The following is a 72,089-nucleotide window of genomic DNA, read 5'->3' as shown; positions in this document are numbered from 1 at the left end:
AAAAAGTCCAGGTCCAGATGGGTTCATAGCCAAATTCTACCAGACATACAAAGAGAGGCTGGTACCATTCCTTCTGAAACTATTCCAAACAATACAAAAAGAGGGAACCCCTTCTAAGTCATTTAATGAGATAAATATCATCTGGATACCAAAACCTGGCAGAGAGTTAACTAAAAAAGAAAATTTCAAGCCGATATCCATGATTAATATTGATGCAAAAATCTTCAATAAAATACTGGCAAACCAAATGTTTATCCATCACGATCAAGTAGGTCTCATCCCAGGGATACAAGTCTGGTTCAACATACCCAAATATTTAAATGTAATCCATCACATGAACTGAACCAAAGACAAAAACCACATGATCATCTCAATAGATGCAGAGAAGATCTTTGACAAAATTCAACAGCCCTTTATGCTAAAAACTCAACTAACTAGGTATCGATGGAACATATCTCAAAATAATAAAAGCCGTTTATGAAAAACCCACAGCCAATCTCATACTAAATGGACAAAAACTGAAAGCATTCCTTTGAAAATTGGCACTAGACAAGGGTGCCCTCTTTCACCATTTCTAGTCAACATAGTATTGGAAGTTCTAGCCAGAGCAATCAGGCAAGAAAAAGAAATAAAATGTATTCAATTCGGAAAAGCAGAAGTCAAATTGTCTCTATTTGCAGGTGACATGATTGTATATTTAGAAGACCCCATCATCTCAGCCCAAAATCTCCTGAAACTGATAAGCAACTTCCACAAAGTCTCAGGATACAAAACCAATGTGCAAAAATCACAAGCATTTCTATATGCCAATAACAGACAGAGAGACAAATCATGAGATAACTCCCATTCACAATTACTACAAAGAGAATAAAATACATAGGAAATAAAATACATAGGAATAAAATACATGAAGGATGTGAATACATGAATATGGGAATGAATTCACATGAATACATAAAGGACATGAACTAATGAAGATAATGAAGGACCTCTTCAAGGAGAACTACGAACTACTGCTCAAGGAAATAAGAGAGGACACAAACAGATGGGAAAACATTCCATGCTCATGGTTAGGAAGAATCAATATTATGAAAATGGCCGTACTGCCCAAAGTAATTTATAGATTCAATGCGATCCCCATCAAGCTACCATTGACCTTCTTCACAGAACTGGGGAAAAAAACCACCCTATACTTTATATGGAACCAAAAAAGAGCCCACATAGCCAAGACAACTGTAAGCAAAAAGAACAAAGCTGAAGGCATCATGCTACCTGACTTCAAACTATGCTACAAGGCTACAGTAATCAAAACAGCGTGGTACTGGTACCAAAACAGAGATATAGACCAATGGAACAGAACAAATGCCTCAAAAGTAATGCCACACATCTACAACCAACTGATCTCTGACAAACCTGATAAAAACAAGCAATGAGGAAAGAATTCCCTGTTTAATAAATGGTGTTGAGAAAACTGGCTAGCCATGTGCAGAAAGCTGAAACTGGATCCCTTCCTTATACCTTATACAAAAATTAACTCCAGATTGATTAAAAGTTTTAACACAAAACCTAACACCATAAAAACCCTAGAAGAAAATCAGGGCAATACCATTCAGGACCTAGGTGTTTCATGAACAAAACACCAAAAGCAATGGCAAAAAAAGGCCAAAATTGACAAATGGGATTTAATTAAACTTAAGAGCTTCTTCACAGCAAAAGAAACAATCATCAGAGTGAACTGTCAACCGACAGAATGCAAAAAAGTTTTTTCAAGCTACCCATTTGACAAAGGGCAAATATCCAGAATCTACAAGTAACTAAAACAAATTTACAAGCAAAAAACAAACAACTCCATCAAAAAGTGGGCAAAGAATATGAACTGACACTTTTCAGAAGAAGACATTTATGTGGCCAAGAAACATATGAAAAAATGCTCATCAGGGGAAGATTCAAAATGGTCATTTAGGAACAGCTCAGGATTGCAGCTCCTAGTGAAAGCACAGAGGGTGAGTGGTGAGTGGACGCTGCATTTTTATTGCCCACAGGCCAGGAGATTCCCAGGCAGAGGAGCCCCACAGCTCACCAGCATGGCTGTTTTGGTCGGTGCAGCTGCTTTGCCCCACATGACTGCTTTGCCCCGCACAGCTGCTTTGTTGGGGCCCTGGCGTGGCGGTTCTTCATACAAAATACACAGGTCCATGTGCCCTTTTAGCTGGCGATTGGAGCCCAGGGAAATCGCCCATTCATCTGATTATAAAGGGAACTGAACAGGGAGCCAGGCCAGGAGATTCCTGGGCAAAGAAAGCACCACGAATCTCAGTGCCACTGTTTAAGCTGGCACAGTGAGTCACAGCATGGGAAATCACACAGATCCCGGCGCCTTTGCAACAGGCGACTGGAACACCTGGGAGAAAGTCTACTGTTCAACTAAAAAAAAAAAAAAAAAAAAACTCTGAAGCAGGGGGCCAGGTGGTCAGGCTTGGCTGGTCCCACCCCCACAAAAGAACAGGAATTAAAAATTCTCCAGATTTAGAGTTTCACAGCAAGCGCAGCTGAACCCGGGATGGTCCAGCTCTGTGGGGGAGGGGTGTACACCATTACCGAGGCACTCCACCACTACGAAGGTAGTCTGCCATTACTGAGGCAGCCTGCCATTGCCAAGGCAACCCACCATTGCTGACGCTGCCTGCCATTGCCAAGGCAACGTGCCATTACAGAGAGAGTCCACCAATGCAGAGGTGGGCCACCATTGTGGAGGCAGCTGTAACTAAACCCATATAAACAGGACTGCAGAGAAGTTCACACGGCAGCTAGGCAGAGACCACAGCAGCTCAGAAAAGCCTCTGCAGGTGGACAGTGACTAGGCTGCCTCCTTGCTGGGCAGGGCAGCCCTGAAAAAAAAGGCAGCAGCACAACAAAAACTCATAAATAAAGCCCTAACTCCCTGGGACAGAGCACCTGGGAACAAAAAGCAGTTTTTGAGTTCTGCTGCAGCAGACCTAAACGTACCTGCCCAGCAGCTCTGAATGAACAACAGATCTCACAGCTCAGCACTTGAGCTCCTATAAAGGACAGACTATCCCCTCAAGTAGCTCCCTGACTTCTGTATATCCAAAGAGTCACCTCATAAAGGAGAAATCAGACTGACATTTGGTGAGTATCCTTCTGGAACAAAGATAGCAGCAGAAGAAACTGGTAGCAACCCTTACTGTTCTGCAGCTGCTGCAGGTGATCCCCAGGCAAGCAGAGCCTGGAGTGGACCTCAGCAGTCTTACAGCAGAGGGGCCAGACTCTTAGAAGGAAAACTAAGAAACAGAAATAATTTCATCATCAACAAACAGAACATCAACTCAGAGACCCAAACTGAAAGTCAGCAACTACAAAGACGACAGGTAGATAAATACACAAAGATGGGAAGAAACCAGCACAAAAAGGATGAAAACACCCGAAACCAGAACACCTCTCCTCCTACAAGGGATCACAACTTCTCATCAGCAAGGGAACAAGGCTAGATGGAGAATGAGTGTGATGAAATGACAGAATCAGGCTTCAGAATGTGGGTAGTAAGAAATTTCCATGAGCTAAAAGAGCATGTTCTAACCCAATGCAAAGAAACTAAGAACGTTGAAAAAAGATTGGAAGAAATGCTAATGAGAATGGACAACTTAGAAAGGAATATAAGTGAATTGATGGAGCTGAAAAACACAACACGAGAACTTCACAAAGCATGCATAAGTTTCAACAGCTGAATTGACCAAGCAGAAGAAAGGATATCAGAGATCGAAGATCAATTCAATTAAATAAAAGGAGAAGGCATAATTAGAGAAAAATGGATAAAAAGAAATGAACAAAGTGTCTACGAAATGTGGGACTATCTGAAAAGACCGAATCTACATTTGACAGGTGTACCTGAATGGGACAAAGAGAATGAATCCAAGCTGGAAAATACTCTTCAGGATATTTTTCAGGAAAACTTCCTCAACCTAGCAAGGCAGGCCAATATTCAAGTCCAGGAACTACAGAGAACACCACAAAGCTTTTCCTCAAAAAGAGCAACACCAAGGCACATAATCATCAGATTCACCGGGGTAGAAATGAGGAGAAAATGCTAAGGGCAGCCAGAGAGAAAGGTCTGATTACACATAAAGGGAAGCCCATCAGACTCACAGCAGGTCTCTCAGCAGAAACCCTACAAGCCAGAAGAGAGTGGGGGCCAATATTCAACATCCTTAAAGAAAAGAACTTTCAAACCAGAATTTCCTATCCAGCCAAACTAAGCTTCATAACTGAAGGAAAAATAAAATCCTTTGCAAACAAGCAAGTACTCAGAGATTTTGTCACCACCAGGCCTGCTTTACAAGAGCTCCTGAAAGCGGCTCTAAATATAGAAAGAAACAACCAGTACCAGCCACTCCAAAAACATACCAAATGGTAAAGAGCATCAACACAATGAAGAATCTGCGTCAACTAACAGGCAAACCAGCCAGCTGGCATTAAAATGGCAGTATCAAATTCACAAATGACAATATTAATCCTAAATGTAAATGGAGTAAATACCTCCATCAAAAGACACAGACTGGCAAATTGGATAAAAAGCCAAAACCCATTGGTGTGCTGTATCCAGGAAACCCATCTCACATGCAAGGATACACAAAGGCTCAAAATAAAGGAATGGAGGAAGATTTACCAAGAAAATGGAGAGAAAAAAAAAAAAAAAAGCAGGAGTTGCAATTCTCATCTCTGATAAAATAGACTTTAAAGCAACAAAGATCAAAAGAGACAAAGAAGGACATTACATAATGGTAAAAGGATCAATGCAACAAGAAGAGCTAACAATCCTAAATATATACGCACCCATACAAGAGCACCAAGATACATACGGCAAGTTCTTAATGACTTACAAAGTGATTTAGACTCCCACACAATAATAGTGGGAGACTTTAACAACCCATTGTCAATATTAGACAGATCAACCAGACAGAAAATCAACAAGGTTATCCAGGACTTGAACTCAGACCTGGACCAAGCAAACCTAATAGACATTTACAGAACTCTCCACCCCAAATCCACAGAATATACATTCTTCTCAGCACCACATCACACCTACTCTAAAATTGACCACATAATTGGAAGTAAATAACTCCTCAGCAAATGCAAAAGAATGGAAATCATAACAAACAGTCTCTCAGACCACAGTGCAAGAAAAATAGAACTCAGAATTCAAAAACTAACTCAGAACCGCACAGCTTCATGGAAACTGAACAACTTGCTCTTGAATGTTGACTGGATAAACAATGAAATGAAGGCAGAAATAAAGATGTTCTTCGAAACCAACAAAGACGAAGACACAACATACCAGAATCTCTGGGACATATTTAAAACAGTCTCTAGAGAAAAATATATAGCAATAAGTGCCCACATAAGAAACAAGGAGAGATCTAAAATTGACACCCTATCATCAAAATTGAAAGAGCTCAAGGAGCAAGATCAAAAAACTTAAAACCTAGGAGAAGACAAGAAATAACTAAGATCGCCAGGTGTGGTGGCTCAAGCCTGTAATCCCAGCACTTTGGGAGGGCGAGGCGGGTGGATCATGAGGTCGAGAGATCGAGACCATCCTGGTCAACATGGTGAAACCCCGTCTCTACTAAAAATACAAAAAAGTAGCTGGGCATGGTGGCGCTTGCCTGTAATCCCAGCTACTCAGGAGGCTGAGGCAGGAGAATTGCTTGAACCCAGGAGGAGGAGGTTGCAGTGAGCCGAGATCACGCCATTGCACTCCTGCCTGGGTAACAAGAGTGAAACTCCGTCTCAAAAAAAAAAAAAAAAAAAAAAAAAAAAAAAAAGAAAAAAGAAATAACTAAGATCAGAGCAGAACTAAAAGAGATAGAGACACAAAAACACCATCAAGAAATCAAGAAACCCAGGAGCTGGTTTTTCAAAAAGATCAACAAAATACACAGACCACTAGTCAGATTAATAAAAAAGAAAAGAGATAATAACCAAATTGATGCAATGAAAAATGATAAAAGGAGTATCACCATAGATTCCACAGAAATTCAAGGCATCATCAGAGATTATTACAAAAAACTCTATGCACATAAACTAGTAAACCTGGAAGAAAAATGGATAAAAATCCTTAAACTTCTTCCTAAACCAGGAAGAAGTCAAAACCATGAATAGACCAATAACAAGGGCTGAAGTTGAGGCAGCAATTAAGAGCTTACCACCCAAAAAAAAAGCCCAAGTCCAGACAGGTTCACAGCGAAATTCTTCCAGACATCAAAGAAGACCTGGTACCATTCCTTCTGAAACTATTCCAAATAACCCAAAAAGAGGGAATCCTTCCCAAATCATTTTAGGAGACCAACATCATCCTGATACCAAAGCCCAGCAGAGACTCAACAAGAAAAGAAAACTTCAGGCCAATATCCATGATGAACATAGATGCAAAAAACTTCAATAAAAAACTGGCAAGCCAATTGCAACAGCACATCAAAAAGCTTATCCACCATGATCAAGTAGGATTCATTCCAGGGATGCAAGGCTGATTCAACATACACAAGTCTATAATCGTATTTCACCACATAAACAGAACCAAAGACAAAAACCACATGATTATCTCAATTGATACAGAGAAGGCCTTTGAAAAAATTCAACAGCCTTTTATGCTAAAAACCCTCAATAAACTAGGTATTGATGGAATATATCTCAAAATTATAAAAGCCATTTACTACAAACCAACAGCCAATATACTGAATGGGCAAAAACTGGAAGCATTTTCTTTGAAAGATGGCACTAGACAAGGATGCCCTCTCTCACCATTCCTATTCAGTATAGTACTGGAAGTTCTAGCCAGAGCAATCAGGCAAAAAAAGAAATAAAGGGTATTCAAATAGGAAAGGAGGAAGTCAAATTGTCTCTATTTGCAGGCAGCATTATTGTATATCTAGAAGACCCCATTGTCTCAGCCCAAAATCTCTTTAAACTGATAAGCAACTTCAGCAAAGTCTCAGGATATAAAATCAATGTGCAAAAATCACAAGCATTCCTGTATACCAATAACAGACTTAAAGAGAGCCAAATCAAGAAGGAACTGCCATTCACAATTGCCACAAAGAGAATAAAGTACCTAGGAACACAACTAACAAGGAATGTAAAGGACCTCTTCAAGGAGAACTACAAACCTCTGCTCAACAAAATAAGAGAGAACACAAACAGATGGAGAAACATTCCATGTTCATGGTTAGGAAGAATCAATATCGTGAAAACGGCCATACTTCCCAAAGTAATTTACAGATTCAACGCTATCCCCATCAAGCTACCAATGACCTTCTTCAGAGAACTGGGAAAAAAACCCTTAAACTTCATATAGAACCAAAAGAGAGCCCGCATAGCCAAGTCAATTCTAAGCAAAAAGAATAAAGCGGGAGGCATCACACTACCAGACTTCAAACTATACTACAAGGCTACAGTAATCAAAACAGCATGGGACTGGCACCAAAATAGAGATTCCCTGTTTAATAAATGGTGTTGGGAAAACTGGCTAGCAGTGTGCAGAAAGCAGAAACTGGGCCTGTTCCTGACATCTTACACTAAAATTAACTCCAGATGGCTTAAAGACTTAAACATAAGACCTAACAGCATAAAAACTGTAGAAGAAAATCTAGGCCCATTCAGGACATAGGTGCAGGCAAGGACTTCATGACCAAAACACCAAAAGCATTGGCAACAAAAGCCAAAATAGACAAATGGGACCCAATCAAACTCCACAGCTTCTGCACGGCAAAAGAAACAGTCAGTAGAGTGAATCGGCAACCAACAAAATGGGAAAAAATGTTTGTAGTTTACTCATCTGACAAAGGGCTGATATCCAGAATTTACAAAGAACTAAAACAGATTTACAAGAAAAAAACAAGCCCAGTCAAAAGTGGGCAAAAGATATGAACAGCTACTTTAAAAAGAAGACATACATGAGGCCAACAAACATATAAAAAAATGCTCATCATCACTGGTCATAAGAGAAATACAAATCAAAACTGCATTGTGAATGGTGATCATTAAATAATCTGAAGACAACAGATGCTAGAGAGGATATGGAGAAATAAGAACACTTTTACATTATTGGTGGGAGTGTAAATTAGTTCAACCACTGTGGAAAACAGTGGTGATTCCTCAAGGACCTAGAAATAGAAATTCCATTTGACCCAGCAATCTCATTACTGGGTACATATCCAAAGGATTATAAATCATTCTACTATAAGGACACATGCACACGAATGTTTACTGCAGTACTGTTTACAATAGCAAAGACTTGGAACCAACCCAAATGCCCAGCTATAATAGACTGGACAAGGAAAATGTGGTACATATACACCATGGAATATTATGCAGCCATCAAAAATGATGAGTTCGTGTCCTTTGTAGGGACATGAATGAACCTGGAAACTATCATTCTCAGCAAACTGACATTAGAGCAGAAAATCAAACAGCACATGTTCTCAGTCATAGGCGGGTGTTGAACAATGAGAACACATGGACACAGGGAGGGGAGCACCACACACTGGGGTCTATTGGGGGGAAATGGGAGAGGGACAGTGAGGGATGGGGAGTTGGGGAGAAATAGCATGATGCCAGATATAGGTGACGGAGAGGAAGGCAGCAAATCACACTGCCATGTGTGTACCTATGCAACAATCTTACATGTTCTTCACATGTACCCCAAAACCTAAAATGCAATAAAAAAAATAAATTAAAGGGAAAAAAAGAAGAAAAAATACTCATCATCACTGGTCATTAGAGAAATGAAATCAAAACTACATTGAGATACTATCACACCCCAGTTAGAATGGTGATCATTAAAAAAATCTGGAGACAACAGATGTTGGAGAGGATGTGGAGAAATAGGAACACTTTTACACTTCAGGTGGGAGTGTAAATTAGTTCATCCATTGTGCAAGACAGTGTGGCAATTCCTCAAGGACCAAGAAATAGAAACACCATTTGACCCAGCAATCCCATTACTGGGTACATACCCAAAGGATTAGTAATTGTTCTATTATAAAGACACATGGACACATATGTTCATTGCAGCCCTGTTCACAATAGCAAAGATCTGGAACCAACCCAAATGCCCATCAATGATAGACTGGACAAGGCAAATGTGGCACATATACACCGTGGAATGCTATGCAGACATGAAAAGGGAATAGTTCATGTCCTTTTGCAGGGACACAGATGAATCTGGAAACCATCATCTCAGGAAACTGACACAAGAACCGAAAGACCAAACATCATACGTTCTCACTCATAAGTGTGTGCTCGATAATGAGAATACATGGACACAGAGAGGGGAACATCACACATTGGGGCCTTTAGGGAATGAGGAGTTAGGGGAGGGATAGCAGGCGGTGGGGAGATTGGGGAGGGATAACGTTAGGAGAAATACCTAATGTAAGTGACAGGGGGATGGAGACAGCAAACCACCATGGCATGTGTGTACCTATGTAACAGTTTTACAAGATCTGCACATGTAGCCCAGAACCTAAAGTAAAATAATGAAAAAAAATTATAAAGAGGTTAATTCAGCAAGAGAATATGATTTTAAATATATATGCACCTAAATATATATATATATATAATGTATTTATAGAAATCATTTATGTAACTAAACATCCATATATAAAGAAAACATTATTAGAGCTAAGGAAAATAATAACCCTCAATAAAATAATAGTTGGAGACCTCAACACCTGACTTTTGACAGTGGACAGAACTTCCAGACAGAAAATAAACAAAGAAATATTAGTCTTAATCTGCAGTATAAACCAAATGGACCTAATAGATATTTACAGGACATTATAGCCAAGAGTTGAGAGTGCACATTATTTTCCTCAGCACATGAATTATTCTCAAAGATAGATTATATGTTAGTCAACAAAGCAAGTCTTGAAGCATTCAAAAATTTGCAACACTATCAGACATTTTCTTTGTCCATAATAGAATAAAACTAGCAATTAGTAACCAGAGGAACACATGAAAGTATAATAATACTTAGAAAATAAACAATGTGCTCCTGGATGACCAGTGGATCTGTGAAGAAATTAATGAGAAAATTTAAAAATTACTTGAAACAAATGGTAATGAAAACACACCATACCAAAACCTACAAACTACAGCAAAAGCAGTGCTAAGGGGAAAGTGTAGCTATAAGTACCTCCAACACCCGAGTAGGAAAAACTCCAAATTAAATATATAATGATGAATTTTTTTTTAATTGCATTTTAGGTTTTGGGGTACATGTGATGAACATGCAAGATTGTTGCATAGGTACACACATGGCAGTGTGCTTTGCTGCCTTCCGTCCCCTCACCTGTATCTGTCATTTCTCCCCATGCTATCTCTTCCCAATTCCCCACCCCCCGCCCTTCCCCCATTTCCCCCCAACGGATCCCAGTGTGTAGTGTTCCCCTCCCTGTGTCCATGTGTTCTCATTGTTCAACACCCGCCTATGAGCGAGAATATACGGTGTTTGATTTTCTGCTCTTGTGTCAGTTTGCTGAGAATAATGGTTTCCAGGTTCATCCATGTCCCTACAAAGGACGTGAACTCCTCGTTTTTGATGGCTGCATAATATTCCATGGTGTATATGTACCACATTTTCCCTATCCAGTCTATCATCGTTGGGCATTTGGGTTGGTTCCAGGTCTTTGCTATTGTAAACAGTGCTGCAATGAACATTCGTGTGCATGTGTCCTTGTAGTAGAATGATTTATAATCCTTTGGATATATACCCAGTAATGGGATTGCTGGGTCAAATGGGATTTCTATTTTTAGGTCCTTGAGGAATCGCCACACTGTCTTCCACAATGGTTGAATTAATTTACATTCCCACCAACAGTTTAAAAGTGTTCCTATTTCTCCACATCCTCTCCAGCATCTGTTGTTTCCCGATTTTTTAATGATCGCCATTCTAACTGGTGTGAGATGGTATCTCAATGTGGTTTTGATTTGCATTTCTCTGATGACCAGTGATGATGAGCATTTTTTCATATGTTTGTTGGCCTCCCGTATGTCTTCTTTTGTAAAGTATCTGTTCATATCCTTCGCCCATTTTTGAATGGGCTTGTTTGTTTTTTTCTTGTAGATCTGCTTTAGTTCTTTGTAAATTCTGGATATCAGCCCCTTGTCAGATGGGTAGACTGCAAAAATTTTTTCCCATTCTGTTGGTTGCCGATTCAATCTACTGACTGTTTCTTTTGCCGTGCAGAAGCTGTGGAGTTTGATTAGGTCCCATTTGTCTATTTTGGCTTTTGTTGCCATTGCTTTTGGCGTTTTGGTCATGAAGTCCTTGCCTACACCTATGTCCTGAATGGTTTTGCCTAGATTTTCTTCTACGGTTTTTATGGTATTAGGTCTGATGTTTAAGTCTTTAATCCATCTGGAGTTAATTTTGGTGTAAGGTGTCAGGAAGGGGTCCTGTTTCTGCTTTCTGCACATGGCTAGCCAGTTTTCCCAACACCATTTATTAAACAGGGAATCCTTTCCCCATTGCTTGTTTTTGTCAGGTTTGTCGAAGATCAGATGGTTGTGGGTATGTTGTATTTCCTCTGAGGCCTCTGTTCTGTTCCATTGGTCTATATCTCTGTTTTGGTACCAGTACCATGCTGTTTTGATTACTGTAGCCTTGTAGTATAGTTTGAAGTCTGGTAGTGTGATGCCTCCTGCTTTGTTCTTTTTGCTTAGAATTGACTTGGCTATGCGGGCTCTCTTTTGGTTCCATATGAAGTTTAAGGTGTTTTTTTCCAGTTCTGTGAAGAAGGTCATTGGTAGCTTGATGGGAATAGCGTTGAATCTGTAAATTACTTTGGGCAGTATGGCCATTTTCACAATGTTGATTCTTCCTAACCATGAACATGGAATGTTTCTCCATCTGTTTGTATCCTCTCTTATTTCGTTGAGCAATGGCTTGTAGTTCTCCTTGAAGAGGTCCTTTACGTTCCTTGTTAGTTGTATTCCTAGGTACTTTATTCTCTTTGTAGCAATTGTGAATGGCAGTTCGTTCTTGATTTGGCTCTCTTGAAGTCTATTACTGGTGTATAGGAATGCTTGTGATTTTTGCACGTTGATTTTGTATCCTGAGACTTTGCTGAAGTTGTTTATCAGTTTCAGGAGACTTTGGGCTGAGATGATGGGGTCTTCCAGATATACAATCGTGTCATCTGCAAATAGAGACAATTTGATTTCCTCCTTTCCAATTTGGATACCCTTTATTTCTTTTTCTTGCCTGATTGCTCTGGCTAGAACTTCCAGTACTATATTGAATAGGAGTGGTGAGAGAGGGCATCCTTGTCTAGTGCCAGATTTCAAAGGGAATGCTTCCAGTGTTTGCCCATTCAGTATGATATTGGCTGATGGTTTGTCATAAATAGCTTTTATTGTTTTGAGATACGTTCCGTCAATACCTAGTTTATTGAGGGTTTTTAGCATAAAGCGTTGTTGAATTTTGTCAAAAGCCTTCTCTGCATCAATCGAGATAATCATGTGGTTTTTGTCTTTGGTTCTGTTTATGTGGTGGATTACGTTTATGGACTTGCGTATGTTGAACCAGCCTTGCATCCCCGGGATGAATCCTACTTGATCGTGGTGGATGAGCTTTTTGATATGCTGTTGCAATCGGTTTGCCAGCATTTTATGGAAGATTTTTGCATCTATGTTCATCCTGGATATTGGCCTGAAATTTTCTTTTCTTGTTGAGTCTCTGCCGGGTTTTGGTATCAGGATGATGTTTGTCTCGTAAAATGATTTGGGAAGGATTCTCTCTTTTTGGATTGTCTGGAATAGTTTCAGAAGGAATGGTATCAGCTCCTCCTTGTATGTCTGGTAGAATTCAGCTGTGAACCCATCTGGACCTGGGCTTTTTTTGGGTGGTAGGCTCTTTATTGCTGCCTCGACTTCAGACCATGTTATTGGTCTATTCAGGGTTTCAGCTTCTTCCAGGTTTAGGCTTGGGAGGTTGCAGGTGTCCAGGAATTTATCCATTTCTTCCAGGTTTACTAGTTTATGTGCATAGAGTTGTTTGTAATAATCTCTGATGATGGTTTGGATTTCTGTGGAATCTGTGGTGATATCCCCTTTATTGTTTTTTATTGCATCAATTTGGTTATTCTCTCTTTTCTTTTTTATTAATCTGGCTAGTGGTCTGTCTATTTTGTTGATCTTTTCAAAAAACCAGCTCCTGGATTTATTGATTTTTTGAAGAGTTTTTTGTGTCTCTATTTCCTTCTAAGTTCTGCTCTGATCTTAGTTATTTCCTGTCTTCTGCTAGGTTTTGAGTTTTTTTGATCTTGCTCCTCTAGCTCTTTCAATTTTGATGATAGCGTGTCAATTTTAGATCTCTCCTTTCTTCTCATGTGGGCACTCATTGCTATTTATTTTCCTCTGGAGACTGCTTTAAATGTGTCCCAGAGATTCTGGTATGTTGTGTCTTCGTTCTCATTGGTTTCGAAGAACATCTTTATTTCTGCCTTCATTTCATTGTTTATCCAGTCAACATTCAAGAGTAAGTTGTTCAGTTTCCATGAAGCTGTGCGGTTCTGAGTTAGTTTCTGCATTCTGAGTTCTAACTCGATTGTACTGTGTTCTGAGAGACTGTTTGTTATGATTTCTGTTCTTTTGCATTTGCTGAGGAGTGATTTATTGCCAATTATGTGGTCAATTTTAGAGTAGGTGTGATGTGGTGCTGAGAAGAATGTATATTCTGTGGATTTGTGGTGGAGAGTTCTGTAAATGTCTATTAGGTTTGCTTGTTCCAGGTCTGTATTCAGGTCCTGGATATCCTTGTTGATTTTCTGTCTGGTTGATCTGTCTAATATTGACAATGGGTTGTTAAAGTCTCCCACTATTATTGTGTGGGAGTCTAAGTCTCTTTGTAAGTCATTAAGAACTTGCCTTATGTATCTGGGTGCTCCTGTATTGGGTGCATATATATTTAGGATCGTTAGCTCTTCTTGTTGCAGTGATCCTTTTACCATTATGTAATGTCCTTCTTTGTCTCTTTTGATCTTTGTTGCTTTAAAGTCTATTTTATCAGAGATGAGAATTGCTACTCCTGCCTTTTTTTACTCTCCATTTGCTTGGTAGATCTTCCTCCATCCCTTTATTTTGAGCCTTTGTGTATCCTTGCATGTAAGATGGGTTTCCTGGATACAGCACACTGATGGGTTTTGGCTTTTTATCCAATTTGCCAGTCTGTGTCTTTTGATTGGGGCATTTAGTCCATTGACATTTAGGGATAGTATTGTTACGTGTGAATTTGATGCTATCATTTTGATGCTACCTGGCTGTTTTGTTGGTTAGTTGATGCAGATTCTTGATTGTGTTGCTGCTTTTTTACCATTTGGTGTGTTTTTGGAGTGGCTGGTACTGGTTGTTCCTTTACATGTGTAGAGCCTCTTTCAGGAGTTCTTGTAGAGCAGGTTTGGTGGTGATGAAATCTCTGAGTGCTTGCTTGTTCCCAAAGGATTTTATTTTTCCTTCACTTATGAAGCTTAGTTTGGCTGGATAGGAGATTCTGGGTTGAAAGTTCTTTTCTTTGAGGATGTTGAATATTGGCCCCCAATCTCTTCTGGCTTGTAGTGTTTCTGCTGAGAGATCTGCTGTGAGTCTAATGGGCTTCCCTTTGTGGGTAACCCGACCTTTCTCTCTGGCTGCCCTTAGCATTTTCTCTTTCATTTCAACCCTGGTGAATCTGACGATTTTGTGCCTTGGGGTTGCTCTTCTTGAGGAATATCTCTGTGGTGTTCTCTGTATTTCCTGGATTTGAATATTGCTCTGCCTTGCTAGGTTAGGGAAGTTTTCCTGGATAATATCCTGAAGAGTATTTTCCAGCTTGGATTCATTCTCTTCATCACATTCAGGTACACCTATCAGACGTAGATTAGGTCTTTTCACATAGTCCCACATTTCTTGAAGATTTTGTTCATTCCTTTTTGCGCTTTTTTCTCTGTTCTTGCCTTCTCTTTTTATTTCATTGAGTTGATCTTCGACCTCTGATATCCTTTCTTCTGCTTGGTCAATTCGGCTGTTGAAGCTTGTGCATGCTTCACGAAGTTCTCGTGTTGTGTTTTTCAGCTCCATCAATTCATTTATACTCCTCTCTATGCTGCCCATTCTCGTTAGCAGTTCGTCCAATCTTTTTTCAAGGTTCCTATTTTCTTTGCGATGGGTTAGAACATGTTCTTTTAGCTCATTGTAGTTTCTTACTACCCACCTTCTGAAGTCTGATTCTGTCATTTCATCAACCTCCTTCTCCATCCGGTCTGGTTCCCTTGCTGGTGAGGAGTTGTGGTCCCTTTTAGGAGGAGAGGTGTTCTGGTTTTGGGAGTTTTCATCCTTTTTGCGCTGGGTTCTTCCCATTTTTGTGGGTTTATCCACCTGTTGTCTGTCTCTGTCCCAGGGAGTTGGAGCTTTATGAGTTTCCCTTGAACTACTGCCTTTTTTGATTTTTCTTTCAGGCCGGACCCGCCCAGCTAGCAGCACGCCTAGCCACTGCCTGCCCGCAGGGGCTTTGCTGAGCTGCTATGGGCTCCGCCCAGCTGCCCTGAGCTCTTCCCTGTAGTCCTTTTTATAAGGGCGTAGTTAGAACTGTCTGGGCAATGGTGGCCCCGCCTCTGTTATGGGGACTCTCTCTGTTGTGGCAGGTTGCCTCGGCAATGGCAGCCTGCCTCCTTAGCGGTGGAGAGTCTCAGTAATGGTGGAAGCCCCTCCCCCACGGAACCGGACCATCCCGGTTCAGCTGTGCTTGGTTTGAAGGGCTCAACCCAGAGGGTTTCCAATTACTGTTTTTGTTTTCGTTGTTGTTGGGGGTGGAGGGGTGGGACCAACTGAGCCTGATCACCTGGCTCCCTGACTCCGAGGCTTTTCTTTTAAGTTGAACGACCCCGCGTTCCAGTTGCTTGTTGAAAAGGCGCTGGGATCTCCCGTGCTGCGACTCACGGAGTCGGATCGAACTGCGGCGCCGGCTCCTGGCGGATTTTTTGCCTAGGAATCTCCTGGCCTGACTCGCTATTTCAGCTGACTGGGCAGCTCTGCCGTCTCAGGGCTCTGCTCGCCAGCTAAGAGGGCTCCCAGACCATTGGCTTTTGTACGGAGAACTGCAGCAACAGGGAGTGGTCACAGCAGCCGCGCGGGCGGAATCAGCCCCGCGGGGGCCAAAACAGCCGCACCGGCTGGGACTGCGACGCTGGCGACCCCTCTGCCTGGGTATCTCCTGGTCTGTGGGCAATAAGAGTTCGTCTGGAAATGTGGCGTCCACTCACCCTCTGCACTTTCACTGGGAGCTGAATTCCTGAGCTGTTCTTAGGCGGCCATCTTCCCAGCATTCCGAATTTTTTTTTTATGGTGAAAAGATATACATGTATTTAGAATTAGCCAGCTGGACTCCATTTAGATGATCCCAATTTTGTTGGCAACATCCAAAGCCTCGTAATCAGTAGCCAGTCGAAGGTATGCTTTCTTCTCTCCATCAGGCCGAATCAGGGTGTTGACCTTGGCCATCAATGTCATAGAGCTTCTTCACAGCCTGTTTGATCTGGTGCTTGTTGGCTTTAACATCCACAGTGTGGATGTTAAACACAACACAAGTGTGTTGTTGTCTTCTATCTTCTTCATGGCAGACTCAGTGGTCAGCGGAAACTTGATGATAGCGTAGTGGTCCACCTTGTTTCTCCTGGGGGCGCTCTTCTGAGGATATTTGGGCTGCCTCCGGAGTTGCAGTGTCTTGGGCCGCTGGAAGGTGGCTGACATGCGGATCTTCTTTTTTTTGTGGCTGTGGACACCTTTCAACACTGCCTTCTTGGCCTTTAAAGCCTTCGCTTTGGCTTCAGCTTTGGGAGGGGGCAGGAGCTTCCTTCTTCGCTTTCAGCGCAATCCTGTGAAAAGCAAAATGATGAATCTTAAAGAACTAGAAAGATGAGAACAAACAAAACCCCAAGATAATTTTTTAAAAACAGCTGAGCAGAAATAAATGAAGTCGAAATGAATAAAAGAATACCAAAAATATCAATAAAACACAAAGTTGGTTTTGTAAACGTCAAAAAAGTTGACAAACATTTAGCCACACAAACCAGAAAAAGAGAATAGTCTGAATAAATAAAATCAGAATTATAAACGTTACAACTGAAAATTCACAAATTAAGGGATTATTAATGGCTACTATGAGCAACTATATGCCAATAAATTGAAAAATCTAGAAAAAAATGGAAAAATTCTGAGATAAATAAAACCTATGAAGATTGAACTAGAAAGAAATCTAAAGCCTAAACAGACCAATAAGTAACACATCTGAAGGTATAATAAAAAGTCTCCCAGTAGGCCGGGCAAGGTGGCTCACGCCTGTAATCCCAGCACTTTGGGAGGCCGAGGCGGGTGGATCATGAGGTCAAGAGATCGAGACCATCCTGGTCAACATGGTGAAACCCCATCTCTCCTAAAAATACAAAAAAATTAGCGGGGCATGGTGGCACGTGCCTGTAATCCCAGCTACTCAGGAGGCTGAGGCAGGAGAATTGCCTGAACCCAGGAGGCGGAGGTTGTGGTGAGCCGAGATCGCGCCATTGCACTCCAGCCTGGGTAACAAGAGCGAAACTCCGTCTCAAAACAAAACAAAACAAAACAAAACAAAACAAAACAAAACAAAACAAAAACAAAACAAAAAAATTCTCCCAGTAAGTAAAAACTCAGGACCTATAGTTTCACTGCTGAATTACACCAAACATTTAAGAAAAATGAATAACAGTCCTAATCAAATTATTTTTTAAAATATAGAAGGGAATTTTTCAAAACTTACATAACAAGATCAGTACTACCCTGATTCCAAAATCAAAGACATAAGAAAGAAAGGAAAGAAGAAAGAAAGAGAGAAAGAAAGAAAGAAAAAGAAAGAAAGAAAGAAAGAAAGGAAGGAAGAAGAAAGAAACAAAGAAACAAAGAAAGAAAGGAAGAAAGAAAGAAACAAAGAAAGAAAGAAAGAAACAAAGAAACAAAGAAACAAAGAAAGAAAACTACAGGCCAGTATCTCTGACCAATGTTGATGCAAAAATCCTCAACAAAATATTAGCAGACCAAATTCAACAATATATTAGAAAGATCATTTATGATTACCAAGTGTGACTTACCCCTTGGAGGCAGAATGCACAAATTAATAGATGTGATACATTATGTTAACAGAATAAAAAATAAATAATGACAGGCCCCCAGCTGGTAGTATACTGAGTAGGGAAACAATAAAAGCCTTTCCTCTAAAATCTAGACCATGACAAGGATACCCAATGTTTCCACTGGTATTTAATATAGTACAAGAAGTCCTAGTTTGAGCAATCAATCAAATAAATAAATAAATAAATAAATAAATAAATAAATATATCCCAATTGAAAAAGTTAAGTACAATTATCTTTGTTTTCACATAATATTATCTTATATTTTTGAAAACTCAAAGATTCCACTGAAAAAATACTAGAACGGTTAAATTCAATAAAGTTGCAGGATACAAAATCAACGTACAAAAATCAGTAGCATTTCAGTATGTCAACAGTGTATGATGTGGGAAAAAAATAGAATACCAATCCTATTTACAATAGCCACACATGGAATGAAATACCTAGGAGTTAACCAAGTGTGGGGGGAAATGAAATATTTAATTTGATCTCAACTGAACTGGACACAGTGGTCATCAAGTCCTGGAACACGTTGTACGAGCCCCTTGAGGCATTTATCCAGCACTGTTTCAGAGAAATCTCTATTTCAATCATTTCTATCTGTTAGTTATTGAAAAAAAAAAATAGACAATTACAAAAACAAGTTGACCTTTTTGTGTTCCTTGAGCCCAGTTGCGAAGGGCTCTCGTGACTGGACCTCATGCTAAACAACTTGTTACAAAAAGAGCCAGGCTCCCAGACTGAAGAGAAGCTTCATGAGAATTTTCAACTGTGCACGGATGGGTGCCCAATTCTGGAGCCCAGACTAATCAAACTACCAGTCCTGTTGCTTCCCAGTCTGGTGATGAATCCTATATAGTCTGGAGAATGTAACTCTAGAGCCAGGCTGTTGCTTCCCAGTCTGGTGATGCTTCCTTTGTAGTCTGGTGACCAGACTACAGAGGAAGCATATATATATATATATATATATATATATATATATATATATATACACACACACACACATTATATATATGATTATAAGTATATATATGAAGCATATAAATATGTATATATTTACTCTCAACATATATACACAAAAGATATATTTTTCCCTTCTCCCCACATCAATTTGCTTATTATATCATTTGCTTCTTATATGACTTGCTTACTATATCTGCATTACCATATACTTGGGATAAAAGCTGTTCACTCTTAAAAGTATTGTGTGTGCGTTTTATTCTCCTCTCATGCATCTCCCACATGAAACATGCCCAGCAAGTGAAAACTCTTCATGATAAAACTATAAAACACCTAAGAAGTTGAAGAGGACAGCAAAAACTGAAAAATTATTCTGTGTTCATGGATTTGTAATATTAGTATGGTTGAAATGTCCATACTACCCAAAGCAATCTAGACGAAATGCAATTCTTATCAGAATATCAATTAAGATTTTTTACAGAAGTAGAAAAAACCATCCTCCAATTTATATGAATGCCCAAGCATGGTGACTCATGCCTATAATCCCAGCACATTAGGAGGCTGAGGTGGAAGGATCACTTTAGGCAAGGAGTTCAACACCAGACTTTGCAACATGAGACCCCATATTTGCAAAGTAAACTTTTAAAAAGCATGATAGCTAACACCTGTAATCACAGCACTTTCAGAGGCCAAGGCTGGTGGATTGCTTGAGTCCAGGAGTTTGAGACCAGCCTGGGTAACACTGTGAGAACCCATCTCTATAACAAAAACCCAAAAATTTAGCTGGGCATGGTGGTCTGTGCCCCTAGTCCCAACTATTCGGAAGGTGGAGGAGACAAGTTGAGGCCGCAGAGAGCCAAAATTGTGCCACTGCAATCCAGCCTGGGTGACAGAAATACTATCTCTAAAAAGAATGTATATAGAATTACAAAAAAACCCAAAATAGTCAATGTCCATTCTAAGCAAAAAGAACAAAACTGGAGGAATCATTTTACCTGACTTCAAATTATATTACAGATCTATAGTAACTAAAACAACATTGTACTGTCATAAAAACAGACACATAGACTAACGGAATAGAATAGAGAACCCCAGAAACAAATCCATACATTTACAGTGAACTCATTTTTTACAAAGGTCTAAAGAATATACACTGGAGACAAGACAGTCATTTCAGTAAATAATGCTATGGAAGCTAGATCTATATGCAGAAAAATGAAACTAGATTTCTATCTCTCATCATATAGAAAAATCAAATCAAAATGAATTAAAGATTTAAGTCTAATATCTCAAACTATAAAAGTATCAGAAAAAGAATTGAGGAGACTCTCCAGACCATTAGTCTGGGCAGATTTCTTGGACAATATGCAACAAGCAGAGACAATCAAAGCAAAAATGGATAAACAAAATCACACCAAAGCAAAAATGAAAATATTGAATCACATCAACTTAGGAAGTTTCTGTACAGTGAAGAACTCAATCAACAAAGAGAAGAGAACACAGAACAGGAAAACATATTTTCATCTGACAAAGGATTACCCATCTGACCAAGGATTAATAACCAGAATATATGAGTTTAACAACTCTATAGGAAAAAATATAATAATCCAATGAAAAAAATGCAAAAGATTTAATTATACATTCTTCATAAGACAACATACAAATGGAAAGCAGGCATATAAAAAGGCCTTCAACGTCACTGATTCACATAGAAATGCAAACCAGGGATCCGACTTTCAAGATGGCCGCCTAAGAACAGCTCAGGACTTCAGCTCCCAGTGAAAGTGCAGAGGGTGAGTGGACGCCGCATTTCCAGACGAACTCTTATTGCCCACAGACCAGGAGATACCCAGGCAGAGGGGTCGCCAGCGTCGCAGTCCCAGCCGGTGCGGCTGTTTTGGCCCCCGCGGGGCTGATTCCGCCCGCACGGCTGCTGTGACCACTCCCTGTTGCTGCGGTTCTCCGTAAAAAAGCCACTGGTCTGGGAGCCCTCTTAGCTGGCGAGCAGAGCCTTGAGACGGCAGAATAGCCCATTCATCTGAAATAGCGAGTCAGGCCAGGAGATTCCTAGGGAAAAAATCCGCCAGGAGCCGGCGCCGCGGTTCGAGCCGACTCCGTGAGTCGCAGCACGGGAGATCCCGGCGCCTTTTCAACAAGCGACCAGAAGGCGGGGTCGTTCAACTTAAAAGAAAAGCCTCGGAGTCAGGGAGCCAGGTGATCAGGCTCGGTTGGTCCCACCCCTCCACCCCCAACAACAACGGAAACAAAAACAGTAATTGGAAACCCTCTGGGTTGAGCCCTTCAAACCAAGCACAGCTGAACCAGGACGGTCCGGCTCCGTGGGGGAGGGGCTTCCGCCATTACTGAGACTCTCCACCGCTACGGAGGCAGGCTGCCCTTGCTGAGGCAACCCGCCGTTGCTGAGGCAACCTGCCACAACAGAGAGAGTCCGCCATAACAGAGGCGGGGCCACCGTTGCCCAGACAGTTCTAACTACGCCCATATAAAAAGGACTACAGGGAAGAGCTCAGGGCAGCTGGGCGGAGCCCACAGCAGCTCAGCAAAGCCCCTGCGGGCAGGCAGAGGCTAGGCGTGCTGCTAGCTGGGCGGGTCCGACCTGAAAAAAAAAAAAAAATCAAAAAAGGCAGTAGTGCAACGGAAACTCATAAAGCTCCAACTCCCTGGGACAGAGACAGACAACAGGTGGATAAACCCACAAAAATGGGTAGAAACCAGCGTAAAAAGGATGAAAACTCCCAAAACCAGAACACCTCTCCTCCTAAAAGGGATCACAACTCCTCACCAGCAAGGGAACCAGACCGGATGGAGAAGGAGGGTGATGAAATGACAGAATCAGACTTCAGAAGATGGGTAGTAAGAAACTACAATGAGCTAAAAGAACATGTTCTAACCCATCGCAAAGAAAATAGGAACCTTGAAAAAAGATTGGACGAACTGCTGACGAGAATGGACAGCATACAGAGGAGAATAAGTGAATTGATGGAGCTGAAAAACGCAACACGAGAACTTCGTGAAGCATGCACAAGCTTCAACAGCCGAATTGACCAAGCAGAAGAAAGGATATCAGAGGTCGAAGACCAACTCAATGAAATAAAAAGAGAAGGCAAGAACAGAGAAAAAAGCGCAAAAAGGAATGAACAAAATCTTCAAGAAATGTGGGACTATGTGAAAAGACCTAATCTACGTCTGATAGGTGTACCTGAATGTGATGAAGAGAATGAATCCAAGCTGGAAAATACTCTTCAGGATATTATCCAGGAAAACTTCCCCAACCTAGCAAGGCAGACCAATATTCAAATCCAGGAAATACAGAGAACACCACAGAGATATTCCTCAAGAAGAGCAACCCCAAGGCACATAATCGTCAGATTCACCAGGGTTGAAATGAAAGAGAAAATGCTAAGGGCAGCCAGAGAGAAAGGTCGGGTTACCCACAAAGGGAAGCCCATTAGACTCACAGCAGATCTCTCAGCAGAAACCCTCCAAGCCAGAAGAGACTGGGGGCCAATATTCAACATCCTTAAAGAAAAGAAATTTCAACCCAGAATCTCCTATCCAGCCAAACTCAGCTTCATAAGTGAAGGAAAAATAAAATCCTTTGTGAACAAGCAAGCACTCAGAGATTTCATCACCACCAAACCTGCTCTACAAGAACTCCTGAAAGAGGCTCTACACATATAAAGGAACAACCAGTACCAGCCACTCCAAAAACACACCAAATGGTAAAAAAGCAGCAACACAATCAAGAATCTGCATCAACTAACCAACAAAACAGCCAGGTAGCATCAAAATGACAGCATCAAATTCACACATAACAATACTATCCCTAAATGTCAACGGACTAAATGCCCCAATCAAAAGACACAGACTGGCAAATTGGATAAAAAGCCAAAACCCATCAGTGTGCTGTATCCAGGAAACCCATCTTACATGCAAGGATACACAAAGGCTCAAAATAAAGGGATGGAGGAAGATCTACCAAGCAAATGGAGAGTAAAAAAAGGCAGGAGTTGCAATTCTCATCTCTGATAAAATAGACTTTAAAGCAACAAAGATCAAAAGAGACAAAGAAGGACATTACATAATGGTAAAAGGATCACTGCAACAAGAAGAGCTAACGATCCTAAATATATATGCACCCAATACAGGAGCACCCAGATACATAAGGCAAGTTCTTAATGACTTACAAAGAGACTTAGACTCCCACACAATAATAGTGGGAGACTGTAACACCCCATTGTCAATATTAGACAGATCAACCAGACAGAAAATCAACAAGGATATCCAGGACCTGAACACAGACCTGGAACGAGCAAACCTAATAGACATTTACAGAACTCTCCACCCCAAATCCACAGAATATACATTCTTCTCAGCACCACATCACACCTACTCTAAAATTGACCACATAATTGGCAATAAATCACTCCTCAGCAAATGCAAAAGAACAGAAATCATAACAAACAGTCTCTCAGACCACAGTGCAATCGAGTTAGAACTCAGAATGCAGAAACTAACTCAGAACCACACAGCTTCATGGAAACTGAACAACTTGCTCTTGAATGTTGACTGGATAAACAATGAAATGAAGGCAGAAATAAAGATGTTCTTCGAAACCAATGAGAACGAAGACACAACATACCAGAATCTCTGGGACACATTTAAAGCAGTCTCCAGAGGAAAATATATAGCAATGAGTGCCCACATGAGAAGAAAGGAGAGATCTAAAATTGACACCCTATCATCAAAATTGAAAGAGCTAGAGGAGCAAGATCAAAAAAACTCAAAACCTAGCAGAAGACAGGAAATAACTAAGATCAGAGCAGAACTGAAGGAAATAGAGACACAAAAAACTCTTCAAAAAATCAATAAATCCAGGAGCTGGTTTTTTGAAAAGATCAACAAAATAGACAGACCACTAGCCAGATTAATAAAAAAGAAAAGAGAGAATAACCAAATTGATGCAATAAAAAACGATAAAGGGGATATCACCACAGATTCCACAGAAATCCAAACCATCATCAGAGATTATTACAAACAACTCTATGCACATAAACTAGTAAACCTGGAAGAAATGGATAAATTCCTGGACACCTGCAACCTCCCAAGCCTAAACCTGGAAGAAGCTGAAACCCTGAATAGACCAATAACATGGTCTGAAGTCGAGGCAGCAATAAAGAGCCTACCACCCAAAAAAAGCCCAGGTCCAGATGGGTTCACAGCTGAATTCTACCAGACATACAAGGAGGAGCTGATACCATTCCTTCTGAAACTATTCCATACAATCCAAAAAGAGGGAATCCTTCCCAAATCATTTTACGAGACAAACATCATCCTGATACCAAAACCCGGCAGAGACTCAACAAGAAAAGAAAATTTCAGGCCAATATCCATGATGAACATAGATGCAAAAATCTTCAATAAAATGCTGGCAAACCGATTGCAACAGCATATCAAAAAGCTCATCCACCATGATCAAGTAGGATTCATCCCGGGGATGCAAGGCTGGTTCAACATACGCAAGTCCATAAACGTAATTCACCACATAAACAGAACCAAAGACAAAAACCACATGATTATCTCGATTGATGCAGAGAAGGCTTTTGACAAAATTCAACAACCCTTTATGCTAAAAACCCTCAATAAACTAGGTATTGACGGAACGTATCTCAAAACAATAAAAGCTATTTACGACAAACCAACAGCCAATATCATACTGAATGGGCAAAAACTGGAAGCATTCCCTTTGAAATCTGGCACTAGACAAGGATGCCCTCTCTCACCACTCCTATTCAATATAGTACTGGAAGTTCTAGCCAGAGCAATCAGGCAAGAAAAAGAAATAAAGGGTATCCAAATTGGAAAGGAGGAAATCAAATTGTCTCTATTTGCAGATGACATGATTGTATATCTGGAAGACCCCATCATCTCAGCCCAAAATCTCCTGAAACTGATAAACAACTTCAGCAAAGTCTCAGGATACAAAATCAACGTGCAAAAATCACAAGCATTCCTATACACCAGTAATAGACTTCAAGAGAGCCAAATCAAGAACGAACTGCCATTCACAATTGCTACAAAGAGAATAAAGTACCTAGGAATACAACTAACAAGGAACGTAAAGGACCTCTTCAAGGAGAACTACAAGCCATTGCTCAACGAAATAAGAGAGGATACAAACAGATGGAGAAACATTCCATGTTCATGGTTAGGAAGAATCAACATCGTGAAAATGGCCATACTGCCCAAAGTAATTTACAGATTCAATGCTATTCCCATCAAGCTACCAATGACCTTCTTCACAGAACTGGAAAAAAACACCTTAAACTTCATATGGAACCAAAAGAGAGCCCGCATAGCCAAGTCAATTCTAAGCAAAAAGAACAAAGCGGGAGGCATCACACTACCGGACTTCAAACTATACTACAAGGCTACAGTAATCAAAACAGCATGGTACTGGTACCAAAACAGAGATATAGACCAATGGAACAGAACAGAGGCCTCAGAGGAAATACAACATACCCACAACCATCTGATCTTCGACAAACCTGACAAAAACAAGCAATGGGGAAAGGATTCCCTGTTTAATAAATGGTGTTGGGAAAACTGGCTAGCCATGTGCAGAAAGCAGAAACAGGACCCCTTCCTGACACCTTACACCAAAATTAACTCCAGATGGATTAAAGACTTAAACATCAGACCTAATACCATAAAAACCGTAGAAGAAAATCTAGGCAAAACCATTCAGGACATAGGTGTAGGCAAGGACTTCATGACCAAAACGCCAAAAGCAATGGCAACAAAAGCCAAAATAGACAAATGGGACCTAATCAAACTCCACAGCTTCTGCACGGCAAAAGAAACAGTCAGTAGATTGAATCGGCAACCAACAGAATGGGAAAAAATTTTTGCAGTCTACCCATCTGACAAGGGGCTGATATCCAGAATTTACAAAGAACTAAAGCAGATCTACAAGAAAAAAACAAACAAGCCTATTCAAAAATGGGCGAAGGATATGAACAGATACTTTACAAAAGAAGACATACAGGAGGCCAACAAACATATGAAAAAATGCTCATCATCACTGGTCATCAGAGAAATGCAAATCAAAACCACATTGAGATACCATCTCACACCAGTTAGAATGGCGATCATTAAAAAATCGGGAAACAACAGATGCTGGAGAGGATGTGGAGAAATAGGAACACTTTTACACTGTTGGTGGGAATGTAAATTAATTCAACCATTGTGGAAGACAGTGTGGCGATTCCTCAAGGACTTAAAAATAGAAATCCCATTTGACCCAGCAATCCCATTACTGGGTATATATCCAAAGGATTATAAATCATTCTACTACAAGGACACGTGCACACGAATGTTCATTGCAGCACTGTTTACAATAGCAAAGACCTGGAACCAACCCAAATGCCCAACGATGATAGACTGGATAGGGAAAATATGGTACATATACACCATGGAATATTACGCAGCCATCAAAAACGATGAGTTCACGTCCTTTATAGGGACATGGATGAACCTGGAAACCATCATTCTCAGCAAACTGACACAAGAGCAGAAAATCAAACACCGTATATTCTCGCTCATAGGCGGGTGTTGAACAATGAGAACACATGGACACAGGGAGGGGAGCACTACACACTGGGGTCTGTTGGGGGGAAATGGGGGAGGGGCTGGGGGTGGGGAATTGGGAAGAGATAGCATGGGGAGAAATGACAGATACAGGTGAGGGGACGGAAGGCAGCAAAGCAGACTGCCATGTGTGTACCTATGCAACAATCTTGCATGTTCATCACATGTACCCCAAAACCTAAAATGCAATAAAAAAAAAAAAAAAGAAATGCAAACCAAAGCTACAATGAGATATTATCTCACCCCAGTTAAAATGGCTTATATCTTTTTTATTTTATTTTATTTTATTTTATTGCATTTTAGGTTTTGGGGTACATGTGAAGAACATGCAAGATTGTTGCATAGTTACACACATGGCAGTGTGGTTTGCTGCCTTCCGTCCCCTCACTTGTATCTGTCATTGCTCCCCATGCTATCTCTTCCCACCTCCCCACCCCCGTCCCTCCTCCATTTCCCCCCAACGGACCCCAGTGTGTAGTGCTCCCCTCCCTGTGTCCATGTGTTCTCATTGTTCAACACCCGCCTATGAGTGAGAATATACGGTGTTTGATTTTCTGCTCTTGTGTCAGTCTGCTGAGAATGATGGTTTCCAGGTTCATCCATGTCCCTACAAAGGACGTGAACTCATCATTTTTGATGGCTGCGTAATATTCCATGGTGTATATGTACCACATTTTCCCTATCCAGTCTATCATCGTTGGGCATTGGGGTTGGTTCCAGGTCTTTGCTATTGTAAACAGTGCTGCAATGAACATTCGTGTGCACGTGTCCTTGTAGTAGAATGATTTATAATCTTTGGATATATACCCAGTAATGGGATTGCTGGGAGGGTCAAAGGGGATTTCTATTTTTAGGTACTTGAGGAATTGCCACACTGTCTTCAACAATGGTTGAATTAATTTACATTCCCACCAACAGTGTAAAAGTTCCTATTTCTCCACATCCTCTCCAGCATCTGTTGTTTCCCGATTTTTTAATGATCGCCATTCTAACTGGTGTGAGATGGTATCTCAATGTGGTGTTGATTTGCATTTCTCTGATGGCCAGTGATGATGAGCATTTTTTCATATGTTTGTTGGCCTCCTGTATGTCTTCTTTTGTAAAGTATCTGTTCATATCCTTTGCCCATTTTTGAATGGGCTTGTTTGTTTTTTTCTTGTAGATCTGCTTTAGTTCTTTGTAAATTCTGGATATCGGGCCCTTGTCAGATGGGTAGACTGCAAAAATTTTTTCCCATTCTGTTGGTTGCCGATTCAATCTACTGACTGTTTCTTTTGCCGTGCAGAAGCTGTGGAGTTTGATTAGGTCCCATTTGTCTATTTTGGCTTTTGTTGCCATTGCTTTTGGCGTTTTGGTCATGAAGTCCTTGCCTACACCTATGTCCTGAATGATTTTGCCTAGATTTTCTTCTACGGTTTTTATGGTGTTAGGTCTGATGTTTAAGTCTTTAATCCATCTGGAGTTAATTTTGGTGTAAGGTGTCAGGAAGGGGTCCTGTTTCTGCTTTCTGCACATGGCTAGCCAGTTTTCCCAACACCATTTATTAAACAGGGAGTCCTTTCCCCATTACTTGTTTTTGTCAGGTTTGTCGAAGATCAGATGGTTGTGGGTATGTTGTATTTCCTGTGAGGCCTCTGTTCTGTTCCATTGGTCTATATCTCTGTTTTGGTACCAGTACCATGCTGTTTTGATTACTGTAGCCTTGTAGTATAGTTTGAAGTCCGGTAGTGTGATGCCTCCTGCTTTGTTCTTTTTGCTTATAATTGACTTGGCTATGCGGGCTCTCTTTTGGTTCCATATGAAGTTTAAGGTGTTTTTTTCCAGTTCTGTGAAGAAGGTCATTGGTAGCTTGATGGGAATAGCATTGAATCTGAACATTACTTTGGGTAGTATGGCCATTTTCACGATGTTGATTCTTTCTAACCATGAACACGGAATGTTTCTCCATCTGTTTGTGTCCTCTCTTATTTTCTTGAGCAATGGCTTGTAGTTCTCCTTGAAGAGGTCCTTTACGTTCCTTGTCAGTTGTATTCCTAGGTATTTTATTCTCTTTGTAGCAATTGTGAATGGCAGTTCGTTCTTGATTTGGCTCTCTTTAAGTCTATTACTGGTGTATAGGAATGCTTGTGATTTTTGCACGTTGATTTTGTATCCTGAGACTTTGCTGAAGTTGTTTATCAGTTTCAGGAGATTTTGGGCTGAGATGATGGGGTCTTCCAGATATACAATCATGTCATCTGCAAATAGAGACAATTTGATTTCCTCCTTTCCAATTTGGATACCCTTTATTTCTTTTTCTTGCCTGATTGCTCTGGCTAGAACTTCCAGTACTATATTGAATAGGAGTGGTGAGAGAGGGCATCCTTGTCTAGTGCCAGATTTCAAAGGGAATGCTTCCAGTGTTTGCCCATTCAGTATGATATTGGCTGTTGGTTTGTCGTAAATAGCTTTTACTGTTTTGAGGTACGTTCCGTCAATACCTAGTTTATTGAGGGTTTTTAGCATAAAGCGTTGTTGAATTTTGTCAAAAGCCTTCTCTGCATCAATTGAGATAATCATGTGGTTTTGTCTTTGGTTCTAAACTGTTTATGTGGTGAATTACGTTTATGGACTTGCGTATGTTGAACCAGCCTTGCATCCCCGGGATGAATCCTACTTGATCGTGGTGGATGAGCTTTTTGATACGCTGTTGCAATCGGTTTGCCAGTATTTTATTGAAGATTTTTGCATCTATGTTCATCATGGATATTGGCCTGAAATTTTCTTTTCTTGTTGAATCTCTTCCGGGTTTTGGTATCAGGATGATGTTGGTCTCGTAAAATGATTTGGGAAGGATTCCCTCTTTTTGGATTGTCTGGAATAGTTTCAGAAGGAATGGTACCAGCTCCTCTTTGTATGTCTGGTAGAATTCAGCTGTGAACCCATCTGGACCTGGGCTTTTTTTGGGTGGTAGGCTCTTTATTGCTGGTTCGACTTCAGACCATGTTATTGGTCTATTCAGGATTTCGGCTTCTTCCAGGTTTAGGCTTGGGAAGATGCAGGTGTCCAGGAATTTATCCATTTCTTCCAGGTTTACTAGTTTATGTGCATAGAGTTGTTTGTAATAATCTCTGATGATGGTTTGTATTTCTGTGGAATCTGTGGTGATATCCCCTTTATCGTTTTTTATTGCATCAATTTGGTTATTCTCTCTTTTCTTTTTTATTAATCTGGCTAGTGGTCTGTCTATTTTGTTGATCTTTTCGAAAAACCAGCTCCTGGATTTATTGATTTTTTGAAGATTTTTTTTGTGTCTCTATTTCCTTCTAAGTTCTGCTCTGATCTTAGTTATTTCCTGTCTTCTGCTAGGTTTTGAGTTTTTTTAATCTTGCTCTTCTAGCTCTTTCAGTTTTGATCATAGGGTGTCAATTTTAGATTTCTCCTTTCTTCTCATGTGGGCACTGTTGCTATATATTTTCCTCTAGAGACTGCTTTAAATGTGTCCCAGAGATTCTGGTATGTTGTGTCTTCGTTCTCATTGGTTTCGAAGAACATCTTTATTTCTGCCTTCATTTCATTGTTTATCCAGTCAACATTCAAGAGCAAGTTGTTCAGTTTCCATGAAGCTGTGTGGTTCTGAGTTAGTTTCTGCATTCTGAGTTCTAACTCGATTGCACTGTGGTCTGAGAGGCTGTTTGTTATGATTTCTGTTCTTTTGCATTTGCTGAGGAGTGATTTATTGCCAATTATGTGGTCAATTTTAGAGTAGGTGTGATGTGCTGAGAAGAATGTATATTCTGTGGATTTGGGGTGGAGAGTTCTGTAAATGTCTATTAGGTTTGCTTGCTCCATGTCTGAGTTCAGGTCCTGGATATCCTTGTTGATTTTCTGTCAGGTTGATCTGTCTAATATTGACAATGGGGTGTTAAAGTCTCCCACTATTATTGTGTGGGAGTCTAAGTCTCTTTGTAAGTCATTAAGAACTTGCCTTATGTATCTGTGTGCTCCTGTACTGGGTGCGTATATATTTAGGATCGTTAGCTCTTCTTGTTGCAGTGATCCTTTTACCATTATGTAATGTCCTTCTTTGTCTCTTTTGATCTTTGTTGCTTTAAAGTCTATTTTATCAGAGATGAGAATTGCAACTCCTGCTTTTTTTTGCTCTCCATTTGCTTGGTAGATCTCCCTCCATCCCTTTATTTTGAGCCTTTGTGTATCCTTGCATGTAAGATGGGTTTCCTGGATACAGCACACTGATGGGTTTTGGCTTTTTATCCAATTTGCCAGTCTGTGTCTTTTGATTGGGGCATTTAGTCCATTGACATTTAGGGATAGTATTGTTATGTGTGAATTTGATACTGTCATTTTGATGCTGCCTGGCTTTTTTTTTGGTTAGTTGATGCAGCTTCTTGATTGTGTTGATGCTCTTTTACCATTTGGTGTATTTTTGGAGTGGCCAGTACTGGTTATTCCTTTATATGTATAGAGCCTCTTTCAGTAGTTCTTGTAGAGCAAGTTTGGTGGTGATGAAATCTCTGAGTGCTTGCTTGTTCACAAAGGATTTTATTTTTCCTTCACTTATGAAGCTTAGTTTGGCTGAATAGGAGATTCTGGTTTGAAAGTTCCTTTCTTTAAGGATGTTGAATATTGGCACCCAATCTCTTCTGGCTTGTAGGGTTTCTGCTGAGAGATCTGCTGTGAGTCTAATGGGCTTCCCTTTTTGGGTAACCCAACCTTTCTCTCTGGCTGCCCTTAACATTTTCTCTTTCATTTCAACCCTGGTGAATCTGACGATTTTGTGCCTTGGGGTTGCTCTTCTTGACGAATGTATTTGTGGTGTTCTCTGTATTTCCTGGATTTGAATATTGGTCTGCCTTGCTAGGTTGGGGAAGTTTTCCTGGATAATATCCTGAAGAGTATTTTCCAGCTTGGATTCATTCTCTTCATCACATTCAGGTACACCTATCAGACGTAGATTAGGTCTTTTCACATAGTCCCACATTTCTTGAAGATTTTGTTCATTCCTTTTTGCTCTTTTTCTCTGTTCTTGCCTTCTCTTTTTATTTCATTGAGTTGATCTTCGACCTCTGATATCCTTTCTTCTGCTTGGTCAATTCGGTTGTTGAAGCTTGTGCATACTTCACGAAGTTCTTGTGTTGCGTTTTTCAGCTCCATCAATTCACTTATATTCCTCTCTATGCTGTCCATTCTCGTTAGCATTTCGTCCAATCTTTTTTCAAGGTTCCTATTTTCTTTGTGTTGGGTTAGAACATGTTCTTTTAGCTCACTGTAGTTTTTTACTACCCACCTTCTAAAGTCTGATTCTGTCATTTCATCACCCTCCTTCTCCATCCGGTCTGGTTCCCTTGCTGGTGAGGAGCTGTGATCCCTTTTAGGAGGAGAGGTGTTCTGGTTTCGGGAGTTTTCATCCTTTTTGCGCTGGTTTCTTCCCATTTTTGTGGGTTTATCCACCTGTTGTCTTTGTAATTACTGTCTTTCAGATTGGGTCTCTGAGTGAGCTTCTAGTTCGTGGATGCTGAAGTTACTTCTTTTTTTTTTTTTTTTTTTAAGTTTTCCTTCTAACAGTCTGGCCCCTCTGCTGTAGGACTGCTGAGGTCCTTTCCAGGACCTGCTTGCCTGGGGGTCACCTGTAGCAGCTGCAGAACAGTAAGGGTTGCTACCCGTTTCCTCTTCTGCTATCCTTGTCCCAGAAGGATGCTCGCCTACTGTCAGTCCGTTCTCTCCTTTATGAGGTGAGTCTTTGGATCTATGGGGGTCAGGGAGCTACTTGAGGAGACAATCTATCTTTTATTGGGGCTTAAGTCCTGAGTTGTGAGCTCCGTTGTTCATTCAGAGCTGCTGGGCAGGTATGTTTAGGTCTGCTGCAGCTGAACTCATAAAGCGCTTTTTGTTCCCAGGTGCTCTGTCCCAGGGGGTTGGAGCTCTATGAGTTTCCATTGCACTACTGCCTTTTTTTATTTTTCTTTCAGGTCTGACCTGCCCAGCTAGCAGCACGCCTAGCCTCTATCTGCTCGCAGGGGCTTTGCTGAGCTGTTGTGGGCTCCGCCCAGCTGCCCTGAGCTCTTCCCTGCAGTCCTGTTTATAGGGGCGTAGTTAGAAATGTCTAGGCAATGGTGGCCCTGCCTCTGCTATGGCAGACTCTCTCTGTTGTGGCAGGTTGCCTCGGCAACAGCGGGTTGCCTCGGCAACGGCAGCCTGCCTCCTTAGCGGTGGAGAGTCTCAGTAATGGTGGAAGCCCCACCCCCACCAAGATGGACCAACGCGGTTCAGCTGTGCTTGGTTTGAAGGGCTCAACCCAGAGGGTTTCCAATTTCTGTTTTTGTTTTCCTTGTTGTTGAGGGTGGGGGGCTGGGACCAACCGATCCTGATCACCTAGCTCCCTGACTTGGAGTCTTTTTTTTTTTTTTTTTGAGACGGAGTTTCGCTCTTGTTAACCCAGGCTGGAGTGCAATGGCACTATCTTGGCTCACCGCAACCTCCGCCTCCTGGGTTCAGGCAATTCTCCTGCCTCAGCCTCCTGAGTAGCTGGGATTACAGGCACACGCCACCATGCCCAGCTAATTTTTTGTATTTTTAGTAGAGACGGGGTTTCACCATGTTGACCAGGCTGGTCTCGATCTCTTGACCTCGTGATCCACCCGCCTCGGCCTCCCAAAGTGCTGGGATTACAGGCTTGAGCCACCGCGCCCCGCCGGAGTCTTTTCTTGTAAGTTGAACGACCCCGCGTTCCGGTCTCTTGTTGAAAAGGCGCCGGGATCTCCCGTGCTGCGACTCACTGAGTCGGCTCGAACTGTGGCGCCGGCTCCTGGCGGATTTTTTGCCTAGGAATCTCCTGGCCTGACTCGCTATTTCAGCTGAATGGGCAACTCTGCCGTCTCAGGGCTCTGATCGCCAGCTAAGAGGCTCCCAGATCAGTGGCTTTTGTGCAGAGAACCGCAGCAACAGGGAGTGGTCAAAGCAGCCACGCGGGCAGAAACGGCCCCACGGGGGCCAAAACAGCTGCACCGGATGGGACTGCGATGCTGGCGACCCCTCTGCCTGGGTATCTCCTGGTCTGTGGGCAATAAGAGTTCGTCTGGAAATGCGGCGTCCACTCACCCTCTGCACTTTCACTGGGAATTGAAGTCCTGAGCGGTTCTTAGGCGGCCATCTTCCCAGCATTCCCAAGACTGCATTTTAAACACAGAGGAAAGGTTTCTCTCAAATTGCTCTGCTGTGAGTTCGTTCACCTTAGGAAGCTGCATCTATGTTGAGATTCAGTGAGTTAGTCACACATTTCTTCTAAAAGCTGCGTTTGGATATTCCAGAGTGAATGGGACTATAGGCTGTAATGAGAAATACCTAGCTCTAAAACAAAAACGCAGCTATCTAGCAGATTGGTTGTCAAAGTGTACGTTCAACTTACGGAGTTAAACTGATGTGTGTATGAAGTGTTTCAGAAACCCTTTCTTTGGAGAGTCTAGAAATAGATGTTTCCAGCTGGATACTGCCATATGAGAATTAGCAGTAAGACTGCGTTTTAAACACAGAGGAAACTTTTTTTGTTGTTTTTTTGTTTTTTTGTTTTTTTTTTTTGAGACGGAGTTTCGCTCTCGTTACCCAGGCTGGAGTGCAATGGCGCGATCTCGGCTCACCGCAACCTCTGCCTCCTGGGTTCAGGCAATTCTCCTGCCTCAGCCTCCTAAGTAGCTGGGATTACAGGCATGCGCCACCACGCCCAGCTAGTTTTTTGCATTTTTAGTAGAGACGGGGTTTCACTATGTTGACCAAGATAGTCTCGATCTCTCAACCTCGTGATCCACCCGCCTCGGCCTCCCAAAGTGCTGGGATTACACGCTTGAGCCACCGAGCCCCGCAGAGGAAACGTTTCTCTGAAATTGCTCTGCTGTGAGTTCGTTCACCTTAAGAAGCTGCATCTATTTTTAGATTCAGTGAGTTAGTCACACCTTTCTTCTAAAAGCTGTCTTTGGATATTCCAGAGTGAATGGGACTATAGGCTGTAATGAGAAATATCTGGCTCTAAAACAAAAACAGAGCTATCTAGCAGATTGGTTGTCAAAGTGTACATTCAACTTACGGAGTTGAATGCTTGCCCATTTCTACCACAGCATTGAATCCCTGCTGCTAAGCTTCAATGATCAGTTTCTTGTATCGCTGCAAGTCACGGATCTGAAAAACTTATAAATGAAAAGAGAGAGACCAGCCTGCCAAATACACTACACAACTGTAATGTAATTTAACGTAGCATAACAAGTTATTTTCAACCTTAGCACATTTCTTCAAAAAAAAATTTTATTGAGATATAATTCACATACCATTAAAGTCTGCGATTTAAAGTATATAATTCAATAATTTTAAGTATCTTCAGAGCTGTGCAACGATTACCACAAACTCATTTTAGAACAAATTTTCATCAGCCCCAAAAAGAAATCCTATGCCCACTACCAGTCACTACCCATGCCATCGCCCCCCTGCCCCTGGCAACCGCTCCTCTACTTTCTGCCTCTATGGATTTGCTTATTCTGGACATCTCACATAAACGGGATCATACCATATGTGGTCTTTCGCGACTGACTTCTTTCCCTTTTTGTGATATTTTTAAGGTTCAGCTATTCAGCCTTGGCATATTTCTTAGAGTTGGAGTTTTCTTTCTTTTTTTTTTTTTTTGAGATGGAGTTTCGCTCTTGTTAGCCAGGCTGGAGTGCAATGGCACGATCTTGGCTCACCGCAACCTCCGCCTCCTGGGCTCAGGCAATTCTCCTGCCTCAGCCTCCTGAGTAGCTGGGATGACAGGCACGCACCACCATGCCCAGCTAATTTTTTGTATTTTTAGTAGAGACGGGGTTTCACCATGTTGACCAGGCTGGTCTCGATCTCTTGACCTCGTGATCCACCCGCCTCCGCCTCCCAAAGTGCTGGGATTACAGGCTTGAGCCACCGCACCCGGCTGGTCTTGATCTCTTGACCTCGTGATCCACCCGCCTCGGCCTCCCAAAGTGCTGGGATTACAGGCCTGAGCCACCGCGCCCGGCGTAGAGTTGGAGTTTTCTAATCTTTTCAACAAATCAAACATATGACTTTTTAAATTTCAAATCCTGACCCAAACCCCACCCACCCTTCCACAAAATACCATTTACTTGTCACGTCTCTCTAGAGAATCTAAACTACAATTTGCTTTTTAGGTTCTTCCAAAAGTTCTTTTTCTGGGTTCTCCTTCTGGTACTAAAACCCTAACTTCTTTAAACACCAACATGTCACATGCCTACATTTCTCGACAATAGGATGCCTGGGGTAGAAAGATGACTGAATCCTTTTAAGGAGATGGCCAACAATAAATGTAAAGTGCATGCTGAAACCGCAGTGCAGGGCACCTCTCACCAGGTCCGGGCGTCTAGGTGTCCCCGTGCGGCGGCCGCAACACCCCCGCGTTGCCAGCACGTGTGTCGGAATGCACGTTGGCTCCGACTACACACCCACCAACGCACACTCGGATGCGGCCCTAACACCCCTCCATCCCCCGGCCCGGAAGAAACTGAGAGACCTTAACAGAGCTCTCTAAACTGGGGGCCCAGGGGCCTCGCATTTCCCAGAGGGCTGCCCAGAGGGTGCTTCCCCTCACCCCACCGCCCAGCCCCCGGACGCCAGGAGCAGGTAACCCACAGAAGAGTGAGGCAAAGTAACCGGCAAGGCCAGGAACCGAGGAGCCCGAGGGGCAAAGGATGTTAGGCGATGAGAGGCAGCGCCGGCGCTTGGAGAAGTGTCCTGGGGCTTCGGGGCCTCTCCACAGGGCACCTCCCCCTCCGAGGGCAACTCGCACCCCTAGGGCTGGGCGGCTTTCCGTGTCCCACCCCCAGGTCAGTCCCAGCAACGAGGACGCGGTCCGGCCCAGGGTGCTGTCCCTACTGTATGTGCTGCACCAGGTCTGCGCTGTGTGCAGAGCGGCTTGCGGGCCAGGGAAAGGGAGGGGCGGGTGGCGGGCCGGGGACTCGCGGAGCCCGCCCCGGCACCAACTTCCCCACCGAGTCCTGGCGCCTGGCGGGAGGACAGGGCTGCCGGGACATTAAGAGAGAAAGCCTCGGCGGCCCTTCCTGCGTGGGGATGCCCGGAGCCAGGGCCCGCGGGGGTCTGCCGCAGCCTCCCTCCCGGCAGAGCTGCTCCGCGCACCACCCCGCCGCTCCCGAGTCCCGGGGCTACAGCTGCAACTCGGGATTCGCAAACAAGGCGCAGCTCCTCGGAGGAAAAGTTCCCACAGTGGCCGCGGGCGGCGGGCACATACTCACTTTCTCCAGTCTTCGGCCAGAGCACGAGCACGGTGGAGAGAAACAGCCGTCCCCACAGCGAGGCCGGGGACCCTCCTCCGGAGCTAGACCTCATTCCTTTTATTTGGAACGAAATTCCCCTTTCTCAAATTAAAAGAAAAAAAAAAAGAGGGGGGAATGGGAAAAGCACGAGAAGGAAACAAGTCTCAAAGTCAGTCTTCGCTCCCCCTCCAAAAATAAGAGCGAAGGAAACAGTCCGAAGGCGGCGGCGCCCAGGCCCTCTGCCCGCGGGGACAGGACGGGAGGTGCGGGCCGGGCAGGAAGGTGCTCGGGGCCCCTCCGCGCCGGCAGCAGCGGCCCAGGGCCTGGTGAAACGGTGAACCCGAGGCGCGCCGGGGCGGGCAGCTGGCGTCCTCGGCGTTCATTTTCCAACGCGGAGAGGCAGGAAGCGGGGAAAATGCAAAGAAAGGGGCAAAAGCCCAAATCCGCCTCGCTGAGGAAAACGAGCCCTGCCTTGGCCACGCCAGAGGCGGCCGGACGCCCGAGCCTCGGCGGCGGGAGGGCGCGAGGCAGTTCGCTAGATGGCCCCGAAGTCCGGGTTGCAGGCGAGACCAGGGAGGGGCAGAGACCCGAAGTCAAAATGCATGAGCGGCGCCCCCTCCTCCTCCTGTTCTTCCTCCGGGCTCCGCTCGTCGCCGCCTCCTCCCTCAGCGCCGCCACCGCCGCCGCGAGCTCCTTCCCAAGTGCAGGACACACAGAGCGGCGGGCCGGCCAGGCCGCGCTCAGCACTCCCGCGGCGCCGCCCCGCTCCGCGCCACCGTCCGCCCCGCGCGGGCCCCCGACCGGCCCCGGCCCGCCGCCTCCTGCTCTGCGCGGGGGCTCCGGCCTGCTAAGGTCACGGCCCAGGCGAGGCGCGCCGTGGAGCTGCCCCCGAGCGGGAGGGGTGCGGGGGCGTCCCGGGAACGAGGCTGAGGGTCTGCGAGCGCCTGTCTCGAGTTCGCCCGGTGCGCTCGCTCCTCGTCGGGTTTTTTCCCCGTTTTTTTTCCGCTCAGCGGAGTTAAGGCTGGTAAACACTAGCCCCAGGCTCGCCGCGCCGCCGCCGCCACACACTGGGTGCTTGCGCGCGCGCCCGCTCGCACCCTTGAACGGCCAGGCCACCGCCGCAGCCCGCGCCACACCGAGAGCCAGAGCCCGAGATCCCCTAGACGTGTAGAGGAGAGCTCGAGCGTGGGGCGCGAGCCTGCGAGGCGCCACCCCCACCTCTCGTCCCGCCGGCTCCCGCGCGCACACAGACACGCGCGTGCGCCCCCACCCGCTCCCGCCCCCACCGCACTGCGCCGGCCACCCCGCACGCGCGCTCCTCTCCTGCCCGACTCCCAAAAATAAAGCCCCCGGCGCCGGCCTGGGCTTGCGGGGGCAGGGGCGGATGGGCAGGGGAAGGCTGGGCTCGGGAAGGCTGGGCTGGGGCTGGGGCTGGGGCTGGGGCTGGGCAGGGGAGGGGACGTGGGCGGGGACTGCGGAGCTGGGAGAGGTTCACTGAAAACAACAGCGCGGCTGGAAAGCGCGATTCCCCGGTTCTTGAAAAGCTTCATTGTTTCTTGCAGCTGTTGCAAAATAAATAAGTGCGAGCCTGAGGCTTTTCTTTTTCTTTTTCTTTTTTTTTTTTTGCTGCGTGCTGTAAAGCCCGACCATGGCGGGAGGGGCGCGCCTGGGAGAAAGGGGAACCCAGGCTACTACGCCGGGCACTGTCACACCGAGCTGGGACGCCCGCGGCGTTGCGACTGGGGAGCTTGAAGTTTCCTGGCTCGCGGGCAGCGGAGGAGAAAGGGCGGGCCCGTGTGGCCCGGCGGGGGCAGGGAGCGCCCGAGGAGAGAGGACCCCGCCGCCCCTCGCGGGCGCCGCGCCCCGAAAGGGGGGCCCAGACGGGAGGCCGCTAGTGCCCAGGTCGCGTCCCCGCGGCGGCTGCCAGAAGGCGCGGCCTCCGCCGGGGAGGGCAGCCCGCGGAGAGTCGCCTCCCTCCCTCCCGGGGAGGAAATGTGGGGGGGCCCGGGCTGGGGACCGACTCTGCTGGGTCGCGCTGGCGGTGCCTCCCGGACCCGCGGCCCTCCCCGAGCGCTGCCTTCGCCTTGCGCGGCTCAGAGCTCCACCACGTGGGCGGCGGCGTGGGGGGGAGGCCGCGGTGCGTGCACGCTGCGGTGCCGCGGGGCCCCGAGGCTGTGGGGCGTGTCCCGGTCCCGGGGCCCCGAGTGGGGGTGGAGGCTGGGGCCAGAAAGCCTCCCTTGGTCGCGGTCTCGGCCAGGGAACACCCCGCCTGCACTCCGGGTCGGTGACCACTGCGGAAACCCACGCGCACCTGTCTCGGGTCCTCCCGGGCACGTTCCTCTCGCTTCTTTTGCTACGTGAGTGACCAGAAACCAACACCGACCCTAAGTCTCCGGTTAGTTTTCTTAAACGTGCAGCAGGAGAGGTTTCCCCAAAGCGAGACTTCCCTAGGACTGCCATCTAACGAATACACGCTGCGGAGACCAGGTCCTCAAAGAGGGAGACAGCCCAGCAGTGGCAGGAGAGAGGTTTGGGATACGTGGACTTTTACAAATAGTGATTGGACCACGTGTCGTCCTGGATGTGGTCGGGTTTCATGACTAAGGCTAGTTGATGTCAGTAATAAATTTTTTTAAGCTGGCTAATAAAAAAGTTGTGAATTGTCTAGGTAAGAAGTGGTTGTCGCCTAAACCATCGGGCAGGGTGGTAAGAGGAGACCTGATGTAAAGGAATATAGTGGGTTTCTTTTGTTACTCTCTAATTTTTTTTTTTTTGAGACGGAGTTTCGCTCTTGTTACCCAGGCTGGAGTGCAATGGCGCGATCTCAGCTCACGGCAACCTCCGCCTCCTGGGTTCAGGCAATTCTCCTGCCTCAGCCTCCTGAGTAGCTGGGATTACAGGCACGTGCCACCATGCCCAGCTGATGTTTTGTATTTTTAGTAGAGACGGGGTTTCACCATGTTGACCAGGATGGTCTCGATCTCTTGACCTCGTGATCCACCCGCCTGTGCCTCCCAAAGTGCTGGGATTACAGGCTTGAGCCACCGCGCCCGGCCTTGTTACTCTCTAATTCTAAAAGATTTCTGCATTAGAATGTGTATCCATCGTTCGTAAATAATTTTTTAAATTAAGAGCTGAAAACAAAAGCTATCATAACAGAAACTTAGCCTTTTTTTTTTTTTTTTTCCCCTAAAGTTTCCTAGATCATTTTCCTCCTTGGAAAGTTCTGTCTGGATTCAGTGAGTCAGTTGTATAGAAGGAAAATAAACCTTGTTTTACCTAAGAGGTTTATTCACATGGTGGGATGGTTTTGTTTAACTGAAATTCAGCTTGATTTTTAAGTAAAGTGTTTTAGTTTTAGATGTTCCTGAATTTAACAGAGGAAGAAATCTATTAGAATCTTAAACTTAGAATGTTTAAAAATTAGGCGCGCCGGGTGCGGTGGCTCAAGCCTGTAATCCCAGCACTTCGGGAGGCTGAGGAGGGTGGATCACGAGGTCGAGAGATCAAGACCATCCAGGTCAACATGGTGAAACCCCGTCTCTACTAAAAATACAAAAAAATTAGCTGGGCCTGGTGGCACGTGCCTGTAATCCCAGCTACTCAGGAGGCTGAGGCAGGAGAATTGCCAGAACCCAGGAGGCGGAGGTTGCGGTGAGCCGAGATCGCGCCATTGCACTCCAGCCTGGGTAACAAGAGCGAAAACTCCGCCTCAAAAAAAAAAAAAAAATAAATAAATAATAAAAAATTAAAAAAAAAAATTAGGCGCTACCCAGGAAGAATGAAGTCCCGTCTACTAATTTGTAAATATTTCTTCAGAAAGTTATCTACATGAGGTTGGTCTTGATTTCTGCAGATTCACTCTGGAGTTAAATGCAAAGGAATATTGATATATAATTTCGTTATACCTGATTTCAGAATGTTTAATACATACTTGTAAGACAAATTTAGAACTGATTTTTGAAAGGCTAGTTCTTATATAAAATCTTCAAATACTACCTAATATATTTTAGTATTATTAATAAATATGCCTGTTTATTTGACCCCAGCAACATAAACAAGTATATGGAATTTTTAAATGCATACAGGTTTTTGTAGGAGTTGTGGGATTTATTTCTTTTTGTGTGTGTATGTGTGTGTGTGTGTTTGTTTTTTACTCAAATGATTTTCATTTGTGAATTTTTTTGATGTTTGTGTTTTCCTGAAGTAGGAAATTAATAATATTATTTTAAACAGTGAAGTGAGATATGTATCATTATATAGCTTAATATTTAGGAAAAAATAAAAATTTAGATTGTCTCTAGGCTCTATCTTGACCACATGGACAAAGAAGGAGATTTGTATTTTATTCAATGATTATATTCTACATACACAAGTCAAACTTATTTTTTCAACCTTGAAATAAAATCATGTAGTCAAACATTAATTGGAGTCTTTCCTTTACACCCACACTGAGAATGCACCATGCTTTTTATTTTACACCATTTTACCCAAGTATCGTATAGATTCTCCCTCTTTTGGAGCAGAAACTGGTTGCTTGTTTTCATTTCTTAAAAACACTGTTGGGCTGGGCGCGGTGGCTCAAGCCTGTAATCCCAGCACTTTGGGAGGCCGAGGCGGGTGGATCACGAGGTCGAGAGATCGAGACCATCCTGGTCAACAGGGTGAAACCCCGTCTCTACTAAAAATCTAAAAAATTAGCTGGGCATTGTGGCGCGTGCCTGTAATCCCAGCTACTCAGGAGGGTGAGGCAGGAGAATTGCCTGAACCCAGGAGGCGGAGGTTGCGGTGAGCCGAGATCGCGCCATTGCACTCCAGCCTGGGTAACAAGAGCGAAACTCTGTCTCAAAAAAATAAATTAATTAATTAAATAAAATAAAAGTTATTGTCGGTTTTTTGGTAAAATCCCTTCTAGAAAGGATTATCAGCCAATTTTGTGGAGAGAGAAAAATACAGTTTAACAAATAAGGCATGGAATTACAAGTCCAAGTAATTTATATACATATATAATTGCAACAATGTGATGAACAAACGCTGTGAGATTTTAGCCCAAAAAAAGTGATAGAAAGGTGGACTGATGAGGGCACATTTTGATCAGAAAAAGTCTAGCAATGTGGCTACATTACCCTGTCACTGGCATAGGTGTGCATAAGAATCTATATGTTCTCATGGGTCTCTTGGGGAACAGATGATCCCCTATGAATCAACTAGAGAGAGTTGATTACAAAAAGCATATAAAAATTCCCAAATATTCAACTCTGTGAAGCTAATATCAGAAAAGTTCAGATATAAATAGACGCTGGATTGAAATACCTTTAAAAAGCAAAACAAGTTGTGTTACATTTTAGGTACTCCTCCCTGTGCCCGTAATAAATCAACCTCTTTGAGAAGCCCTGAAGATTTTAACACATGGAATTCCATTTGTCTTTAGGAAAAGAGAATAGACTGATTATTTATTTATTTATTTATTTATTTATTTATTTATTTATTTAAGACAGGGTTTCACCATGTTGGTCAGGCTGGTCTTGAACTCCCGACCTCAGGTGATCCACCCGCCTTGGCCTCCAAAGTGTTTGGATTACAGGCATGAGCCACCACACCCGGCCAGACTGATTATTTTGGACTACTATTTCCTGCTCATCACCTTTAGGAGCAGCATGTGCTGAGCCTTTTTGCAAACTCGGTCACATGTTGCCATGTTGTGGCAACACTAAGACACGCTCCTACGTGCTGTCCGAATGTCCACCTTTGTCCATGAGGTGGCCATAGGGGGAGAAAGAAGTAAACACTTTTTTTTTTCTTTTTCAATGTAAACCAGGCGTGCAATATTACTCTTCAAGAGGGGACTTGTCTCTTGTTATAGACGGATTTTTTTTTTTTTGCATTTAATACCTGAAAATTATTGTTACTTTTCTAGTGATAATGCAATCTTGTGAATCAAACTGCATTGTCAGGGATTTTTTTTTGCAAAGATTTTCAGGGCACTATGCTTTGAATATAACCTGAAATGTATGATTTTTATGCCCTTCAGGAAAACTTCTATTTATTAATCTTGCTTCAGCAAATACACTTAACAAGTAAGCATGGCAGTGAAGGTACCAGGTATAATAGAGAAAACTAAATTGACCGAAGCAATGCAAAACACAACATTGGGCAATTCTAGTGTAGATAATGTTCTAGGCTTTCTCTAAGAGCTTTATCATCATATGCTTAGATTTTAGCTCCTGATGAGGTGGTAGAAGAAGGCAATGGGGAAATAATCTAATATTAGGAAAGAGAAGTATCTTGAGACATTTACTTAAGCTAATCTGTCCTTGATTTTTTTTTTTTTTTTTTTTTTTTTTGAGACGGAGTTTCGCTCTTGTTTCCCAGGCTAGAGTGCAACAATGGCGCGATCTCGGCTCACCGCAACCTCCGCCTCCTGGGTTCAGGCAATTCTCCTGCCTCAGCCTCCTGAGTAGCTGGGATTACAGGCACGCGCCACCATGCCCAGCTAATTTTTAGTATTTTTAGTAGAGACGGGGTTTCACTATGTTGACCGGGATGGTCTCGATCTCTTGACCTTGTGATCCACCCGCCTCAGCCTCCCAAAGTGCTGGGATTACAGGCTTGAGCCACCGCACCCGGCCCAATATTTTTAATATATATGTAATTTGCTTTCGTTTTTGGCTGATTTTCCCTTTTAAAAGTTTTCTTTCAAAAAAGTGGAAAGCCATTTATACCTCTTTGATAAAAAGCCATTGATAAAAAGCCATTTATAAATATTTATATACAAAAATAAAAATATGTAAATATTTATATACGTAAATAAAACCATACATATTTATAAACATAAATACAAATATAGAAGTATATAAATTTATATACAGTATTTATATGTATTTGTGAAATATAAATGTATTAGTATATACATTTATATACAGTATATACTTATTGATGAGATACGTAAGTATGAAATATATATTTATATATAAATACAAGATATAAATAAAGAATTATATATATATTTATTTTATTAATAATGATTCTCCAGAGTTAGTTAACAGAAAGCACTGGAATTATAGTCTGTGCCCAGTCTGTGTACATGGATTCGATAAACAAAGTTTTCTGTTTCAAAAGTGGCACCATACACGTTGTTTCACTATTCAATTTTTTCACTTTACAACATTTTTGGGGACATTTTCTAAGTCAGTAAATTAAATTTTTCTGGTTATTTATTGCTGCATAACAAAAATTCATCCCAGAAGGAAGTTAGTTAACACAATAATTGATGACTGACTCTTGGAGTTATGTGGACTGAGAATTCAGATAGTGCATGGTGTCGGTGGCTGGTCCCTGCCCCACATAATCTGTGGACTCCTTTGGGAAGACACTCAACAGCAGGGGCTGGAATAGCTATGGACAGGTCCCTCAAAGCCTATCTTTCTCTTTCTCTCTCTTTTCCTCTTCGAAATCACACCTCTGCGCTTCATTCTGGACAACAGAGTGAGACTCTGTCTCGAAACAAACAAATAAATAAAAATTGAAAACAAAAAACTAGATTTTTTTTTTTTTTTGTGACCGTGTTTTGCTCTTGTTACCCAGGCTGGAGTGCAATGGCCTGATCTTGGCTCACCGCAACCTCCGCCTCCTGGGTTCAGGCAATTCTCCTGCCTCAGCCTCTTGAGTAGCTGGGATTACAGGCATGCTCCACCATGCCCAGCTAAGTTTTTGTATTTTTAGTAGAGACGGGGTTTCACTATGTTGACCAGGATGGTCTCGATCTCTTGACTTCGTGATTCACCCGCCTCAGCCTCCCAAAGTGCTGGGATTACAGGTTTGAGCCACAGCACCCGGCCAAAAACTAGATCTTTCTTTATCTTTAGGCTCCTATGAAGCTGCTGAGTGAGGCACAGTGTCTTTAAATATGTAGAAGCTGCCAGGCATGGTGGCTCACATCCGTCATCCCAGAACTTTGGGAAGCCGAGGTGGGCAGATCACCTGAGGTCAGGAGTTGGAGAGAATAGAATGGCTAACTTGGTGAAACCCAATTTCTACTAAAAATACAAAAAATCAGCCGGGTGTGGTGGCCTGTAATCCCAGCTACTCAGGAGGCAGAGGCAGGAGAATCCCTTGAACTCAGGAGGCAGAGTTCGTAGTGAGCGGAGATGGTGCCACTGCACTCCCTCTTGGGCAAGAAGAGTGACACTTCATCTCAAAAAAGATATGCGGAAGTTCTCTTTGATATGTCCTTAAACATGTCTGAGGCCTCAGCAAAGGGTGGTACAGCCCTATTCTTGAGGTCGTCCTTCCCAGAGATCAGATTTTACTGCCCTAGATTTGAAGGTTTTGCATGGAGACACCAGAATGAGAAACAGCGTTCCGTTCTCACCCAGCAAATCCTGGGTCCTTGCTATTCCATCTTAATTCCACTGAGAAACTGGAATCGCTTCTTTAATTAATGTCTCTCTGCTTATCTTTGCTCATAGGCATCTTGAACAATCCAGCTGGCCTTTTCTATCTCCCACTCGGACATTGCCCTAGTCAGATCCAAGAGGTGATTAGGTATCCTTACCATCGGTCATACTGATTTCTTGTTTTTTGAAATGGAATCTCACTCTGTCACCCATGCTGGAGTGCAGTGCTGTGACCCCAGCTCACTGCAACCTCCGTCTCCTGGGTACAAGCGATTCTCCCGCCCCAGCCTCCTGAGTAGCTGAGATTATAGGCGCCTCCCACCAAGCCCAGGTGAGTTTTTGTAATGTTAGTAGAGAGATGGTTTTGCCCAGGGTAGTCACAAACTCCTGAGCTCGAGTGGTCTGCCGGAGTCGGCCTCCCAAAGTGCTGGAATTTAGGCGTAAGCCACCGAGCCCAGCCCACCATTGGTCATATTGTTACAGGCAGCAATTTTGTATACCGTTCTGCTGGGACGTGACTCAGGTGTTCTCAGGTGTCAGTCTTTCTGCCACCAAGACGGGACAAGAAACTGGACACCAGGGAAAGGAGGGTGCTGCAAGGAAGGACTCGCCTGCTTCAGCCAGGTTGTTCTTTTTCTTCTTTATTGGCACACCTTTGGGAGCAGCAGAGAGGGACTGGCAAGCTCTGATCTGTCTACGGGACAGCCTGAGAGACCCACCTTGCTGCTTTGATTCTTTCTCGTTTTTTTTTTTTTTTTTTTTTTTTTTTTTTTTTGAGATGGAGTTTCGCTCTTGTTACCCAGGCTGGAGTGCAATGGCGCGATCTCGGCTCACCGCAACCTCTGCCTCCCGGGTTCAAGCAATTCTCCTGCCTCAGCCTCCTGAGTAGCTGGGATTACAGGCACGCGCCACCATGCCCAGCTAATTTTTTGTATTTTTAGTAGAGACGGGTTTTCACCATGTTGACCAGGATGGTCTCGATCTCGACCTCGTGATCCACCGGCCTTGGCCTCCCAAAGGGCTGGGATTACAGGCTTGAGCCACCGCGCCCGGCCTCTTTCTCGTTTTTTTGCCAAGACAATCTTTGGTTGCACTGTGTGTTTCATCAGCTCCCAGGAGGCAGGCAGACAGGGACTAGGAACGGTGACTGCTCACTCCAAGCAAATGTGTTCCCCTTGAGACGCGGAGCAGGGGAGACAGGGCTCTGCCTGTGTGTAGACTCAGCAGAGGTCAGCACATGGCGGGCTGTGGACAGTCTGCGAATTTGTAGCTCACACCTGTGCCCAACCACCCTCTCCCTCATATCGAATCCATCTTATGACCTTGGAAGAAGTGGGTTCCACGCCACGTTATCAGGTCCCGGAGGAGAGAGATCGTGGGGGATGGCTGGTGCCCCGAGGCTGCCGTGCCTCCCTGGATGTCGCCAGGGGCAGTCGTGTTGAATCCTTCCCTCTCTCCACTGTTTCAGCGCTGGCTGTTCCCCTCGATGCCCTGCCTTCCTTCTGTACTGAGGTGTGATCGTGGCCCTGGGGTGGGGGCACTCGGGATGAAGTCACGAAGGCTGCAGGCGCTCCGGTGAGTTGTCCTGTGCCAAGGAGCACCAGTTTGCTGGAGTTATCTTGGGCAGCTTCCTTGGGAAGGAAAGGAAGGAGCACCGTTCGCCAAGCTCCTGCTCGCCTCCTCGTGTGTCTGCCTGTGTGCGCGGTGCATGTGCGTTTGTGCGTGTAGGCGCGCGCGAGTGTGAGTGCGCGTGCACCGAGGCGCTCCCCAGGTTGTGCGGTTGGAAACCGAGGAGTCATAGGAGACGTGAAGGGTGGTGTTGGGGCCTCCCCGACCCTCGGCGGAGCCAGGAGGCAGGTGGCCGAGGTGAGCCGAGAAGCCCTGCTCCTGAACTCGGGCGTGGGCAGAGCGGGAACGGGGCTGCGCAGGGCATCCAGGCTCCCGGGGCCCCTCGGAGAGGTGGCGAGGGGGCTGAAGGGAGTTTCTAGCGCGCGAAACTCTGGCCTTGGCCACTGGGCTGCTGGGCGGGGCGAGGCAGCCGCGCAATGGGCGGATCTCACCGAGAGCTGAGAGTGGGTGGGGTCGAGGAGGGCGAGGTCCAGGGGTTGAGGGTCACGCCTCCCCAAAGAGGCGCGCACCCAGATCGCGCTTGGAGTTGACGAGGGTGCTGGCGCCGATCTGCCTGCTCCCTCCCTGCCGGCCTCGGTGATAGCATCCCGCGCGGTGCAGAGACGACTTGGTTGCAAAGCGGACCCAGCTCGAGGTAAGTGACGCCGCTCGCTGCCCCGCGCGCTCTCTCGGCTCCTCTTCAATGAGTCCTTGCCCTTCTCCAGGGTGCCGCAACGCCCTGGCTGTCGCGGGTCCCCGTGTTCGGAGTGGGCGAGTTATCAGCAGGCAATGCCTCCCGTACCTGCAGGCTCCGGCATCGGACACCCACCCGTCGGGCTGGGGGCCGCCCGCCCCGGCCAACTTGCTCTCGGTGGAGCAGCTGGCTTGTGGCCGCCTGCCTTGGGGGATGGTGTTAGGGAAGGGCTGCGGCTCACTCTGGTGTCCTGGCACAGTGCTGGCTGGAAACTGGGAACCGACCGTCTATCCCCTAGACACCGGTGGCTTTTAAAAATGCGCTCTTTGAATGATGAGACCCCCCAAAACAGGCTTGGTGTGAGCAACATGGCTTTGTATTTACGTCGGTAGAGGTGGGCTAATGCAGAAAAGGGCGAAGGGATATCAGTTGGTTTTGTAGGCTGATGGAAGTCTTTTGGGCCGGAGGCAGGGGTGATGTACAGGTTAAGTTCTGTAACGGTCGTGAGGCTAGGGGCAACAAATGTACATTACCATAAGTTCAGTTACAATGGCGGGTGGGGTTAACATGTCAGAGTAGTTAAGACTGCAGGGTAGGGTGAGTAGAATTCACATTATCATAATAACAGTTAAGATGGCAGGGTGGGGTGAGGAGTATTCATATTACTATAATAATAGTTAAGATGGCAGGGTGGGGTGAGGGGACGCTTTTGTTCTGCTGGGAAATGAGCGATTCTGGCGAAGGCAGTACAGTGGCCACCAGGCTCTGCGCCCCTGGCCACAGGCTCCCGGGTGGTGGGGAGAGAAGGCAGGGATCCGGAGCCCCACTGCAGCCCAGGTGGGAGCTCCTGGCAATAACCGGGTCTCTTGCGGAAGCCGGAGACGTGGTGATTTGGGTAGGTGGGAGGCAGGGTTCTCTCCATCTCTGGCCTCAGTAGACTCCTCGCCTTCCGGGGCGCGCATGCTCCTCGCTGCCCCCCACTGCGGGTCTGGGGGCCCTGGGCTGTGCAAGGGGTAAGCAGAGAGGCCTCTGCCGTCAGGCTGGGGCCTGGTGCCTGAGCTCCAAGCAACTGGATGGGTCTGGCGCCCAGGCCAACGTGGGCTCCCTCTTCCCCAGATAGTCTCCGTTTACCGAGATTGGGGCTCCAGCCATTCTCAGGCCCTGAACTAGTTTTCTGCAAAAACGAGACTTTCTTGGGCTCAGGGAATAGCAGCCTAGCGCTGGGTATGTGGCCAGGAAGCCTGTTTAGTGGTGATAATAACATTCTAAGGTGACCCACAGTAATTTCTGAGACAGAGTTGAGATGAGCTTCCTAGAAAGAACGGGTAGATTTCTGCTCTGCGTGTGTTTCGAGAAATCCAACATTTTCGCACATGTGAGAGCTCATGAGCGTCTAGGATTTTCAGATTCTGCCTCTTCAACAGCTGCCCTTTGCTAAAAAGGAAAATTATTTTTCCATTTGGGCATCAGAGCTTTGGAAAAATAATTTAAAGCCATTTGATGTGAAATTATCTTAAGGCTAGAACTGGACATGTTTTTCCTAGAAGTTCGATTCCAGCTTGTAATCTCAGCACTTTGGAGGCCAAGGTCGATGAATCAGCCGACGACAGGAGTTTGGGACCAGCCTGGCCAACGCGGTCAAAGCCATTCTCTACTAAAAATACAAAAATTAGCCGGGTGTGGTGGCAGATGCCTCTAATTGTAGCTACTGGGGAGACTGAGGCTGAAGCATCCCTTGAACCCGGGAAGCGAAGGTTGCAGTGAGTCAAGATTGCACCACTGCACTCCATCTTGGGTGACAAGAGTGAAACTCTGTCTCAGAAGAGAGAGTAACAGAGAGAAATAAAAAATCATAATAAACAAAAATTAGAGCAGACATAGATATTTAAAAGACAAAAATCAGAAACAATTTACATATAAAAGCTCTCCAGAGTAAATGTTTTAAGAAGAGCGATTTTCTTTTTGTTCTTTAAAGTTAATCGATAAAAAGTCTCATTTTTATTTTCAATTTATGCTTAGAATAAGTAAGTCCAAATAATGTATTCTGAACTCGTGGACTTTGGATTTTCAGGAGGGTTTGTGTTTAGGTATCAGATGTTTGGCTTTGGGATCCTGAAACAGCATTTGTGGGGGAAAAAAAAAAAAAGGCAGAATAAGAGGACTTGCTATGAAAAGCTCATAGGGCCAATCGCGGTGGCTCACTCCAGTAATATCAGCACTTTGCGTAGGCCGAGGTGGGTGGATCACCTGAAGTCGAACTTGAGACCAGCCTGGCCATCAAGGTGAAACCCCATCTCTACTAAAAATACAAAAATTAGCTGTGAGTGGTGGCACACGCCAGTAATCCCAGCTACTCGGGAGGCAGAGGCAAGAGAATCTCTTGAACTCGGGAGGCGGGGGGTTGCAATGAGGAGAGATCCTGCCACTGAATTCCAGCTGGGTAACAAGAGTAAAACTTAGTTTGAAACAAACAAACAAACAAGTAAACAAAGAAAACACTTCTGGGTAGGGAAGAGTATACAGTTACTGGTCCAGGCAGGTGGGGTAGGTCTGACTTATAAATGCGTGCATGCAGGCAGATGGGAGGAACAGATGACCAGGAAGCCTAGGCTAGTGGAAGAAACAGGTGACTGCTGCAGGTTCAAGATCTGGGGCTAAAAGTAAGCCGTGAATCCTCAGGGCACGTACATAGCCTGTTGGCAGAAAGCTCTAGAAGCAGCAGTTCTCTCGGCACGATCTCCGAAGGGGAAGCATCGTCGTAGGAGGAGTGTAGCGACCTCGCTGTCAGTGTGCACGTGTGTGGGTGTTCGGGAGTCACTGTACTGCAGCAGGTGGGGGGGGGGGGAGACGCTCCCCGGGACTTCTTTCCTTGGAGTTCTCAGCTCCCTCTGCCGGTGAGACCTGGAACGACAGGACAGTTCACAGTGCAGCAGCGTGTGTGCGGGAGAGATTAGTCTCCATTCCCCCAAAGACACACAGTCTCCCTCCAGCCAAGGCTGCTGTGATGTCTTTGTTCTCACACCACATATAAGACGTTTGCTGAACACCAGCCGACTCTTCCACACCGCTGGGTGTTGAACAACTCCATTCTCACACCATGCAGAGTCACCGTAGACCCGACTGCTGCAGGACTCAGTTCCTCAATACCGTCCCCACTGCACAGGCCAGTGACAAGCATCAGAGGCCCCCTATATCTCAGCCACTGTCTGCACATCATGGGCTTTTATCAGTTTCTCTTTTAAGTGCAATCATTTGATAAGACTAATTACAGAACTTGGCCAAACGCTCCACCTATGTTTACCAGGTAAACATAAAGATCACCATTCAGGAAATGCCAACTGGCAAAAATGCATAGGGCACAGAAGTGGGAGAGAAAGACAGGGTGGGCGGTGAGTCCCCTGATGATGAGCTACAATTAAGAAGAGTCCCTAATGCTTTGTGTTCTGACAGTGATGTAGCTACACTCTTCCTATGACGACGCTTCACCTTCAGAAGTTGTGCCGAGAGAACTTCTGCTTCTAGAGTTTTCTGCCAACAGGCTATGTAGGAAGAGCTTGCTGTAAAGAAATACCCTTACCATTATGACCTATTTTAGACATGGCGTCTTTTAGATATCAGGGATTCACAGACTCTCCATTCCTATTGTTCTTCGTAAATAAATTTGTCTTCAGGGTTCAGAAGAAAACAGTTGTTAAGCAAACTTGGCTTAAGTTTCCTTCTCCCAGACTCCTGAACTCTGCTCCACATCCAGTGTGAGCAAACATACAACCCCCCTTCTTTTTTTTTTGAGATGGAGTTTCGCTCTTGTTACCCAGGCTGGAGTGCAATGGGGCGATCTTGGCTCACCGCAACCTCTGCCTCCCGGGTTCAGGCAATTTAACTTTTCATCCAGCAGGCATTTGGAGTATATAAAGATCATTTTTGGCCAATCGGTTATTCAGATCATTTAAGACTGAACTTGATTCTTCCAAGACTTTTCTTTGTCCTTAATGCATGTCGTATTTCAAAGTCTTCAATGGAAACCCTGGGGTGCATATCAGTGCGCCTCCTCCCAGGGAGCTTCTAGAATACAATTTCCCAAGAATTCTCCTTCTCTTTTTAGGGTGAATCCAAGCCTCCCATGAGCTGCTCGGATTCTTCCTTTTCCTTCCTACCTTTCCCTGCCTCCCTCCCTCCCTCCCTCCTTTCTGTCATTTCTTCCTTCTCTTTTTCTTTCTTCATTTCTTTGTTTCTTTTTCTTTCTTTCTTTTTTTCTTTTATGTTCCCTTTCTTTCATTCCTGTCCTCTTTTTTTTTTTGGGCTTTCTGTTTTTCTTTCATTTTCTTCCTTCCCTCCATCCTGTTTTCCTCTTTTCCTTTCTCATTTACCTTTTTCTTTCCTTCTCTCTCTCTCTCTCCCCCTCTGTCTCTCTCTGTCTTACACACACAACGTTCACCATGTGCAGTTTCAAGACAAGCGAATGAATATATTTAAGGGAAAATGGAGAAGAATGGTGCCGTCGCTTTTCCAGGGTTTCCTTTTCCTTCTATGCCTGTGATACTCTGAAGGTCTCTAAGATGTCACTTCCTTTTGGCATGGTGGGTTAATGCTACTTGGAAATTAGCTAACATTTAAGCGGAAAGCCAGCAGAGAAAGCAGTGTTATTCACTCAAATGCCTTTCCCTTCTCTGGTTTTCTGAGCGTATTCTTTTTTTTTTGAGATGGAGTTTCGCTCTTGTTACCCAGGCTGGAGTGCAATGGCGCGATCTTTGCTCACCACAACCTCCGCCTCCTGGGTTCAGGCAATTCTCCTGCCTCAGCCTCCTGAGTAGCTGGGATTACAGGCACGCACCACCATGCCCAGCTAATTTTTTGTATTTTTAGTGGAGACGGGGTTTCACCATGTTGACCAGGATGGTCTCGATCTCTTGACCTCGTAATCCACCCTCCTCAGCCTCCCAAAGTGCTGGAATTACAGGCATGAGCCACCGCGCCTGGCTTCTGAGCCTATTCTTGAAGTCATAACTTGGATTCCAGTTTTTTGGCTGGATAATGCATGTTTTTGAGAAATTTTTTTCAGACAAAACAGCCATTTACATTCGGACCTATTGCATTAGGAAAATAGCTTTCTCTTACTTTCATACAGAATATCCTAACTGAAAATATAATCCATTGCTGAATGAGACAATGTTATCCTCTAATAGTATTTTTTTTTTTTTTTGAGACGGAGTTTCGCTCTTGTTACCCAGGCTGGAGCGCAATGGCACGATCTCGGCTCACCGCAACCTCCGCCTCCTGGGTTCAAGCAATTCTCCTGCCTCAGCCTCCTGAGTAGCTGGTATTACAGGCATGTGCCACCATGCCCAGCTAATTTTTGTATTTTTAGTAGAGACGGGGTTTCACCATGTTGACCAGGATGGTCTCGATCTCTCGACCTCGTGATCCACCCGCCTCAGCCTCCCAAAGTGCTGGGATTACAGGCTTGAGCCACCGCGCCCGGCTCCTCTAATAGTATTGATTTCTTTTGTGTGTGTGATCTAGTGTTTTTGAAGCCAACTTTGATTTCTTTTCCCTTTGTTTATATGTTGGGTTTTTGTCTGATCTGAATTTTAGAAATTTGAAAGATTGTCAGCATATGTGTGAATATAATCTGTTTGCTAAAGATCCTGTAACAGAATAAAACCTTACTTGATTTCCTAAGGCAGTGACTGTTATTCTTTTTGTGAGCCTATATCACATAGTCATTGCTTTGAAAAAAAGTAAATGCAGAACCTTTTTTTAATTAAAACTGAAGCAGATTTTTTTTTTTTATACACATATAAGTGGGCTTTCACCATGTTGTTCAGGCTGGTCTTGAACTCCTAACTTCAGATGGTTAACCCAGTTGGCTTCCCAAGATGCTGCCATTATAGGCAAGAGCCACTTTGCCCAGCCACCAACTTTAAATGTACTGAAAATTTTTCTGATTGGAAAATTCTTGGTATTTTTCTTTACTATTTTTGTGAACCTTTTGGTTCAGGGGTACATGTGCAGGTTCATTATATAGGTAAGTTGAGTCTTGCAGGGGTTTATTTTACAGATTGTTTCACCACACATTAATGAGCATAGTATCTGATAGCTAATTTTTTGATCCTCGGCCTCCTCCCACACTTCACCCTCAAGTAGGCCCTGCTGTGTGTTGCTGTCTTCTTTCTGTCTATGTGTACTCAGTGTTTAGCTGCCACTTATAACTGAGAACATGCAGTATTTCATTTTCTGTCCTGCCTTAGATTGCTTAGGATAATGGCCTCCAGCTTGATTCATGTTGCTACAGAAGACATGATCTCATTCCTTTTCTTCCAGTCTACCATTGCTGGTACTTAGGTTGATTCCATGTCTTTACTATTGTGAATAGTTTTGTGGTGGACATACGGATGCATGGGACTTTATGGCAGAAAGGTTCGTATTCCTTTGGGAATATACCCAGTGGTTTGCTGGATAAAATGGTATTTCTGCTCTAAGTTCTTTGAGTAATCTCCAAACAGCTTTTCAGAGTTGAAGGATTCCCTTTTCAATCAATGTTGCCGGGATAACTGGCTATCCAATGCAGAAGATTGAAACTGAGGCCAGGCACGGTGGCTCAAGTCTGTAATCCCAGCACTTTGGGAGGCCGAGGCGGGTGGAAACCGAGGTCAAGAGATCGAGACCATCCTGGTCAACATGTGAAACCCTGTCTCTACTAAAAATACAAAAAAGTAGCTGGGCATGGAGGTGCGTGCCTGTAATCCGAGCTACTCAGGTGGCTGAGGCAGGAGAATTGCCTGAACCCAGGAAGTGGAGGTTGCGGTGAGCCGAGATCGCGCCATTGCACTCAAGCCTGGGTAATGAGCGAAACTCTGTCTCAAAAAAAAAAAAAAAAAAGATTGAAACTGGATCCCTTCCTCTTACCATATGCAAAAATCAACTTAAGATGGATTCAAGGCTTAAACCTAAAACCCACAGTGTTCTTGGGGCTATAAAAACTAGTGAAGCAAACCTAGAAGATACCATTGTGGACATAGGTCCTGCAAAGATTTCATGACAAAGATGCCCAAAGCAATGATAAGAAAAACATATTGACAGATGGGACCTAATTAAAAACTAAAGCGCATCTGCAAAGTGAAAGGAACTAACAAAGTCAACAAACAACCTACAAAATGGGAGAAAAGACTTGCAAACTATACACCTATCAAAGGGCTGATATCGAGAATCTATAGGGAACTTAGGTGAAGTCTTGCAGCAGCTGTTATTCTAGAGCTAGTTTCTTCCTGCTGCCAGGAAGTTGCCATCCATCTGTGTGCTTTCTTGTACTCCCCAGGCTTTCAATGAGTTTTCTCACTCAGGATCCTCAGAGCTTGTCTACGTTCCAGTTCTTTCTTACATCCAGAAATTGTTGGACTTACACCTCTCCACTAACTGCGCTCCTCCTAGCTGCATGAGATTGTGGTCGTCTTATGCACATCTTAGTTGTCAGCTAGGAACTTAAAGAAATCTTTATGAAAAATTGCTAGCTTTTTATCTGTATGCCCCTTGCCTCTCCAGTTCTCTGCCCCCCAAAATGTAGCTACCTAAGCCTCCATGAGCTCTGATCCCTCAATTTACTGAGAACGCTGTGTTCTGTTGGGTTTCCTTCTCCTTTACAGTGATGCTGAAAATATCCCCAGGTCGAAAGCTGGGTAGTCTCAGGACACATGTAATTTATTCTCTTCTCACGTGGATCACAGCCCTGTACTATCTGTTGTCTAATTACAGGAAACGGTTATTTTGTACATTTGTTTAGTTTCCAATTGTTAATAGTGGGAGGGAAACTGACTTATTATGTTGTTTGGTGCAAACATAATTGAGGTTTTTGAAATTACTTATTTTTTTTTATTTTTATTTTGAGATGGAGTCTTGCTCTGTTGCCAGGGTGGAGTGATCTCAGCTCATGGCAATGTCCACCTCCTGGTTTTAAGCAAGTCTCCTGTCTCAGCCTGCCAAGTAGCTGGGATTACAGGCACCTGCCACCATGCCTGGCTCATTTTTGCATTTTTAGTTAAGACAGAGTCTCAGCATGTTGGCCAGGGTGGTCTGAAACTCTTAACTTCTCAAGTGATCCAGTTGCTTTGGCTTCCTAAGTGCTGAGATTACAGGCACGAGTCACTGCGTTCTACTTCCATTACTTTCAATGGCAAAAACTGGAATTACTTTTGGACCAACCTCATAACATGGAAGCAAAAATTGCTCAGTTTTGATTTTAGTGGTCATGTTCTCTGCATTCAGAATTTAGTGGATAGCTATTTGATTTTAGTGCACCAAAGATGATGCCAATCATTGTAAGTTGTACTAGGTTTTTAAATTTTTGTTGACATGTTGTCTGTCAGGCGAATTATTCCTTTCAGAGATGTATGTGTGTATGAAAGAGAGGGGACCTGGCTGCTTTTAATATTTAGTCTTTGTGTTTAAGAAATGTAATGTTGGCCGGGTGCGGTGGCTCATGCCTGTAATCCCAGCACTTTGGGAGGCCGAGGCGGGCGGATCACGAGGTCAATAGATCGGGACCATCCTGGTCAACATGGTGAAACCCCGTCTGGATAGCTCACCTCACAACTGCCAGCGGCTCTCCTGGGCAGCACTGGCAAGGTCAGCCAGCAAGTCCGGAACTTCTTGTCGGAAAGGAGGCTGGGGCTCTGAAAGGGGTTCCCAGCTAATTACAAACAATGCAGAGAGGACAGGGTGTAAAGCCTGTCGCTTATCCGGGCTATTTTCTTTTTCTTTTTCCTTTTTTTTTTTTTTTTTTTTTGAGAAAGTCTCACTCAGTGGCCAAGGCTGGAGTGCAGTGATGTGATCACAGCTCACTGCAGCCTCCAATGTCTGGGCTTCAGCAACCCGCCTGCCTCAGCCTCCTGAGTAGTTGGGACAATCAGCATGTGCAACTATACCTGGCTCATTTTCTTTCTTTGAGACAGAGTCTCACTCTGTTGCCTAGGCTGGAGTGCAATGGCATAATCTTGGCTCACTGCAACCTCCGCCTCCCAGGTTCAAGCAATTCTCCTGCCCCAGCCTCCTGAGTAGCTGGGATTACAGGCGTCTACCACTACATACAGCTAATTTTTGTATTTTTAGTAGAGACAGGGTTTCACTATGTTGGCCAGGCTAATCTGGAACTCCTGACCTCAGGAGATTTCACCCACCTTGGCCTCCCAAAGTGCTTGGATTACAGGCATGAACCACTGCACCCGGCCAATTAGTTTTATTCTTTTGTAGAGACAGGGTCTCACTATGTTGTCCAGGCTGGTCTTCAACCAGTCCTCCAGTTTCAGCCTCCCAAAGCATTGGGATTACAGGTGTGAGCCACCATGCCCAGCCTCTGAACCATTCTCATAAATCCAGGGAACAAAACCCTTAGCCAGATGTGCCTCCAAGGAGGCAGTAGACATGCAGAAGCAGAGACAAACACAGCTCTGCAGGAGGGTTTGCAAGGTGAGTGACAGAGCCAATGCAGGGCACTGGAGGCAGCCAATGCAGGGCACTGGAGGCATGCAGATGACACAGCCCAACCTGTGCCCCTTAGTACCGTGGTCTTCGACCGCCGCTCCACATCCACCATGTCAAGCAGGGGGAAGGCCATCTGCAGCTCATCCATGGTAAGAACATTCTGGAATCCCAGTCTGGAGCGAGCTCAGGGAAGTAATGCTGGACAGTTTTTGGGGAAGATGCCTTTCTGAATGCATCACATCACAAGTGAAGGGAACACAACCCAGTCCTGATCAAGCCAGGCAGGAGGGCAGCAAGCAGAGCCCAGCAAGGATGGCACAAATCCTGCAGGTGCTGGTGAGCAGGCTGCAACTGCACAGGTAAAGAGGGCAGCTCCTGGGCAACCCACTAACAGTCACCAGGCACATGACAGGTACCAGGTCCTATGCCAGACATGGCCCAGAAGGCAAAAGCACATAAAAATTTCTGTCCCCAGCTGAGTGCAGTGGCTCACACCTGAAATCCCAGCACTTTGGGAGGCTGAGGTGGGAGAATTGATGGAGCCCAGGAGTTCCAGGTCATTCTGGGCAACATAGTGAGACCCTATCTCTACAAATAAAACAGTCAGCTACACATGGTGGCATATGCTTGTAGTCTACTCAGGAGGCTCCTCAAGAGGCTGGGGCAGGAGGATCAGTTGAGCCCGGGAGGTCAAGGCTACCATGAGCTACGATTGTGCCACTGTACCCCAGCCTGGGCAACAGAGTGAGACCCTTTCTCAAAAAAAAAAAAAAAAAAAAAAAAAAAAAGAAAAAAGAAAAAAAAAAAAAGAGAAAAAAACTGTCCCGAGGAGCCCAGCACAGTCAGAGCCCATCAAAACCAGTGTTCTGAGAACAGTGCTGCCAGCCAGTGCTGAGTTGAGAAGAGACTCCTCAGTGGGCTGGGGAGTCCAGCAGAGGGAGGAGGGCTGGAGCTAAAATCTTGTAAGATGAACATGAATCAGCAAGGAAGAAGAGACCCTGGGGCGGGCCAAGCCAGCTTCAGTCTATCTCCTCTAAGATCTGCCTCCATCTGCCTGTCCTCAATTCCAACTCGCAGTCTGAACCGGATGTGGTTTTGGATTAATCTCAAAATGAATTTTCCCCAAATCCTGATTCTATCAGATTGCCCCATCAGCAATAAAGCCTGCCCTGCCCTCCACTGCCCTGAGACTCCTCAAGTTCACTTGCAAGGTTCCAGACACCCTGGCACCACCCCTCCTGTTCTCATTCCTCTCCCTATCCCATTCCAACCTCCTATTTCCCCTGCCTGGGAAACCTTAGCTATCTGCTGGGCTCCACTGTACCCCTCCAAGAAGCCAAGGCAATTCCTGCCCCAGGGATACTCCACCTTCCCCCCGTCCAATACCTGTGGCACACTCCTGTGAGCTTATGAGCCTTTAATCATATGCCTTGGTAAACGCTCCTTTATTGCTCATGGTGTTATTCTTGCCTCCTCAGGCACAAGCCCCTGATTCATTCGTAAGCCCTGCGCCTCATCCTGGTCCTCGTCCTGTTCAGTGTGTGACACACCTCTGGTACAGAGGACAGGCTCAGCACGACCCAGCTGCTTGAGAACAGGGGCCTGGTATTCTGCAGGCTCCCAAAGACAAGCTCCCTGTAACTGCTTCACTACCACTGGCTAATAAGCTGACTGAGCACCCCAAGGAAGAGACTAGAGCAGGGGTTCCCAAACCTAGTTACAGAACCACTAGGAGAGGTATTTTGGTTTTTTAAAAATACAGATTCCTGAGTTTTACCCTAGACCTAGTCAACCAAGGCTCCAGTGCAGAGACCCTGGAATCTGCATTTTACACTCCCCAAAGGATTCTGATGCAGGGGTAAGAAGATTGGCTTTTGGAAACCACCAGACATGAGGACCGACCACATTCGGGAGCTGTCCTCTCACCCCTCAGCCCACAGCATCACCCCTGCACCCCAGCACCCAGCACCCCTCACCACAGTCCCCACTCAGCTAAGGGAGGGAAGGCTCCAGCCCTGCCCCTTCCCTTCAGACAGAGTAAGACCAAAAGGTTACCCCCGGGCATTCTCCAGCACAGGCCCCTGCCCAGACACCAGCATCCGCTTCTCATGGTACTTTGAGAAGAGCTTCACGGGGCTGTGAGACAGAATAACCTGATCTGCATCCACCTGTGGGACAGCCAGGACAGGGGAGGGCAGAGGAAGACAGAACCATTGAGGGAAATAATGAGACACAGGTGACAGGCCCTTTAGCCTAGGGAAGGAAAAACCCACTCAGAAAAAGAACGACACAAAGCCCTCTCTAGCACCCAGTGGCACTTCTAAAATGCACCTTTCCAGATGTGAGAAGAACCCGTCTCATTTGGTTCTTGCCACACACAACAAGAGGCCAGAAATGTCACAGATGTGGGTTCCGGCCACTTGCCACCTCGTCAGGTGGAGCTATATTTCCCAGGCCCCCACCTGGAAGCCACAGGGCTCACGTGTGCTCCCTGTCACTGTCACAGAAATCGGTGTTTTACTTTCTATTTTCAGACATGATGTGCAGCCCAGAGGTCAGAGCTGGGCTCCAGAGCCAGACCGCTGGGGAGCTCTACCACCTCCCAGTGGGGACTCCCGGGTGAGTCACCTCCCACAGGATCCCCCCATCTCCCACCCTCATGGCCTCTAGGGCTCTTAGGGGCAGTAGCCTGAGTACCGCAGACAGCAAAGGTCTGGCGGGGCTGGGAACCGGTGGCCCTGAAGGCCTGTGCACTGGGGCCCTGCTGCCCAGGAGCATCTTGTGTTGGATTGGAGAGGAAGGCAGCCCTGCTCTGGGGCTGTGAGGGGCCACAGCCTACCTCTACAACAACCAGGCCCCCCACACCTTCTTAGGAACTGTAGACCCCTTTATGATTTTTTTTTTTTTTTTTGAGATAAGAGTCTTGCTCTGTAGCCCAAGCTGGAGTGCAATGGCGCAATCTTGGCTCACTGCAGCCTCCACCTTCCAGGTTCAAGCAATTCTGCCTCAGCCGCCCAAGTAGCTGGGATTACAGGTGACTGCCACCATGCCCAGCTAATTTTTTGTATTTTTACTAGAGACAGGGTTTCACTATGTTTGTCAGGTTGGTCTCGAACTCCTGTCCTTGTGATTCCCCCACCTCGGCCTCCCAAAGTGCTGGGATTACAGGCGTAAACCACTACACCTGACCCACTTTCTGAATTTTGAGGATCTCTATGGGTCTTCTTGTCTCCAGTGAAGCCCCCACCCACAACCATGGGAGGACAATTTCAGGTGGCCTACAGTTGTCACCCCCAAAATACATCTGCAGACATCCTGAGATTTCCACGGACTGACGGTGAAACAGCTCTCTCTGCCTCTGCCTAGACTGACAGTGCAGTTTTATTTTCCCTGGGGGAAGGGATGGAGTCATCCAGTTCTGCAGAAATTTCGTTGGCGTCAAGGGCCCTTTCCCACAGAAAGTCATGTCCACCCTGCATTATCAGTGCCACAGCCTGGGGTTCAGAATCTCAGTCCAAAGAATGAGAGATAGGGCTGTGTTCATACCCCAACCTGGGTGCTGGGCAGGCAGTGGCTTTTCAGTGGAGGGAGAAGCCTGTGGTGAAGGCTGCGCTGTCTGCCCAGAACCCTGCCCCTGGGCCCAGCATCCAGTGCTAACGGAATAGCCCCCACCAGCCTGTGCCCTCCCACTGCACAGAGCCCCCACCAGCCTGTTTTCTCCCACTGCAGAGCCCCCACCGGCCTGTGTCCTCCCCCTGCAGAGACCCCACCACCTTGCATCCTCCCACTGCACAGAGCCCCTACCAGCCTGTGTCCTGCCACTGCAGAGCCCCCACCAGCCTGTTTTCTCCCACTGCACAGAGCCTCCACTGGCCCGTGTCCTCCCACTGCAGAGTCCCCATTGGCCTGTGTCCTCCCACTGCACAGAGCCTCCACTGGCCTGTGTCCTGCCACTGCAGAGCCCCCAGCGTCCTGTGTCCTCCCACTGCAGAGCCCCCACCAGCCTGTGTCCTCCTAAAGCACAGTCTCCACCGGCCTGTGTCCTGCCACTGCAGAGCCCCCACTGGCCCGTGTCCTCCCAGTGCAGAGTCCCCACCAGCCCGTGTCCTCCCAGTGCACAGAGCCTCCACCGGCCTGTGTCCTGCCACTGCAGAGTCCCCACTGGCCTGTATCCTCCCACTGCACGGAGCCCCTACCGGCCTGTGTCCTCCCACTGCACAGAGCCTCCACTGGCCTGTGTCCTGCCACCGCAGAGCCCCCAGCGTCCTGTGTCCTCCTACTGCACAAACCATCCACTATCCTGTGTCCTCCCCCTGCAGAGCCCCCACTGGCCTGTGTCCTTCCCCTGCAGAGTCCCCACCGGCCTGTGTCCTCCCCCTGCTGAGCCACCACAGGCCTGTGTCCTCCCACTGCAAAGAGCCTTCACCGGCCTGTGTCTTCCCACTGCAGAGTCCCCATCGGCCTGTTCCCTCCCACTGCAGAGTCCCCACTGGCCTGTGTGCTTCCCCTGCAGAGACCCCTCCAGGTTGTATCCTCCCACTGCAGAGAGCCTCCACCAGCCTGTCCTCTCACTGCACAGAGCCCCCTCCAGCCTGTGCCCTCTCACTGCAGAGTCCCCTCCAGCTTGTGACCTCCCACGAGCCTGTGTCCTCCCACTGCAGAGCCCCCAGCAGCCTGTGTCCTCCCACTGCACAGAGCCTCCACCGGCCCGTGTCCTGCCACTGCAGAGCCCCCACTGGCCTGTGTCCTACTGCACAGAGCCCCCACTGGCCTGTGTCCTCCCACTGGACAGAGCCTCCACCGGCCTGTGTCCTCCCCCTGCAGAGACCCCACCGGCTTGTATCCTCCCACTGCAGAGTCCCCACTGGCTGCGTCATCCCCCTGCAGAGTCCCCACCGGCCTGTGTCCTCCCAATGCAGAGCCCCCACTGGCTGTGTCATCCCACTGCAGAGCCCCCACCAGCCTGTGTCCTCCCAGTGCACAGAGCCTCCACCGTCCTGTGTCCTGCCACTGCAGAGCCCCCACCGGCCTGCGTCCTACTGCACAGAGTCTCCACTGTCCTGTGTCCCCCCCCTGCAGTGTACCCACCAGCCTGTGTCCTCCCACTGCAGAGCCCCCACTGGCCTGTGTACTGCCACCGCAGAGCCCCCAGTGGCCTATGTCCTCCTACTGCACAGAGCCTCCACCGGCCTGTGTCCTCCCACTGCAGAGCCCCCAGTGGCCTGTGTCCTCCCCCTACAGAGGCCCACCGGCCTGTGTTCTCCCCCTGCAGAGTCCCCACTGGCTGTGTCCTTCCCCTGCAGAGCCCCCACCGGCCTGTGTCCCGCCCCCTGCAGAGATGCCACCACCTTGTATCCTCCCACTGCAGAGCCCCCACCAGCCCGTGTCCTCCCAGTGCACAGAGCTTCCACCAGCCTGTGTCCTGCCACTGCAGAGCCCCCACCGGCCTGTATCCTACTGCACAGACCATCCACCGGCCTGTGTCCTGCCACTGCAGAGTCCCCACCGGCCTGTGTCCTCCCCCTGCAGAGTCCCCACCAGCCTGTGTCCTCCCAGTGCACAGAGCCTCCACCGGTCTGTGTCCTTCCACTGCAGAGCCCCCACCGGCCTGTGTCCTACTGCACAGACCATCCACTGGCCTGTGTCCTACTGCACAGACCATCCACTGGCCTGTGTCCTCCCCCTGCAGAGTCCCCACCGGCCTGTGTCCTCCCCCTGCTGAGCCACCACAGGCCTGTGTCCTCCCACTGCAGAGCCACCACCGGCATGTGTCCTCCCACTGCAAAGAGCCTTCACCGGCCTGTGTCTTCCCACTGCAGAGTCCCCATCGGCCTGTTCCCTCCCACTGCAGAGTCCCCACTGGCCTGTGTCCTTCCCCTGCAGAGACCCCTCCAGGTTGTAACCTCCCACTGCAGAGAGCCCCCACCAGCCTGTCCTCTCACTGCACAGAGCCCCCTCCAGCCTGTGACCTCCCACTGCACAGAGCCCCCTCCAGCCTGTGCCCTCTCACTGCAGAGTCCCCTCCAGCCTGTGCCCTCTCACTGCAGAGTCCCCTCCAGCCTGTGCCCTCTCACTGCAGAGTCCCCTCCAGCCTGTGCCCTCCTACTGCAGAGCCCCCAGCAGCCTGTGTCCTCCCACTGCACAGAGCCCCCAAAGTGCTGGAACCCAGCTCTGGGCTGCATAAGGGATGAAGTCCCGGATCCTCGACACAGCCCTAGAGGGTCAAGCCCACCTAACCTCCAAAGGAGTGGGGAGAGACAGGGAAGCCCCACCATGAGAACCCTGACCCCCCACATTATTCCATTTTCCTGGCGGGCACAGGCGGGCGGTGGAGGGCTGTCTCTCTGAAGAGAGTCGGAGCGTGTCACCGACATGTTCTCAAACTCGCCCAGGAGCAGCATGAGGGCCCCATTTTTGGTACCTTTGCTGCCCCACATGATGGTCTGGGGTCCCGGGCAATGGTGGGTGGGGGTGCAGCAAGAAGTGGGGGACACAGAATGGGCATCCAACACAGGGACATGATGGCATGACACACACAGAGATAAGAGAGAGACAAAATGAGATACTGTGGAGTAAGGATGGCATGGGCGGTGGCCCGTCCCCCTCTGGGATGCCGCTGCAGGGTCAGAGGAGCGATGGCTACGGCCAGGCTGCCACCGCCCTGGGCTGGGTGGGATGCCAGGGAGGCACCCCTTGTTATTATCCTGTTCCCCAGATGGGCGGCACAGTCGTGCCCTGTGGGGTGGAAGGGAAGGAGGGCAGAAGCTGACTCACCCCATAATCAGGCTGAAGGCTACAAATTACAGGATGCTGTGGCCAGGCCCGGGCTGGCACTTCCTCCCCTGTGGGAGCCAGTGTTCATGAGCTCCAAAACCACACTCTCTGCTCCCACAAAGGACAAGGGGTGGAGGACAGGGAGAGTCACAAAGGCCTGGCCCCAAAGTAGAGGTCAATGGGGTTCCAGGAGCCGGGTGCCAAATACAAACCCATGTGGAAACCAGGCAGGGCGTCCAGTGCATTCCAAGTCTCTACCGTCCCCACTCTCCATGGTCTGAGTTGTGTCATACACGCCCACTCTGCCCTTGCTCTATTCCCACGCACACAGGTGTTCTTGCTGCTCCGCCCCCTCCTGCCCTGTTGGCTGCTCCTTCTGCTTGGAACATCAACTCCCAGGGTCCCTGTGGCTCTCTCCGTCCACTCTTTCAGGTCTTTGCTCAAGCTTCCACTGGCCACCCATCTAAAATGCCAGCCCCTGCCCTGCCTATGTTCCACCTAGATCACCTGACAGCGGCTGACATGGAGCACGCAGGCATCTGTCTGCTCCTGCCTCTGTCCAGTGCATGCTCCTGGGGGCAGGGATTGTTTTTTCCTGTCTCCTTCGGGTCCCACTATATCTCAGCACCTATAAGCATCTGGCGCACAGCAGGGGCTAAGTGAACTTTTGCTAAACCACGGATTGATGAGGTGGTTGTGCAGGGGCCACAGTGAGCTGAGTTCAGTGGTCCTGCTGACAGGGACCTTCCCCAGGCTGCCAGGCATCTGTAGCTGGATGCCTGCCTCTAATATGCAGGAAACACTGAGCCCCCAAAACCTGTGGCCTTCTGCTGCCCCATCTCTCCTGGCCATGGCTGTCTGTCGGAACCTGGATCCTACCCAGCGGCCCCAGAAAAGCAAAGTGGACACAAGGTCAGACTTTGCTGTTAGAACGGGGGTTGAGGCTGGGTACGATGGCTCAACCCTATAATCTCAACACCTCTGGGGGGCTGAGGTGAGAGGACCACCTGAAGTCAGGGTTCAAGACCATCCTGGCCAACATTGTGAAAAAGTCTCCACTAAAGATAGCTGGGCATGGTGGTGGGTGCCTGTAATCCCAGCACTTTGGGAGGCCTAAGGCAGGAGGATCACCTGAGGTCAGCAGTTCCAGACCAGCCTGGCCAACATGATGAAACCCCTGTCTCCACTAAAAATACAAAAATTAGCTGGCCATGGTGGTAGGCACCTGTAATCCCTTGGGAGTTACTCCAGATGCTGAGCCAGGAAGGAGGCTGAGACAGCAGAATTGCCTGAACCTGGGAGGCGAAGGTTGCAGTGAGCTGACATCGCAGTGGCACCGCACTCCAGCCTGGGAGATAGAGCGGAACTCTGTCTTAAAATGAAATAAAACAAAAGCCAGGGGGTGGTGAGGGCCCTGGGAGACCTGGGTCCTGGCCAAGGGCAGCAAACACAAGCACCCATGGGGCTCCAGGTCAGCACTGGCCACGAGGCACTGTGTGTGAATTCAGGTGCCCTATTTCCTGGTGGACAGTCACAGCCAGGCCTCTCATCTGGTGAGCCAAGCAGGGGCTGGGATTTTGGAGACACATGCCAGTGGCCACAGAGCCAGGCAGGTCCTGGAGCAGAGGGGGTCATGTGCGGCCTGTGGCCCACAAGAGCCAGGGTCACACCTGTGGAGGCAGCTGCCACTCAGCTCCAGCTGGTCTGTCACCAGAATCCAACAGCTTTGAAAAGTGAAGTCTGTCACTTTTTAAGTGGTGGCAAAGAAGTCAAGGCATTCAAAAGCGCCCTGCGTGGGCCACACGGGCCCTTCCATGGGCTGCCAAATTGAGGCTGTACTTGTGTCTATGGCCAACTTGTGGGTCTTGGCACTCCTCCCTGCCAGGCTGGGCTGGGCACTGGGAGAGGCGAGTCCAGGCACATCCATCTACACCCCCTGGAAACAAACCTGGCGAGCTCCCCCTGGCCTGCAACCCTTCCCCGTCCCCACCGACCATGGGAGAGAGTCCAGGCTGTGAGGCTGGTATCCCGAGGTCCAGCACAGTTTCCTGCCAGGCCAGCCTCATGCCGCCCACAGCCAGACACCGGCTCTGCAACTCTTATAATTTCACATGGAGGCAGGAGAGGGATTAAGAGCATGGGGCTTGGAAACAGAAGTTGGTTCAAATCCCAACCTGCCATTTTGCTCTAGATGGCAGGAAAAAAAACCCCAAAACCAGAAAGTCCGCAGTGTTCCGCAGGGGTGGTTTCCTACATGAGAGCTCAGCTTCCCCTCAATCTGCTGCCATTCCGCCTCCTCCTCCTCCTCCTCCTCCTCCTCCTCCTCAGCCACGGTGTCCCCTCCTCCCAGAAGCTTGCCTGGACCCCTGGTCTGGTTCAGTTACCTCCTCCAGGCTCCTCGATCCAAGTCCTCAGCACTAGGGACTGTCACCCTGTGGGAATGGGTCCGTTCCCCACTGCCAGGAGCTCTGGGAAGGCTCAAGGGTGGGATGGGTGTGGTCCAGGGACAGGAGCATACTGCCCAGGGTATGAGGGTCAGGTTGGAGGCTGGTGTGGGGACTGTCAGACGGGTCAGGGAAGCCTCAGGTTGGGTGGCATGGGGTTCTCAGAACTTGGAGGCAGTGGGTGGAGGGTTGGAGAAGGGCCAGCCTGGGACCCAGGATCAGGGTGGAAGCTGGGATTACATCTCCGTTTCCATGTAATTGGGAAGGTGTTGGTTATAGGGTCGAGTGTGGGGTGAGGGCCAGGCCACTTGGGGTGGGGGTGGGCTGGGGGAGGTGGTGGTGGGTGCCGCATACCTTGGGGGCCATGGGCTGGATGGAGGTGATGCAGGTAGGGTCGATGAGGTGCTTGGGCTGGCGAGCCGACTCCTCCATCAGCCTCTGCCACTGGCGCGCAGCCCAGTGAGCTTCTGCTCATGGTGATTGAAGCCCATGTGCACGCAGTGCTCAAAGTTGGATGGTGCACAGATTGCCACCTGCTTCTTCCTCTTCCCAAACATGGTTCTGGGGTCTCAGTGCGGACTGCGTGAGAGAATCATGGTGGCTGGGTGGCAGCAGTGAGCCTGCCCACATCTTTCTCCTCTGCCCCAACCTGTGCCGTCCACCCTCATCTTCCACTGGGACCCACGGGAGGCAGCAGCCTCCTTCCCGTCTCCCTGCTCACCCCCTACCCCATCTGCATGGCAGACGCAGCCAGAGGGCACTTTTGATGGCAGACGCAGTGAGAGGGGCCATGTCCCCTTCCTCAGAACATTACTGCCTGTGTCTTACGGGCCCACAAGGCTCCGTCGCCTCTCTGTTCACATCCCCTGGAGGCCTCAGGGCCTTTGCAGGGACTGGTCCCTCTGCCTGGAGCTCACTTTCTAGTGTCTGCACAGGGCTGCCCCTCCCCTCCTTCAGGTCTCAGAGCAGCAAGGACTCCTTTCCTGACCACCCCAACTTCGAGACCAGCGTGGTCAGCATGGTGAAACCCTAGCTCTACTAAAAATATAAAAATTAGTGGGGTATGATGGGATGCACCTGTAATCCCAGCTACCTGGGAGACTGAGGCAGGGGAACTGCTTGAACTGGGGAAGTGGAGGTTGCAGTGAGCTGAGATTGAGCCACTGCACACTCCAGCCTGGGCAACATAGTGAGACGCCATCTCAAAACAAAACACAAAGGGGTGAAGGGGAGATATGCTGGTCGAGGCGTCACACACAGAGCCGGGAGAAAGATGGGACGGGGAGCCAGGCAGCCAGAGTTTCACTCTCCACACACGCTGCCGTGACCTTGGGCAAGTAACCACCTCTCTGTGCTGTGGATGAACCACCACAGGGCTGCTGTGAGGGGTAGTGAGTGACTGGGAGCAAAGAGCTCGGGGTGAAGCTGGGCATATGTGGGGGGCCTGTCTGTGGGGGCCGCTGTGATGGCTGGGGCGGTCCTCGCAGTGCCTGTGGAGGAGGGGCCCCGGTCCTGCTCTCCTGGAAGCCCCCATCCCAGCTGTTCCAGGCCTGGGCTCTGGGGTTGCACATACCTGGTCTGATACTGGTGAGATAGAAGTGCCCTGAGGCAGGTGACCTCTTCTCTGGGGGTGTCAGGTTGCTTATCTGTAAAATGAGAAGAATGCATCTATTCACTCATTCATTCATTCATTCAGTAAGCACTCAGCAATGGGCTTCCTCTGTGGCCACTGTAGTCACCCAGCCAGCCTTTGACCTCATGGGAAGTTCTCGTGGGGCACAGACCTGTCCCCATGCAGCAGCAGCCCAGAGTGGTCAGGGCTGAGTGGTGGGAGCATGGGACCCTGGAGGGATGTCAGGGTGGGCAGCAGGGAGGCTTCCTGGATGAGGGGAAGCGTGGACAGCAATGGATGAGGGCATACGCAGGTGTAGTTTCTGTGTTGTTCTCAGCTGGCTACCCCGCAGCTGGCATGGCACCTAGCCCTATGCCTCTAGTGAGAGGATGGAGGATGTGCAGATCCATGTGACCCCTCCACACCTGCTCCTTCTGGCTCAGGCTGCTTTCCTGGTAGCAGCTGGGAAGGTGAGGCCCTGAGATAGGACCATCGATGGGAGCCAGCCAGGGGAACTGGTTTGGCAGCGGGAGCCCCAATGGAGGCAGGTGGGGACCCAGCAGCCAACCTGTCCCAATTGGTCCCAAGTGGCCAGTGGGTGGTCAGAGCCAGGCCTGACCAGGGCCCCCAGGGTTGGCCCAGTTTCCCTGCTTCCCCTGGGGCCTGGGATGGAGGGTAGGCAGAGGGGAGGGGCTCCTTTGTCTCTGCCCAGCCTCTTCTCTGAGCCCAATGCCAGTGCCCTCACAGTCTTCTAGGTGTGCCCACACCCTGGTGGCCATAACCTATTCTCTTACTATTTTCCAGGCCCGGCTCCGAGGGTCATCCACACACCCCGAGTGTCCCCATCTCTCCACTCTGCCTGCTGTCACTCCAGATCTGCATCCTCTGTCCTCCCATCGGTCCCTCCACCCCCTTGGTCCCCCATGACCTTCATCATGAACTTGTGGCCATGCCCATCCTGCTCCCTCCTCCACTTTGGGGCACTAGGCAGTTCCCATAGCCACAGGAACAGGATCAGCCTTGTGACCCTTCGATAAACCCATAGGGTGGAGAGTGGGGCAGATCCAGAGGTTCAGGATGCCTGGGACTGATGGGAGCAGCCTGGAGGGTGCTCCCAGTAAGCAGCACAGGTGCCCGGGATGTCCTCTGAAGCTTGGGCTCCTGCCCTCCCACCCATATACCCCCAGGGAAGGGGGCCAGGACACACTTCCGGATGTTTGCCCGGCGCCACCCCTTCGCTCTGGGCACTGCACAGAGGGGAGGATAAATAGAGGAACTGACTGTGTTTATTAATGACCAGGCAGGGGTCCCACCCTGGCCCCTTCTGGGCAGCTCCGAGCCCTGCTAGTTCCCCCAGCAGGCGCTCCCTTCCTACCGTAAGCTCCTGACCTCCCGGGGGCCCACAGAGGCAGTGCTGGGCCTGGGAGGAGCAAGAAGAGCTGAGCAGAAAGGCTGCAAAACAAAAACAAGGCTATCTAGCAGAATGGGTGTCAATGTGTGCATTCAACTTACAGAGGTAAACGGATGTGTGTTTGCAGCAGTTCAGAAACCCTTTCTTTGGAGAATCTAGAAACAGTCATTTCAAGCCCTATAGTGGCATATAAGAGTTAGCAGTAAGAATGCGTTTAAAACCCAGAAGACCTGCTTCTTACAAACTGATCTGCTGTGTGTTGGTTCCTTTTAGGAAGTTGCATTTATGTTTAGATTCAGCGAGGTAGAAACACGTTTCTTCCAAAAGTTGCGTTTGTACATTTCAGAGAGGATGGGAGTACAGGTTGTATTGAGAAATATGTGGCTGTAAAACAAAAACGGAGCTATCTAGCAGAATGGTTGTCAATGTGTGCATTCAACTTCCAGAGTTAAACTGATGTGTGCCTGCAACAGTTCAGAAACCCTTTCTTTGGAGGATGTAGAAACAGTCATTTCCAGCCCTATAGGGGCATATAAGAGTTAGCAGTAAGAATGCGTTTAAAACACAGAAGACCCACTTCTTACAAACTGATCTGCTGTGTGTTGGTTCCTTTTAGGAAGTTGCATCTATATTTAGATTCAGCGAGTGAGAAACACGTTTCTTCTAAAAGCTGTGTTTGGACATTCCAGAGTGGATGAGAGTACAGGCTGTAATGAGAAATATGTGGCTGTAAAACAAAAACGGAGCTATCTAGCAGAATGGTTGTCAATGTGTGCATTCAACTTACAGAGTTAAACTGATGTGTGTTTGCAGGAGTTCAGAAACACTTTCTTTGGAGAATCTAGAAAGAGTCTTTTCCAGCCCTATAGTGGCACATAAGAGTTAGCAATAAGAATGCGTTTAAAACACAGAAGACCCGCTTCTTGCATAATGATCTGCTGTGTGCTGGTTCCTTTTAGGATGTTGCATCTATGTTTAGATTCACCAAGTTAGAAACATGTTTCTTCTAAAAGCTGCATTTGGACATTTCAGTGTGGATGGGAATACAGGCCATAATGAGAAATATCTGGCTCTAAAACCAAAACGGAGCTATCTAGCAGAATGGTTGTAAATATGTGCATTCAACTTACAGGGTTAAACTGATGTTTGTTTGCAGCAGTACAGAAACCCTTTCTTTGGAGAATGTAGAAACAGTCATTTCCAGCCCTGTAGTGGCATATACGAGTTAGCAGTAAGAATGCGTTTAAAACACAGAATGCCCGTTTCTTACAAACTGATAGGCTGTGTGTTGCTTCCTTTTAGGTAGTTGCATCTATGGTTAGAATCAGCGTGTTAGAAACATGTTTATTCTAAAAGCAGCGCTTGGACATTCCAGAGTGTATTGGCGTACAGGCTGTAATGAGAAATATCTGGCTCTAAAACAAAAACGGAGCTATCCAGCAGAATGGTTGTCAATGTGTGCATTCAACTTACAGAGTTAAACTGATGTGTGTTTGCAGTAGTTCAGAAACCATTTCTTTGGAGAATGTAGAAACAGTCATTTCCAGCCTTATAGTGGCATATAACAGTTAGCAGTAAGAATGCATGTAAAACACAGAAGACACGCTTCTTACAAACTGATTGGCTGTGTGTTGGTTTCTCTTAGGAAGTTTCATCGATGTTTAGATTCAGCGAGTTAGAAACGCATTTCTTCTAAAAGCTGCATTTGACATTCCAGAGAGAATGGGAGTACAGGCTGTAATGAGAAATATCTGGCTCTAAAACAAAAACGCAGCTTTCTAGCAGAATGGTTGTCAATGTGTGTATTCAACTTACAGAGTTAAACTGATGTGTGTTTGCAGCAGTTCTGAAACCCTTACTTGGAGAATGTAGAAACAGTCATTTCCAGCCCTACAGTGGCGTATAATAGTTATCAGTAAGAATGCATTTAAAACACAGAAGACCCACTTCGTGCAAACTTATCTCCCGTGTGCTGGTTCCTCTTAGGAAGTTGCATCTATGTTTAGATTCAGCGAGTTAGAAACACGTTTCTTCTAAATTTTGCGTTTGTACAATCCAAAATGAATGGGAGTACTGGCTGTAATGAGAAATATCTGGCTGTAAAACAAAAACGGAGCTATCTAGCAGAATAGTTGTCAATGTGTGCATTCAACTTCCAGAGGTAAACTGATGTATGTTTGCAGCAGTTCAGAAACCCTTTCTTTGGAGAAACAGTCATTTCCAGTCCTAAAGAGGCATATAAGAGTTAGCAGTAAGAATGCATTTTAAACACAGAAGACCCGCTTCTTGCAAACTGATCTCCTGTGTGTTGTTTCCTTTTAGGAAGTTGCATTTATGTTTAGATTCAGCGAGTTAGCAAAATGTTTCTTCATATGAGAATTAGCAGTAAGACTTCGTTTTACATATAGAGGAAAAGTTTCTCTCAAATTGCACTGCTGTGAGTTTGTTCACCTTCGGGATCTGCATCTATGTTTAGATTCAGTGAGTTAGTAACACATTTCTTCTAAAAGCTGCGTTTGGATATTCAAGAG

The 72,089-nt window shown here is 46.5% G+C and overlaps 1 pseudogene; it reads right to left on the bottom strand.

Annotated features, from left to right (window-relative positions):
• Positions 1-16,421: 16,421 nt before the first annotated feature.
• Positions 16,422-18,915, bottom strand: LOC120363058 (large ribosomal subunit protein uL23 pseudogene; annotated as a pseudogene).
• Between the last annotated feature and the right edge of the window lie 53,174 nt (positions 18,916-72,089).

The sequence above is a fragment of the Saimiri boliviensis genome, chromosome 20 (assembly GCF_048565385.1).
Source record: "Saimiri boliviensis isolate mSaiBol1 chromosome 20, mSaiBol1.pri, whole genome shotgun sequence".
In the NCBI taxonomy this organism is placed as follows: domain Eukaryota; kingdom Metazoa; phylum Chordata; class Mammalia; order Primates; family Cebidae; genus Saimiri; species Saimiri boliviensis.
Note: the sequence above shows the minus strand (reverse complement) of the source record. Positions and strands in the feature narration are given on the sequence as shown.